The sequence below is a fragment of the Lepidochelys olivacea genome (genome assembly GCF_965140295.1).
Source record: "Lepidochelys olivacea isolate rLepOli2 genome assembly, chromosome: 7".
NCBI classification, from domain to species: Eukaryota; Metazoa; Chordata; order Testudines; family Cheloniidae; genus Lepidochelys; species Lepidochelys olivacea.
The window spans coordinates 65,999,735-66,071,823 of NC_140417.1; the positions used below are offsets into that span (position 1 = coordinate 65,999,735).

Here is a 72,089-nt window from a genome sequence, read left to right on the forward strand (position 1 = left end):
GGTTGCCAACTTACTAACCAAACACGATTTCCCCACCCCTTCTCCAAGGCCCCACCCTGCTTGCTCCATCCCCCCTCTCTCGATTGCTTGCTCTCCCCCACCATTACTCACTCATTTTCACCATGCTGGGGAGGGTCCCGTTTCAACTGGGTGTTCTATGCCACTTCTCCAATGGCTGGTAGGGGAACCCAGGCCCACCCTCTACATTAGGTTCTAGCCCAGTGACCCTACAACAAGCAGTCAAGGTCTTCACAGTCCTACACCTCATTGCTGGATCCCTGGGCTGCTTCCTACCTTCCATACCTCACTCTCTGCAGCCCACTTTTACACCCAGCTACTAGGCTTTATATAGGCCCCTCCTGTTCCTGTCCAGCTGAGCTTCCTTTAATTAACCCTCATTACTTCCTGGCTCCTACTCCAGGTGCAGCTGAGACAGTTAATTGGCTCACCTGGCCAGCTTAATGAGTTTAGGCCTTGTGTGGGGTGGACATCCCCATCACATAGCACAAAGGAGTCTAATCTGAAGACAGGAAGCCAAGGACTGAGAGGGGAAAATGGAGGGAAAGCAAATAATTACAATTACAAAAGAAACTGGAGCAAATGTTTGTGTCCTATCCCCCACACCACTAACCTTTCTTCACCGATAAATAGCTTTGATTGGTGATCTTGGCTGTAGCATTTTCACTTGGGTACAGCGGAGCTTAAAAGGACAGTTGTCTCCTTTTCCGTTAGTGTTTCCATGCAATGTGAAGTCCCATTGTATTTTTTGTTCATCAGGGAGATACCCAGATGCCACATTTTAAAGTCCATGCTGGTGCATGGCTGTAAGTCATAAAGTCATGTGTTTTAAAAAAAGCCGAAATGGGTTGGTAACAGACTATGAATCCCAGTGATGATTGAACCAGGTGATATTCAAAACAAAAAGAGCTCTCAGCCGTGCTTGTAGCTGTTTCTGTTGCTTTACACTGACTCAGACATTCTAGGCTCTAAAGTGAAGTTTGGGGTTATTGTTTTGTGATGGTTGTGTTGCTGTGTGAGTGGTTGTATTGATTTGCTTCTAAAGGGTTTGTGCTAGGAGATTTGTATTAATTTGAACAAATGGCCATTGGGTCAAGTAACACACCATCTGTGCAGTCTCCCTCATGCAACTAGGGAAATTATTGCATCCAAATTAGCTGAAGAATAAGGATGGTGATTGGTTGAGGTACCTCTGATATCAAAATGGTCTAGGACCCTCAGCATAACATAGATATGTCTAACTGTAGCTGTATACTGCATGGGTGTAATTCATAAAGTCAAAATGGCCCAGGACTTAAAGATTGGGTGGTAACAGACCATGAAACATAGTGATGATTCAACCTGGAGATACTCTGTACAAAAAGAGCTCTCAACCAGGGTTGTATTTTTTTCTGTCATTTCACACTGACTCAACAGATATTTTAGGCTTCAGAGTGACATTCTCAGAATCTTATCATGTGAATGGATCCAAATTAGAACTCTGAAGACTTTGTAATGCAAATATATTGAGAGAAACAGAAGGTAAACATGAATGCTTATTTTCCCCTAATCAAAGCAACATACCATTTTCTGTGAAATGTAAATAGGCTCTAAATTGCATTTAAAATGAAGAGCTGTGTCCCTTTGATGCTAAATTAGATCATTCCTGTTAAGCACACTAACACTATATTTTTCCAGAAATGTTTACCATGCTTTCTTATGTGTTGTCCAAGCGTTATGCTAAGGTACAGTACCACTTATGGTCTGATCCTCTTGAAATCAATGGAAAGTCTCTGACTTCAGTGGGTTTCGGATCAGGCTCTTAGACTGTTTTTGCTAATTTCAAAAACATTCAGTAGCTCTTTTGTATAGAATGTTTCCTTCATACAAGTCAGTGCACACTACAAATAAGAGAAATATCACTATCCCTATTTTATACATGGGCAAACTGATGAAGCGATAAAGTGACTAGCCTAAGGTCATTCAGCATGCCAGTGGCAGAGGCAGTTATAGAAACTAAGATTTCCAGACTCCCGGTTTGATGCCCTACCCAGTAGAACATATTGCTTCCTACAGGACAAGATTTAGTTAATTCTGGCATGAATTTTCTAAATACACTCTTGATTATCCACTAACACATTCCGTAGCAGAAGTATGCCACTAAGCTGAGAGATATTACAATATTTTCATTTCAGCCACCAAAATTAGCACTTAAAACAATATGTAGCTCTCAGTAGGGGTACATCATCTTAATGCTCCCTCCTGGCAAAAATGCATAGAATAGCATTCACCAAGGCAATGGTGGTAGAGTCACTAGCTTTTAATGACAACGGCAGATAAAGCGTTATGTTTCACATCACTGACTAGAATCAATGATGAGTGGCTCTGCAATCTACTTGTATGCATTGTCTGCACCTGTCTCATCAATTATTATCCTATGCAAAAGGCCAGTGAATTATCAGGAAGAATATGTTGTACAATTCCACTTGGCTAGTTCTCTTGCTACTTTATAAGGAAAACCCCACAGAAAGTAGGGCAGTCATTATTTCTCATAATTTTTTAAATGTTTATTTTTAAACATGCAGTGGCTTAGAAGAACCCCTTGAAACTGACAATGGTTTCCTCTCTATGCTTTCTCCCCTCTCAGTCTGCTCCCTGGTTTGTTATTACCTAGCTGCTGTCATTGTTTTTTAAATGTATAGAATTAAAGGATTGAAACATTTGAAGGGTGAGGGGGGAAATAAATAATTAAGGACTCTCTCCCTGACACTGAGATGACTGGGGTCCTGTTTATCCACAGAGCAGGTACTAGCTGGGCACCATTTGTAGAAGCTTCCCCACCACCAGAGCTCCTTATTTTTGATCTGGAGATGCCACCTGTATGGGAAGATGACAACTTACTATCCATGAATATACAACTTTCGGCCTCAGTGCTTTACTATAAACAACCTTGCCATGTTGTGCCCATTGTGGGACAGGTTTCTGTTACATGAAAAATTGTTCACTGAGAACCAACTGGAAACCACCATCCCCTGAAACAGCAGTTCCCCAACTGTGGTCCATGGGTTACCAGTGGTCTGGGAATATCTGCTGGTTGACTGTAGAGAGCTGACTGGACACACGGTGCTGGCTGCTTCTCCTTATTTCGACCAATTAAGTTACAAATATTAACTTTCCATGTCAGCAATTGCTGTAAGTGCCACCAAAATATTACTTGCTCATCAGCTGGAAGAGAGGTGGTCCATGAAGTCATAAATAGAAGAAGTGGTCCACAGGCCAACATATCTACTGAGGTGTGGTCCATGCTAGGAACCTTTCAGGGAACTGCCTGCTAAAAGTCTCAAATAGTTACTCAAACATTTGGAACCATGCCTGCTTGCACAGGTCGAGCATCTGGCCTGCCTGTGTTTGCATGGGTGTTCATAAAATACTTTAGTGGGAAAGAGAGTTTAGCTGCAGATGCTTTGCCCTTAAGTTTTCAAAGTGATGTTGGGAGGGTTTTAGCCATAGCTTCTGTTAAAGTCAATGGGAGTTCTGCTGTTAATATACTGAGTAAAACACTGACAATATTGGTTACTGCACAATGCAGTTCTGCACAGCCCATATTTGGTTGTTCAGTCGTCACTTTTGAGAAGCAGCTAGCTAAAGGTAATGCACAGTCGTGAACGTAAAGTCATGCTGCTCTCAGGAGAACAAGTTGATGTCAATCAGCACAGTATGTTCAAAAACTGACACTTAGTAGGGTTGTATTTACCATAGGGAATAGTCCCATTCATCCGTGTTAGGTTTCTGTATTACACTTTTAAACAGGGCTTTGGAGTGGAGCCCGGAGCTGGAGCGCGGAGCAGCTCTGAAGCAGTGGGGCTGCAGGTTTTTGCCTGGAGCTAGAGCGGACCCGGAGCACAGCTCCAAAGCCCTATTTTTAAAGAAAGGCTTGATCAATTACAATGTTTATTTCTGTTGTAACACTATGTTAAGGGCCAAATTCTGGCCAAACTCTGATGTCACAGAGACTACTAAAGATATAAGTCAGGGCAGAAATTTACCCTGACTGTAGAATCTAGCTCTAAAGCCCTAAATAAAACTTGCATTCAGTTTACAATGATAGTGGTAGCTAGACTGCTGTTAATGCTGCTGATGCACTGGGAACACTGTTCCCTTTTTAATTGCATACTACATCACAATTAAGCAGACCCATTCTTCTTTCCGCTTTCCCCTCAACCATATGAACAACTAAAGACCAAAGCTACTTATTTCTTTAGCGAATAGATTGGAAAGAACATGCAGCAGCTCTGGTGATAGCCTTAGGTTATCTTTAAATCCTCACAACACACTTTAGTCGAGTAAAACAATGAGGGATTACAGGAAGTGAAACTGAATTGGGAAGACAGATGTTGCAGAAAAGAAAGTTGCAGCAAATCTTAGTCTCATGATGGCACATCAGGCCCTTACTACAGTAAGTACATCCATTGCAAAACAGTGCTGGAGGCTAGGCTGGGAAAACTAGTGATAAACTCTGAAACACATCAGAGGCCTGGAGCCCTAGCTGCCTCCCTCCCAACTGAATTGCCTTCCCTAAAAAGACCAGAACTGATTGACAACATCAATTATTGCTTTATGAATGTTTTCATATAACAGGTGATACCTTCACTATGTCCACCAACAAGTTTTCTTGGTGGAAACAGGGATGTTCCACCTTCTGGATAAAATGGATCAGGCCCCAAAGTTAATTTTTCCAAGATAGATTCAAGACCTATTGAAGTCAATGAGAGTCATTCCATGGCGTCAATGTGCATCGGATTAGGTCCTGGTTTCACAATAATGTAGGCATCCAAAATTACTAGTTGCTTTTGAAAGTCTTAGCCACAGTATCAGGAAAAAAGGAGCTGTCCTTTCAAACCTTCAAAGAGTATTAGACCCGTATTTGCCTTAGGCTTCCTGACAGTAGACTAGTTTTCCAAGAAGCATCACATACTGTAGGATCAGAAGTACCACTGGAATGTACAGGAGTAAAATGCAGCTAGGCTTTCCAAGCATCTTATGGCTATTTCTTTTTGCCTATCACTTATCAAAGGGATAGCTCAGAAAATACACTTCATAGGAATATGGCAAGTTTAAGGCTCAACTGGTATTAATTCCTGTGCGTTTCTCCATTGTTACTTATTTTGTAGTGGTAATCTCTTTTTGTTTAGGGAAATCAGAAGTGACAACAGCAGCGGATAGATGTCTAAGAACAGAGTCCAGGGTCTTTGTAAGAACTGTATCCCGCTCTTCTATTCTGAGGCAGGGAAAAGGTGGTGTGAATCACTTCCTAGTTGCTGCTGTTGTGCTAACAGTGGCACTGCAAGCTCTGTTATGAAGGTGTGGCACCAAAGAACTAGCGTGTAGAGATGGCACAGAAGGGAATGGAAACCAGCTACCTGGACACTCAATCCCCTATTCTAACCACTAGCCCAGACTCCATCCTAAGGCTTTGCAGATGCTGTGCGGTTATTCGTAAGGGAAATAAGTGGCAACAACTATAATTACAATGCAGTTTATCAACTCTGTAATCTCTTGGCACTACTGACTGATTAACTAACTGCTGGTCCCATTGCACATGCTGACAAGACTGAGGTTTAGATATATATGATTTGGGGGTTTTCAGACCAGAGGGGAGTGCAGCCTTCAGGTCTGATTTATCTTTTTGGCCCTCAACTCTAACTGCAGATTCATGGAGTGGGAGCCTCATCTCCCAGAGGCAAGAGGCTTGGAAGATATGGGGCATAGAGAAGAGATGTGACCTCCAGCTTATTTTGTTTGTAAACACCTGTACAAAACAATAGGTAAACTATCCCAAGTCAATAGAACCCTTAGCCATTGTCTAACAATGGGCCATCAATTCCAAAGTGTTTTTTTAAAAAAAAAACTTTTCAGTGTTGGGAACAAAAGATAATTATTTCTGTCAAAAGCCATGCTAGGCTGACAATAAAATATGACCAAATGGAACAGGCTTTTAAGTGTACACAGCACTGTTCAATACATCTGCCCTTCAGCTAGGCAGGCTTCTTAAATTTCTGATGTGACAGTTGTGTGATAACTGTTGGATTGCTATAAGCTGGAGGGGGCGGGGGGAAGAGGGGAATACTTGCAGCACAGATCTATATGTGGCAAGCATTCCAGCTCCATGACCTGTAACCAGAAAGGTAGTTAAATGACTACCTTGAGTGTCTGGATCATACAGTGTTTTTTCTCCCATCCACTGCCATATTAAAAGAGCACAAAGGACAGATGCAAGGAAATTTTCCCACTCTGTCCACACAGTTGACCATCACAGCGTGTCAGACCACACCCACACAAGACCATGACTGTTTTTTGGAACCTTTAAAATGGCTAGTGTAAAGTGGGCATTTTGGAGCCTTTCTGCTGCACAGTGACTCACTAAATCACCCCCACGATGTAGATAATATATCCTGAAGGCCACATTCAGCCCCCTCTTGCTCACATAGAGTAGCACCTTGCTTTTCAAGTGATCCCATTGATTTCAACAAGCCACTTGTAGAGTAAGGTGTTATTCAAGGTGAGTAAGCTTAGCTGAATCTGCTCTTTAGAATACTCAGCAACTGTATAATACAGAGCCATTGCTAAACAGTCATAGGTAATAGGACCAGAGAAGATGAAGGTGATCATAGACTTTTGCATATTACAGCACACTACTACTGGGCCAGGACACACTCCCTGGGCCAAACTATGAACCCCTTAATTCCACTGGTGAGCAGTTACTCACATGAGCACTCCCATTGTCTTCAGTGAGGACCAGTCATTCAAATGGCTGCTCAGCATTGAGAGTACAGGGCTTACAATCTGCCCCATGTCTCTTCCATTTCCTGGCATTCTGCACCCAGAATAGGTGAGATTTCCAGAAGCGTGCAGCATTTACCACACTGACTCTGTTCCTATTTAAGTAAAAAGTAAATCTCACACATTGACTTTAACAGGAGCAGAGCTATGCCACTGCCAAGTGCTTATGAAAATCCCACGCCATGGGACTTTGGTGTTAGGGCATCAGGAAAGTAAATTAATTGCTTTTAAGGATTACAGAAATTTGAGACAGTCACATTTGTTTTAATCCTTTTCCCTGCCAATGCAAGATATATAGTCCTCATATCACCTATCAAACTGATATTACACTTGATCACAACCAAAAGGCCGAAACCAAGATAGCTCATTCCCATACATTCTTTAAAAGTTAGAGTTGGATTTGCCCTATGCACCTGCACATGGGATTAAGGGGACAATCGCTTCTCCCACCACCACCTTGAAACACAGGAGAGTGCGGAGTGGACAGAGCCCTAGCTCCACATTACCCAGTGTGAGGGCAGAGCAGGAGATGGACAAGTAATCAGTGCTTGGTAATATGATGGCAGACATAACTCTTCCCCACCCCGGGGAAAACAGAGACCCAAGGAAGAAAGTCTGACTCTTGGAGCCTGAGTTCCTTCTCTTCTAGGACTGTGCAGCTGTGTCCCACTAATGTCCTGTTCAGTGTACAGGCTAATTCTGGCCCTACATATGCAAAATTGCTTTGGAGAGTTCTGAAATAAATTGTATGATATTTTTTTTTCCTATCCTTCTGCCTGTAAAACCAGATTCCTCCATAAAATATTTGGCTTAATTCATGGATACATTCTACCTGTGTTAAATACAGGGATTGAGGGTAATGTATATAAATTGGGAGGGGTGGGGGGGAAAGTTCCAACCTATTTTTCAACAAAACCTTTCAGGAGAAATCTGCTCTGGAGCAGAGAATTTACATGCCCAGCTTCATCTTAATGTGAATTTTAAGGAAACTTCTAAAAAAAAAGTGTTTATAATGAAGGGCTGATAGATCTTCAACTTCAATAGTTCTTGCCAGACACACCTACAATTTTAGTTATTAGGAGAGATTTCTCTTTTGGAAAAATTTGCTTGACCAAATAATGTAAATATTCCCAATGTCTGATGATGATAAAACTGAAAGCATTAACTACTGTTTGCTTTTTACTAGTCCCCTTTTTTCCCTTCACTTATTTCATTTTTGCATTTAACTGGACTGTAAAGCTACGGTGATCAGTTTCCAGTTAGTTTCACCTCTTGGTTCTCATGAACTAGCACAATCCTTCAAGTGTAGTCTATATTCCACCCCCCACTGTTCCCCCAAAGAGAGAGAGAGAAAAGAAACTTTTATTACATTTTAAAAATAAAGCCTTCCTGGTTCATCAGTATTAGGTTTGCAAATTTGATTTATTTCAAAGCTTGAGGCTCAAATCCTGCAAAGACTCAAAGCTTAAATATACACACTATGAATAGAAATAATAACTGGCTCTTATGTAATGCTTTTTCATTGGTGGATTGCAAAGCACTTTACAAAGGGGATCAGTATCATTATCCCCATTTTACAGATGGGGAAACTGAGACAGAGGTGAAGTGACTTGTCCATCATCACCCAGAAGGACAGTGGCTGAGGCTGAAATATAGGCAGCTCCCTGAGTCTAATCTAGTGCTCTATCCACTGGGCCACACTGTCTCCTATTTGACTTCCATGGGACTACTCACAGAGTGTGAAGATAAGCAGATGCATACATCTTTGCATAATTGAGACTAAAATTTGTGATATAAACTATCCAACATTAAGCGTCCCTTTGAAACCATTTGTTTTAACTATTGAATGGTATCTTGAAACCTGCTTCTAAACTAATCACCATTATTTTGGCAAATGTCGCATGGGGGACAGAACTGCCACTTTTGCTAAAGTTTATTCTTTTTTATAAATACATGCCAAGTCTTAAATTTCTCCCAATCTCTCTGTACAAATCCAGTTAATCTATCTCTTATTAAGCAGCCTTTAGGTTGGTATCTAATGGTGGGGGATGGGGAGGAGAAGGAATTGTGTGTGTTAAACTCTTACTCTGATGCAGTAGGTGTAGGCATTATCATATGTTGACATTCAGTGCAAACTGTGTGTTAGAGTGTGTTCTAGTAGTTAGAGTTGGGATTGGGAGTCAAAATGCCTGGATTCTGTCCTTAATTTGGCATTAGTAGGACCTTGGACAAATCAGCCTAATCTCTGAGCCTCAGCTGTTTCTTCTTCAACGCTTAGCCAAATGGTTGTCCACAGTGATTGTTCTCCATTTGGTCCAATCCTGTGTGTCTGCAAGGGCTTGATGGGCTGAGAGTCCAATGCTGGAACACACTTGATGCACCCCTGTAATAGGGGGTCTGCTTCTAGGCTGTCACCATCCATTGGATGGTGGAATTTTATTCTGTATGTTACAAGGCACCTGGAGAACAGCATTCACCAGAACATCTTGTGGCATTCTCACAATGTGTCTGAAAAGTGTAAGACGTCGTCTATGGATGATGGCCGCAGTAGTCTGTGGACCGGAGCGGCCATAAACATCTGTGTTATAAATGAAGTCTTTCCACTTTGTACCCAATATATGACATTGGTATTTTGTGTGGAAAGCTTCCAGCTTTGCCCAGTCTGAGTGGTACAATGTCCATGTTTTGCAACCGTACAGCAGTACGGACAGGATTCAGCTTGAATAGATCCTGAACTTGGTGGTTGTACTGAGATGATGTTGATTCCATATTCGTTGTAAATGACCCATGGCAGACACTGTGATCCAATCCAGTGGAGAACCTCCATGTGAGAGTTGGAGGAACTGGTGAGTATAGAACTCAAATAGCAAAAGCTGGAGACTTTGACAGCTTCATTATTCAAAGATATTGGAGTTGTGGGTGGACCTGATCCGAGGTTTTGCAGCTTTGTCTTTGACCACAAAACATAGAGGCCAACGTTCGCTGCTGACTCTCCATTTGCTAGAGTGCCTTGCAAAACCTGTGTGCTTCAGTTTACTCAGGCCTATTTGAAATGGGCATAATAAAATTACCTCTCAGGATCTGGTGAAGCTTCATCAATCAATGTTAGTAAAGGACTTTGAAATTCTTGAACAAAAGGCACCATGTTCTATAAATGTAAAGTATCATTATCCTAAGTGTTGGACGGTAAGGAAGGTACTTAGAGCTCTTACTGATGGATGCTAGCCATCACGCTGACATATTTTAGAGAAGTCATCTTTCTTAGTCAAAACACCAGTTAGATTGGCTGGTTAATGAAAAAAGAGGGGGAAAAGATCATTTATTAGGGATGCTGACTCTGTTTTTTAAAAAAGTTTTGCTTTGAGATAAAAGAAGATAGCTACAGGGGAATGCAGGGTTTTCTAGATAGTTTGAGACCAAAGTGAGTGTATTTTGTCCTAGTTAGATGGTGCTGCATACATGTCCACCTCTATGAATAACAAATAACACTGAAGCACAGGTGTTACTTACTTATTTAATTAAATACAAATATTTAAGAGATTCCATTTTGGGGGAGTGGGGAGAGAAGATTGTGTTCAAGTAGCAAGCCAAGGCATTCCTGGGCATGCTTTGAAGTGTTGGCACTGAGTGAGCCCAAGGCTGATGTCCAGGGAACCAAACACTTGAAAGAGTCTGCATAACTCCTTTGTAGCAGGAGATCTTGGAGTATGGACTATATTTTGAGAGCAAGAGGTCATCTCTTGAAGACTTCGCCTCTCAATCTCTTAGTCACAAGCTTATTTGTAGTCTCTCAGTATCCTACAGCAACTGCTTATATGAAAAATATTGAGAGTATTTTGTCCTTTTTGAAACAGCAGTTGCCCTCTCTCCTGTCCCCTAGATGCTTTTCCTAGTAGTAATTGATAGCTCCAGTCCTATGAACAACAAAGACAGGTTGCTCCTTATTGTTTATTATGGTAGTGCCTTAGAGACAACCAAGAGTCGGGACCTAGGATGCTTGGACAAACACAGAATAGTAGATGATCCCTGCCCTGAAGAATTTACAATCTAAATGGACAAGAGAGGGTGGGGAAAGGAGTAGAACACACCAGCAGAGTGAACAATATGGTGGATGCCAATGTCCTGATAGTTCCACAGTGTGTGTGTGGGTGGGTTGTTTTGTTTTTTTGGAGTGGGTTTAATTAAGAGGCGATCAGCTATATGGAAAGAAAGGTAAGGAGGACAGGGCAGGGGAAGCTGAGGTGAAGAGGCTAAAGGAGGTAGTGGGGTGGTTGGAGCAAACAGCCAATCAGCTCAGGGCAAAGACAGTTTGAACATTTTAAAAGTTTGACCGGACTGTCCAGAGGTCCCTACTTTGACTGCTCCTGCAGCTTGAGTCTGTGGCTGGCTGCCCTATGCAGTTTGTACTGCCAATCTTGGATATCTGCAGAAGCAGCTGGAGACAAGGAGAAGTCAATTTGATGTGACCTTCCACCCCTCCACATATAAGCAATAAGTGCTCCCTAGCCTCCAGGGACCAAATGAAAAACAACTCCTTTATAATGCCCCACACAATAAAAGATGGATCCATGTAAATTGGCCCAGAGGTCTTCTAGTTTGTTTGGACCTGCAACCTCCAGAGTGAAAACCCTTCTGTTTGAGATTAGTCCATGCTCAGCTGAACCTTCTTCACAATTCTTCAGAACTCCCAACTTCTGTCTACTTATTTTTGTTAATTCCCCAAGGCTTCCTACTGGTGGATCTAAGGTTCTTTGAGCCTTTCATATCTTACCATTTGACTAGTACATTAAAAGACCTACCTAAAAGCCTCTTGCACGTAATCTGAATGTTCATATAATTGTTGGTGTAGGTAATCCACTTCCCCTAGAGTCAGTAGCTAGGTCAATAGAAGAATTCTCCCATTGACCTAGCACTGTATACACTGGGGGTTAGGTTGGGTTAACTGTGTCCCTCAGGGATGTGGATTTTTTCGCACCCCGAGCGACTTTGTTATACCGACCTAATTTCCTAGTGTAGACCAGGCCTAAGATAGACAAAAGTAATTAGTACTTCATACAGTCCATAGTAAGCTGATGAAATTCATTGCTCCCGGAGACAATTGAGGCCAAGTAGGAAATAAGATGAGATATTTATTTGGCTAAAAAGAGTTACGGTATAAATCTTCAGTAATAATTAGTGAGATGTGCTGGTTCAGTGTATGTTCCCTGCAGCCTTCTTGGAGCCCTGACCAGAATTTAAAGTGGTTCCTCTCTGGCAAAATCACTGACGGTATGTCTACACTGCACACTAAGCCCAGGTTTGTGGGACCCGAGCTTGTGGACTAGGTGGGTATAGGTTTCCAAAACCGTGCTTGAGCATTCACACTACATATGTAAACCTGGGGTTACAATGACTGGACCAGGGATTTTCAGCCATGCTAACAAGACCATACTGCACTACACAAACCTCCTGACTCAGGTCTGTGGCTTCATCTGCATCGACGCTGCAAAAAGACAGGGCTTAGACTCAAGCCACAATGGGACTCTAGTTCAGACACACCCGAGTCTAGCATGCAGATCTTGAGTGCTTGCTGACTGATTTGTGTGTGGAAAGAAGGGGAGCTTGGGCTCAAACCTGAGACCGAGCCTCGGCTTAGTGTGCACTGTAGGCATACCCTGACAGGCTAATGGTTCAACCACTGCCTGTCCTATACCTATTCTGGTGCACCATTGACACTGACACACCAACACCCTCATGCAAGTGGCGGTATGGTACTACCATAGTACCAGTGCTACTGATATCAATAAACATACTGCCCACGCCAGTAAGCAGACACATCTCTCACACATCGTGCAGTGGTGTCAGGGTGAATTAGCTTTTAATCAGTTGGCTGAAAAGGGACAAAACTGACGTAGGGGGAAAGGCTTCCTCTTTCTCAGGAACGCTGTTGATTGGAGATAAATAGATAAGAGTGTTTTCCTGGCTGTAATGTGCTTGGGTAGTACACAAATGGCTGGTGGTTTCTCACTGAGAGTAGAATTTGCTTCTTCGTGATTAAATGTGACAGGGAATAAAAATGAGATACATTTTTTTAAATGAACTGTCGCAAACTACATACATTGTAAAAATTACTAGGCTAAACGTTCCCAAAACACACACAGTCTATCTGGTCTCACTGGACTCAGTACCTGCTTAACCAGATTGTTATAAATCCCACCTGGTTTTGAGATCCTCAGGTAAAAGGTGCCATGGATATGCAGTTTTATTTAGGTAGGCACATAAGTCTATTCCCAGTCAGTCTCCTCTTCATTCCAAGTGTATTAGTACAGCAGAGATAACTCAAGGGCTGTGTTAAGTTTATGTCTGGTAAATAAGAGAAGTGTGGGACCAGGAATCAATGAACTAAAACCTGTGTGTTGGAAATTAGGCCACACACCATTCATTTTTGGGGTCTTCAAGAAGAGGAAAAGTAGTGAAGGCAAAGCAAACTGTGATGCTGTCCCGACTGTAGGGGCAGGAGTGAGCTTCACCATCATGGCTGCCTTACTACCATCTCCTGGGAACCCACATTGTCTTCATCCTAATCCTGAGTGATGTTCTGAGCTGACCACACCAGAGAGAGGGAGCCAGATGATACCTCCACCTCCACCAGCTCTGGCTAAATCCGAAACACCACTTGGGATGTGAGACACTTGTCAATTCCCATCCGCACCTTTTTTGTCTTTCCTATCTCTCTGTTTGCCTTCTGTATAATAAGAAGTTTCTTTAGCCAGCCAGTACTGTATATTTTGCAACACTGCTGTAAGCCTGTGGCCAGCAAGGCAACTAAAAGCAATGCCCCAAACAGCCTGATGCTGGTACAAGTTTGCCAGGTCTCAGAGTGACTAATAAGACAACGTGCTGTGACACTTTTTTTCCAAATATGGGAGTTACACATGAAAGTCAATATGACTGACAGGAGCTGCGTTTTCTATCTTCGCTCTTCCTTTCTCCCCACTCTTTTGTGTGTGTTTTGTTTTGTCTTCTTTTTTTTAGGAAATGGGATTGGACTTTAACGATGACAGGTCCAGCCCATCTCCACTAACTTATCTTTTCCCCAAAAGGATAGTTATCACCATCTTTAATACCATCTAAGAGACTGTCAAATGGGGTATTTTCCTTCTAAAATCTTCTTGTGGTTAAAGGGAACAAGGGATGTTGTTAAAATGAAAGCCATATTTAATACTTCACATTTCAGATGCTTTAACAGTTTTTTCTTTATTTTTTCTGTATCTATAATGAAAGGCTGAAAAGATTTTTAATGGTGTGTTTGCCATGGTACTAAGCAGGTTGAGGTTCCAAACTAAGTTAAAACTGTTGCATGTTGGACGGTGCAAGGCTTTTGTTAACACCTCTAACTCTTTGGGCCCATATATTCCATCTAAATTAATACAACAGCCCACAAGGGAGCCTCCTTCGGATCCACTCCCAGAAGCTCCTCCCTCCCCCATTCTGTTCTATACCCCTCCCTGCTGCCTCAGGTCTGTTCTGTGTCCCGCTCCCTGGTGGCGAGAGGAGCTGCTGTATGTTCCAGCAGGTTGAAAGCTTGGCACATGGAGTGTGACCTGGGTGCCAGCCTCATTCCTAGCTATGTGATATGTGCAGTGGATATAAGTTTGAAGCATGGCCATGCATGCACACAGCTTACAGGGAACATTGCCCATTACTCTATTTGAAGGCAATGGGACTTGAAGGTGCTGAGTGCCTCTGAAAATCAGACTCCTTAAGTGACTTGCCCAAGGTCACCAACAGAGTCGGTGTCAGAGGAAGGATGATAATTTGAGTCTTTCGTTGACTTCAAAAGGCATTGGATCAGGCCTGGGGAGTATTAGACCATCTTGAGGCTTATGGAGGCATCTCAACTGTTCTTTGCAGGCTTAGTAGTCTGAAGGTAGAAGAAAACACTGAAAAACAAGACAGCAGCTTGAGGGAAAAATAGATGTATTATCTATAGAAAAGAAAATAGGATAAGGTATGAACCTAATTCTGAAGACTTTCATATAAGGGCTCATAAATCCAAAGTTATAAAGAAAATAGGAAATTTTAGAGAACTGGTTCTGATTAAATGCGAGGAATAAAAACTGAAGGAAAACAGACCTCTTCCAGTAGATTCAGAGAATGGCTATTGAAAGGAATTTAGTTTTTCTTATTGTAACTTGAGCAATAGAAAAAAAGAAGCCCCAAATCCATTTGTTCTGAATTGATTAGAATTATTCTGCTTGAATAAGGTGTATGGTAGGAGCCATGTAGAGGAAGTATAGTCTAATGGTTATAGCACAAGACTGGGGAGTCAAGTGATTGGGATAATATTCCCTGTCACTGATTTACTGTATGACCATGGACCACTCCATGTGGTCTCTTAGTGCCTTAGTTTCCTCATATGTAACAAATGGGGTTATAAATGTGACCTAAAAACCTTTGGACGCCAACTAGCAGAGGGCACAGGAGTATAGAGGGGTGCAGGGATTCTCTGTGTTCAGCAAAAGAATGTCTTATAAAGTCTCTACTGAAAGCTAGTGTTGTACTGGTCATCATAATCATTGTGAGATGTATGCATGGAAAATAGAAGAGGAATTATGAGTATATATTAAAATTATGTTCTCTAGGTCTGTAGTTAAAAGGCCGTCACTCGAAGGTAGCATATCTTGAGACAAACTTCTCCAGACAGAGGGTGAGATATGCCATCATGGATATAATTGTATTGGGTGTTGTATGTCATACTGTAGAATTCTATTAGCATTATAAGTTGAAAGCTAATAAAGAGTTAGCAGGGACTTCAGAAGGAAATTAACATGAAGAGGTACAGGGGGGAGGGGGAACATCCTGTACTGACGTAAACATCAGTGGTCTGTTCTGGTATATGTAGGGATGCAGAGCCAGAAGAGTACCCAGAAGTTACCTACTACAGGATAGGCCCAAAAAATAAAATAACAGAACGGCACTAGCCATCACCTTCAGCCCCCAACTAAAACCTCTCCAACACATCATCAAGGATCTACAACCTATCCTGAAGGAGTATTTGTGGCACCTTAGAGACTAACCAATTTATTTGAGCATAAGCTTTCGTGAGTAAGCTCACTACATCGGATGCATTCAGTGGAAAATACAGTGAGGAGATTTATATACACACAGAACATGAAAAAATGGGTGTTTATCATGCACACTGTAAGGAGAGTGATCACTTAAGATGAGCTATTACCAGCAGGAGGGTGGGGGGGTGGAAGAAAACCTTTTGTAGTGATAATCAAGATGGGCCATTTCCAGCAGTTAACAAGAACGTCTGAGGAACATTGGGGGTGGGGGGGGGAATAAACAAGGGGAAATAGTTTTACTTTGTGTAATGACTCAACCACTCCCAGTCTCTATTCAAGCCTAAGTGAATTGTATCCAATTTGCAAATTAATTCCAATTCAGCAGTCTCTCGTTGGAGTCTGTTTTTGAGGGTTTTTTTGTTGAAGAATAGCCACTTTTAGGTCAGAAATTGAGTGACCAGAGAGATTGAAGTGTTCACTGACTGGTTTATGAATGTTATAATTCTTGACATCTGATTTGTGTCCATTTATTCTTTTACGTAGAGACTGTCCAGTTTGACCAATGTACATGGCAGAGGGGCATTGCTGGCACATGATGGCATATATCACATTGGTAGATGTGCAGGTGAACGAGCCTCTGATAGCGTGGCTGATGTTATTAGGCCCTGTGATGGTGTCCCCTGAATAGATATGTGGACACAGTTGGCAACGGGCTTTGTTGCAAGGATAGGTTCCTGGGTTAGTGGTTCTGTTGTGTGGTTGCTGGTGAGTATTTGCTTCAGGTTGGGGGGCTGTCTGTAAGCAAGGACTGGCCTGTCTCCCAAGATTTGTGAGAGCGATGGGTCTTCCTTCAGGATAGGTTGTAGATCCTTGATGATGCGTTAGAGAGGTTTTAGTTGGGGGCCGAAGGTGACGATTAGTGGTGTTCTGTTATTTTCTTTATTGGGCCTGTCCTGTAGTAGGTGATTTCTGGGTACTCTTCTGGCTCTGTCAATCTGTTTCTTCACTTCAGCAGGTGGGTATTGTAGTTGTAAGAATGCTTGATAGAGATCTTGTAGGCGTTTGTCTCTGTCTGAGGGGTTGGAGCAAATGCTGTTGTATCGTAGAGCTTGGCTGTAGACAATGGATCGTGTGGTGTGCTCTGGGTGAAAGCTGGAGGCATGTACATAGGAATAGCGGTCAGTAGGTTTCCGGTATAGGGTGGTGTTTATGTGACCATCGCTTATTAGCACCATAGTGTCCAGGAAGTGATCTCTTGTGTGGACTGGTCCAGGCTGAGGTTGATGGTAGGATGGAAATTGTTGAAATCATGGTGGAATTCCTCAAGGGCTTCTTTTCCATGGGTCCAGATGATGATGATGTCATCAATATAGCGCAAGTAGAGTAGGGGCATTAGGGGACAAGAGCCGAGGAAGCGTTGTTCTAAGTCAGCCATAAAAATGTTGGCATACTGTGGGGCCATGTGGGTACCCATAGCAGTGCCGCTGATTTGAAGGTATACATTGTCCCCAAATGTGAAATAGTTATGGGTGAGGACAAAGTCACAAAGTTCAGCCACCAGGTTTGCCGTAATGTTATTGGGGATAGTGTTCCTTACGGCTTGTAGTCCATCTTTGTGTGGAATGTTGGTGTAGAGGGCTTCTACATCCATAGTGGCCAGGATGGTGTTTTCAGGAAGATCACCAATGGATTGTAGTTTCCGTAGGAAGTCAGCGGTGTCTCGAAGATAGCTGGGAGTGCTGGTAGCGTAGGGCTTGAGGAGGGAGTCTACATAGCCAGACAATCCTGCTGTCAGGGTGCTAATGCCTGAGATGATGGGGTGTCCAGGATTTCCAGGTTTATGGATCTTGGGTAGCAGATAGAATACCCCAGGTCGGGGTTCCAGGGGTGTGTCTGTGCGGATTTGTTCTTGTGCTTTTTCAGGGAGTTTCTTGAGCAAATGCTGTAGTTTCTTTTGGTAACCCTCAGTGGGACCAGAGGGTAATGCTCAAATAAATTGGTTAGTCTCTAAGGTGCCACAAGTACTCGTTTTCTTTTTGTGAATACAGACTAACACGGCTGCTACTCTGAAACCTAACCTGAACGATGACCCATCACTCTCATAGATCTTGGGAGACAGGCCAGTCCTTGCTTACAGACAGCCCCCCAACCTGAAGCAAATACTCACCAGCAACCACACACCACACAACAAAAACACTAACCCAAAAACCTTTGCTTGCAATAAAGCCCGTTGCCAACTGTGTCCACATATCTATTCAGGGGACACCATCATAAGGCCTAATCACATCAGCCACACTATCAGAGGCTCATTAACCTGCACATCTGCCAATGTGATATATGCCATCATGTTCCAGCAATGCCCCCTGCCATGTACATTGGTCAAACTGGACAGTCTCTACGTAAAAGAATAAATGGATACAAATCAGATGTCAAGAATTATAACATTCAAAAACCAGTCGGAGAACACTTCAATCTCTTTGGTCACTCGATTACAGACCTAAAAGTGGCAATTCTTCAACAAAAAAAGTTCAAAAACAGACTCCAACGAGAGACTGCTGAATTGGAATTAATTTGCAAACTGGATACAATTAACTTAGGCTTGAATAAAGACTGGGAGTGGATGTGTCATTACACAAAGTAAAACTATTTCCCCTTGTTTATTTCCCCCCCTACTGTTCCTCAGACGTTCTTGTCAACTGCTGGATATGGCCCACCTTGATTATCACTACAAAAGGTTCCCCCCCACCCCCCGCTTCCCCGCACCCCACTCTGCTGCTGGTAATAGCCCACCTTTCCTGATCACTCTTGTTACAGTCTGTATGGTAACACCCATTTTTTCATGTTCTCTGTGTATATAAAATCTCCCCACTGTATTTTCCACTGTATGCATCCTATTAAATGAGCTGTAGCTCACGAAAGCTTATGCTCAAATAACCTGGTATCCCTCAGAGAGCAGTAACCTGACAGTAGATTTGCTTAATGAAAAGGGGTTCTTAGGCTTGATTGAAAATTCTGGGAACAGTTCTGGGTGAGATAAGCTTCTTTAGACAGAAGGATAACTGTTCAGTGAAGTTTAGGCTTTAGAATGTGTGTTATGATGCTGTTTTATTTGTTTCCATCGCTCTCACTGGTTTTTATTTTAATCTCTATAGTTTCTTAAACAAGTTCCCTTTAGCTTGATAATTGAAGTCAAGTGCTGTGCATAACATAGTGGTAATGGTTTAAGATAAAGCTGGTACACTGAGGTACACTATTCATTTGTGAATGGAGGATCTGGGATCTCTGTGGGTATCCAGTGATCAGGGACTGGATACCACCAGGGGGCATTTTAAAGGTACTTGGCATCTGGGATGCATCTGTTGTCAACCTGCAGAGGCAAAGACAGGGCTGGTGTAGCCCAAAAGAGAGTGCTTGAGTGGCTAACAGAATGATTGTTGTGGGTCATGCACTCCCTGTCCCCTTTTGGGATGGGGCATGGGTCATTGTAGGCTGAGGTCAAGTCTGCGCGACCCCTCTGGGTCTCAAAGTAATGTGGCCTAACAGTCAAAGTCAGTCTACTCACCCTCTCTATCAGGACTTGGTGGTCTAACAGTCAGAATCCCAATTGCCACCCTCTCTCAGGGCTGTGCGGCCTACTGGCCAGAGTCAGTAGAGCAGCCTTCACAATCAGAGCTCTGTGGCCTAGCGGCCAGAGTCAGTAGAGCTGGTGAGGTGGGTTGCCACCCCAGGGTGGGCAGCGGCCAGGATAGGGGGACCCGGCCCCTCCCTCTCCACCAGGTCCCAACCCAGGGTTGCCCACCACCAGCTCTACAGAGTTCAGGCCAAAACTTACCGAGCTAGTCTCCAGTTCTCCAACCACCTCCCCACAAAGACTCACTGGGTTACTTCCGACCCGCTTCTCCACAGCTTATGGTCTCCTGGTTGCCCCGATCTCTCCTCCCTTTGTGGTGTCCAGAGCCTGGGTGGTGTTCATAGCTGCTGGCTGGCTAGCCTCTGAGTCATGAAGTGCTGGCAGTTCTTCAGCAGGAGTCTGCACTACACCTTCCTTTCCAGCAGTCAGTCCCAAATGAACTGGGCTGCTCCCTTTTATACCTGGCCTACAGCCAGAGCATGCCCAGCAGGGTCAGGGGTGTGTGGTCTCCTTGGGCCAAAGAGAGGAATTAACCTCTGCAGTACCCGTGCAGGACATGCACACCCCATCACACCATGTCTACACTACAAAGTTAAGTCAACTAACACCCAGCTGGCACAGGCAAGACTCCCTTTCACTGAAAGCAGATGTAACAAGGTGACTCACCGCCCTATGTTCCCTGAGATGCATCAGAGTCATATTTATCTACCTCACAGATGTTGTGAACTTGATTAATAAATATCTGCCCTCTGGCTTTGAGATCCTCAGGTTAAAGGTGCCATGGAGATGCCGACTTTTATTTAGGTAGACATCTGTCAATTTCCAGTCACTCTCCTCTTCATTCCAAGTGTATTAGCACAGTCGATTGAAGGAAGCCTACGCTTCACTGCACTGCTGTGGATTGTATAGCGTAGTTTCTGCACATTAAATGGAAAAAGGAATCCTTGTGATAGTGCTAGATTCATTATAAACTGGATTTCTTTTCCTCCCACTAGAAAAGAATTTTTGCTATGGCTCCTTGACTGTGAAATTGAAGGGCATAGCTATTTAATTTTCCTAAATCATTCCATACGAGGGTTTATTGTCAAGTAGTGAGACAAACCAAAATGTTCTGAAGTCAAATCCATCAGCAACGTTTCCAGTGCATTGACTCTGGTTGAAGATCGTTCGTATTCTGTGATTGTATGATACTTGCATGAGCACTAAGCCACTGGGTTGTACTGTGGCTTAAAGCCACAGCTAACATTGTGTGTTTAGATTTCATGGAGGCATTTGTGGATGACCCAGCCAGAATACCACAGGCATCTCAGAGAGCAGATATGCAAGCTGCAACGTCCTTCAGGAGCAAGCACTCCCCCTACACCAGTTCGGCTCTGCTGGATAATGGTCCGTTGCACCCTAATTGATTCTACTAAATTTGGGTTTGTTTTTGCCTCATGCAGTACTTAGGGTTTTAGGCTTAATTTTGGTATTTTGCAGGAGTGGTCCTAAAAATGACAGGTTACAATAATGACACAGTAGTGATTTTGTACTACCATTGTGAAATACTGTCATATTTTTCTAAGGGAAAAGTTGGATAGTTCTGTCCCTTGCAGTATTGCACAGAGTTAGCTACTGAAAGAATTTTCTCTGGTAACATGAAGCGTTTGTGTTCTATATGTGGCTGGGCAAAGTGAGTCAGATAAGTTAGAACTGTCCCGAACCGTCACGTCAGACCCAAAATGAACTTGAGGTTCAAAAAATGTGAATAACTCTTTGGTTTGATTCTTACATATTTTCATTGTCTGCTTTATAAGCCAAAGGGAAGATTTCTGGTATTTCCAGTTGAGTTAGAAATGCCACACGTTTCTCAAGCTTTTTCTCAGAAGTTTCCCAACCTTGGTCCCAAAGCTGTATAGTTCTGTGTGCTTAATGGAACTGAACCTCTAGTCATTTTGGAGGCTTGCCATTCACAATTTGTATATTGAAAGAATAAACAAGGCATTGACAATTTTTAGTTTTCATGTGATCTAAGAGTACCGGATAATGCTTCTGGCAGGAAAATTATTTTATACGAAGCACTTTCCTCTTATGTACTGAGGCATGTTACCACTAAGAAATGCACTTGTTCCAAAGAGTGAAGATATTTCGTGGAGTATGGCCGTATAGGATACTGAAACTGGAGGGAAGCTGTAACTGGGCACTGAGCCTTGGAACACATATGAGTGTCTTTGTGTACCTGGTAGTGCCCTTCAAAACTAGTAACTACTTGCAGGACATGTGACCAAGAGCAGCAAACCAGATACACTTCCCATCTCTTAGACAGAAGAGACCCGGGGAAGATCTAATGGGTCTCTCTGCATACCAGCTTACACAGGCCATCTCTGGAAAATGGAAGAGTCATAATGTTCTATTCATAAAAATGTTAAATTAAGAAATATTTTAATTTGTATGCTGAAGAATTACTCCCTAAAAATGACATTCAATGTCCTGTTGATTGTATGAGCTCATGCACCAAATGAACTTAGTTTACATGTTTACAAATGTTAATTATTTTTTTTAACTGCCAGCCCATGGAACTCAGGATGAGATCTGAAGGTGAAATTGAGTCCTTTCCATCTCCTTCCTCAACACTTCTAATAAAGACTCTGTGGGCCAAATTAGGTCTTGTGGGATATCTGAACCCCAGAGTTTTCCCACTTCTTCCCGCAGTGACACTAGTCTGAATCCATTGCCTTAATGAGTTGGCACACATGCAACCAACTGGAACTTACAGTAGTAAACAATTAGTTAATGCACAACAAAGAATAGACTCTGGATCACTTTCTTAGTGGTGTTGGTGCTGCAGTGTAAGGTAGTAATAATGAATTGTTGTCCCTAAATTAAGCTATTGAAACTGAGTCGATCTGGGAAGTAGATCTACTGAGCAGAAAGGTGCCATTTTCATACTCTCAAATCTTGAGAGTAGAATCACACTTGCAATAGAACACTCAGAGCATTGTGCACCAGTGTGGCTTAAATTTTGGTATGATTTGAAGTACAGTTGAGTGAGTTCCAGGATTTTGTTATGCATGCATGAAATCAGCATAGTAAGATCCACTAAATTATGCACATCATAAGAGGAACTTGTTAAAACAAATTATCTCACTTTAACCAAGTCAGTTCTTAAATATATCTGTTACATTGGTTCCTAGAGTGCTCTAGATTACAGGGTGATGTGTTCCCTAATCATATCCCACACATCATGATGCTATAATACCATATAGGCAGAAATGGTCCTAGTAAGGGGTGGAATTCTAACAAAATGAATGGATGTTTAAAACAAACGTATGTGGGGGCCTGTGTGGCTCAGGAATTGGTTGTGTAATATAGAGCCTTTCATCTCCTGATCACTGGTTCAGCCATCTGCTTGGCTGATATTATCTGATGGCTCTTCCAGCAGCCTCTGTGAAGAAAGCTGAATCATTTCAAATTCAAACATCAAGAGAAATCACATGAAACCGCTACATCTGGCATCTTCAGTGGCATTCTTAACACTGAAGCTAAGAAATGAAAAGCCGTGGTAGCTGAACATAATTCTCCCACCTGGTCAGAACAGAACCAACATGGTATGGTTTGTGGGGAGAAGCTTGCACGATCATCCCAGGTACTACATTATCACTGTATGGGCAATATTTTTCAATATCATCCGTTCTGTATCTTTTACAGTCCCTAAACTGGCTTTAGAAAGAGTATGTATATACACTGACATCTTGATAGTGCTCCAATTGTTTCTTTAAGCAGAGATGCTCATTAGATGCAAAGCTAGTGTGTATAGAAAATGTCTCATTAAATCATTGATATAATGTCTTGTGCCACTCAAGGGGAATTGACTTCTGACTGATTTGAGCACAAGTATATTCCTCAACTAATGGGAAATGAATGTTTGGAATATGTCAGTCATGAATAATGGATTTCATTGGTATTGTGGTGTGATTTTATATATATCTGGCTGGGTTGTTGGCAGTGGGGATCAAACCTGGGATTTCTTGATCTAAACACTGGGCAAAAAGAATCGCCTGTTAGCTCAAAGACTATATAGACTCAAACCTCTGTAAGAGCCAGCCACTAGAGGGGGATGGAGAGGTACAGTGTGTTGGTGCAGGTTACATATAACTTTCACTACTTGTTACATATGAATTTAACTTAATTTAATTATCTAATACATAATAGGGTATTAGTGCGGCCTAATATAGCCCCCAAAGACTTGAAACATGGTGTCTGGGCTCAGCAGTATAATATCTTGTTATTAGTGGGCACAAAGGCCTACAGGCTACTCTGCAGAGATACCAGAGAGGGGCTCTGTTCATTGGTGCCCTGCCAGCTAGACTAGTTGAAAATGGGCACAGGACAGGAATTAGCCTCCATCCCAGTGAATAGCAATAGCACTGGCTGGCTCAGGGGCCCTTTATGCCTGGCACAGAGCTGGCTCTGCACCACCTCTGCAGGGGTCCCCAGTGAAGGAAGTGTTCTGAGGTGGGTCTGATATGGAGTGGGCCTGAGGGCAGGCCAGAAGAAGCAGAGGGTGGAGCTGGGGAAGCAGGGAACATTCCAGGGAATCACTGTCCCTGCAAAGGTCCAGAGGAGCCACTGACAGAGGCAAATCTTAGGGTTGCCCTGGCCTATGCCAGTAGCTAAAACAGACCCTTGCAGCCCCTGAACGGGAGATGCGCAGACCACCTCCCTCTGTCCAGCATTGGTTACAGCCTGAATAAATCTGGCTCCAGAAGATGTATACTGTCTTACTTCACGAAGACAAGAAGTAGTAGGAGAAAACCCGTCCTGTTTGGAGGGGGTGATTGTGTGGATAGGTAGCCAAACTTTTAGGCTCAATGGAGGAGAAGCCATAATATGCTGAGGATGGTGGGATGAATGCACTGAGGATCATCAATGGCTACGCCTATAGATTCCCTTGGGAAACCTGCTTCTTTCCGCCAGTCTTCATGGATGTTGGTGGTGAGCTGTCCTTAGGCTTATGGCCACTCGTTTCCCCCCACCTGGTAATAAAAATGGCTAAAAGTCTAATTTTGCACCTTTTGGTTTTTGGTTGGAGAAGATTTGCACAGCTGTTGTTCTTTGAACTAATACGAGAAATAGTTGAGCACTCAGTCTGAAGAGCGACTCTGCCCAGTGGGCTGACTGTTGGGTCTGCCAGGAGAATGAGAGATCTTAAAGCATCACTGCCTATGTTTTCTTAGCCCTCCTCCCTTAGTCAATGTACCGATTTTGACTGGTTTCTAAGCCATCTTCCTCCTCTGTCTGAGTGTTCCTGTAAAGCTTGGAAACCTACCGTGTTGGCTCTGCATTTGACTTCTGCTACCTGAGACACTTGGCTGATATTTCCACATGCAAAAACAACAAACCGATTCTAACCCCACTCCCTTTTTAAAAAAGTGTTAAATAGAACGCACAGTGGGTTCCACCTCCAACTCCCCAGTCTGGCGTTGCAAAATCCCTGCACTTCCAGAGTCATAGCCTATTTTAGGACAAAATCAGTGGGGAGATTATTAAATAACTGAGCATTTCCATTTGGCATGCTTTGCCTCTGAGGCAGTTTTTAGTTTCACCTGACTTTGTCAACGCTAAAGTTATTAATATTTACTCAAAAATAAAGGGAGTGAGACAATATTTCCCTTCTGTGGGTTAATTGCAAAACTGTCTCACTGTTGCAAACCCTTGCTAAGGGGCAGATGGAAAAATCACTGCTCTCCATTCATTTACGTAAATTCCCCACCCCACCTCCCACTCTTTTGAAGGAAGCTTTCAGCCCTGGCTTGTAACTGTAGCCTAAAACAGTTTGCCTTTGGTCTCTCCTCACTGCATAGACTGTTAATATTTCTAGTTGCTCTTCCTCCCTTTTAGTGAATATAATGCTAGTGGTAGGTGACTGGGTGGCAGCCCTGGGGTCTGATGCTATCACTCTCAGCATAGTTCAGCACTGGTATTTTAAGTGCTACCATCTTTTTCCTGCTACTTCACCAATGATCTTCTCACCACTGAGCTGGAGGGATCCATTTTAGAGCTGAGGGAAATTAAGTCTCTATGTCCATTCCATCCTTGGTTTCTCCATTGAGACTGACAGGTGCCAGTTATAGTGTGTGTGTATGTGTGTGTGAATTATGATGTGGGTCAGGATGTAATCATCTACTCATTCCACATACTCCACCAAGCAGCCATCAAATGGCTCCATCGCTGGTAATGGCTTTTGGCAATGGCCGACCCAAGCTGGATTCCCACCAGCGACCTCACAGTGCAAGGCTGTGTATCCAATTAACAATCCCCTGTGTACTTTATGTGCATGGTTACTCATATGGGTAAGCCCTTTGTACTTCCTTGTTTAATAACTGTTCACGGGTTTTTATGTTTTTTAACATTTGGATAATTGCTTTTTCTGGGAAGCACGGCATCAGTAACATTAAGCTCTTGAAGACTGTCCCTGAATATATCACAGTCTGTGTCTGTTCTGGTATTCTAAAAAATCAGATCCCATCCTGTTTCACCCAGCAGTTATTTAATGAGAGGGTGTGCTGTTCACTTTTGTCTGCCTTTTTCTTTTCTTTTTTTACTATGGCTGTAACTTTAGAAGTTCATAACAAACCAGGAAAGAATAAAAGCAGGGAAATCAAGGTACATCAGCTAGTCCTGATGGGACCAAAGGCTCAGAACAATTTGGGTGGGGCAGCTATTTTGTTGCACTCCTGTCCTTCAGAACTGTGGGTGTCGCTAGAATTTTGCTTCTCCTGAAATGTACTGCCAATGAAAGCAGTGCTTCTCAAAAAAGGTGTTGCAGCTGTGAGAGGTGGGGTAGGTGATCAGTCACATTCTTTGGGGCACAGTCAGTAGACATCAAAAAGTTGGCAGAAGTGATGTTCTGCCAAAAATTTAACAAGAGGCACCACATCAGTTGTTTTTTCTTGTATATAGTGTTGGGTATGTGATAGGAGAGCGAGATCATCTGCGAAGTCCAGGTCTTCAAGGATGAAAGGGTGTCCATTTAATGCCTGTTGGCATGTCTTCTGTTGTACACTGCATTACCCAGTCAATGGCAAACTCCTATCACATACCCAACACCATATACAAGAAAAAACAACTTGACTCAACACATTCAACCAGCAAATTGGACTGAAAATCAATCGCAATAAGACAGATATCATGACCTTTAATATTGCCTCACCATCACCAGTACGGATAGAGGATTATGTTCTCACCAATGTAGAAACATTCACATACATGGGCAGCACCATCAGCCCGGATGGTGGAACAAGCCAGGACATCTGGAACAAAATCAATAAAGCCAGGAACACCTTCAGGAGCTTAAATACTGTCTGGAAATCATCAAAATACACCACCAAAACCAAACTCAAGATTTATCAGAGCTGCGTACTTTCAACATTACTTTACAGTGCAGAATGCTGGGGAATTAGAAAGTATGACTTGTCCAAACTGTCTTCATTCCATACAACCTGCCTCAGAAAAATCCTCCGTATCTTTTGGCTCAGAACAGTCTCAAACCAAGATCTATTGACAGAATGCAGCCAAGAGGATCTGAGCACCGTCATTGATAGGAGGCGCTGGAGATGGATGGGCCATGTGCTTTGGATGGAAACTGATTCTATCACCAGAATAGCAATAAGATGGATACTTGAAGGCAAGTGAAAATGACGCCGCCCAAAAACAGCATGGTGAAGAGCTGTGGAAGCCAAGCTGAAAAACCTGGGGCACAGCTGGAGACCCATTGAAAGACTTGCCAGAAACAGACAGAAGTGGAGGAGCTTCATCACCGTCCTAAACGCCAAAGGTGTAATGAGAACACGATGATGACTACATCATTAGGCAAAGCACATGACGTGTCTTGAGTAAAATAGTTTTTTTCCCCCAGTGCCCCAGTTGGTACTATATCCCCGGCCACCAAATGTATTGATCCCAAATAATTATCAGTTCTATATCCCCCTTTATATACGTTCTATTCTGTTTCCTCCCCAAAATCACCCACCTCAGCCCAGTACCTCTTCATCCACCGTGCTTCCCTCAGCCCATCCTGGAGGATCCTCTAGGTGGCTCCCCTTCTTAGTTATCTGGAACTGCCCATCACACCCTCAGAAGGGGTGGGAGGTCTGTTGTCTCACAGACTTTGTCTCTTTTGTAGTTGGTTATATGGCTAAGAGAGTCCTTTCTGCAGTCTGGATGGGAAATGTGACCCCTTTGGTTCCTGAAGTAGATGGGTCTCTCCAGCTTGGGTTTGTGTGGGTTGACTAAAAGAGTGGATCTCCTCTGATTGCTGGCTGATGGAGTAGGTCTCTGGGGTAGGCCTGGTCACTGGGCCAGAGTCAGGCTACAATGGTTGCAGGACTCTCACTCAGTTGCAGCACCAGGTTGGCCCAGCTTCTCCTCCTGATGCACTGCTGGTATGGCCAACCGGGACTACCTGGTGCTCTCCCAGGTGAGAACATAAAATGGTTGTTTCCTTTGCAGCAAGTGCCACTATTGTGAGAGCTGCGGGAGGTGAGCACCAGCTCACTCAATTCTAGTCCCTGAGAGGGCTAGGAATATGAAAGTTAACCTCAGCATATATGGGTTAACTTCCATCTTGTCTACTGTCATCACACCAGTTTGCATGGGACTGTCCTGAGGATATTTGGTGGGGGGAAGGGGGCAAGGACTTGAAAGATGATCATTTGGGATACGCAGCAAACTTAACTCTAATTTTATATAAAAGGAGGGGGAGGGAACTGTAGATTCTTCTCGGACTCCTGCTGCAGGAATGCAGCTGCTTGTTCCAGTCTAACCTAGCATTCTGTTTGTTTTCAAGGCTATCTTTGAAAGGTAAAATTCTAGAAACTTAGTTTTGAAAAAAGAAAATCTCAGTTTACTCCTTTTCATGGGGCCCAAAGGCATCCTCTGTTAACAAGGAACATGTATCTGAGAGTCCCTTCCAGAACAACAGTGGTGGCCGGGGGTACGTCATAAGTGGTGTCACTTCTAACTATCTGTCTCCAGAGGCAACTCCACCCAGCATTTCAGGGTGCCCAGGGGTGTGTATATTTTAGGAATCCTCAGATATTACCAGGTGACAGCTGTTTGTCTTCTGCCCCATCTTAGGAGGTACAACTTAATTTCTTTTGTTTATACTTATTATATACATTCATCTTTCTCTAGTTTACTTTTGTTTTCTCTTTCATTTCAATAAATGTTGTTTTCAGCATGCTGTGATTTCATGCTGTTACCACTCAAGATTAGATTTACCACGCAAGAAAGAGATCTTGGAGTCATTGTCGATAGTTCTCTGAAAACATCCACTCAATGTGCAGTGGCAGTCAAAAAGGTGAACAGAATGTTGGGAATCATTAAGAAAGGGATAGATAATAGGACAGAAAATATCATGTTGCCTCTATATAAATCCATGGTACGCCCACATCTTGAATACTGTGTGCAGATGTGGTCGCCCCATCTCAAAAAATAAATATTGGAATTGGAAAAGATTCAGAAAAGGGCAACAAAAATGATTAGGCGTATGGAACAATTTCTGTATGAGGAGAGATTAATAAGACTGGGACTTTTCAGCTTGGAAAAGGGACGGCTAAGGGGAGGTATGATTGAGGTCTATAAAATCATGACTGGTGTAGAGAAAGTAGATAAGGAAGTGTTGTTTACTACTTCTCATAACACAAGAACTAAGGGTCACCAAATGAAATTAATAGGCAGCAGGTTTAAAACAAATAAAAGGAAGTATTTCTTCACATGATGCACAGTCAATCTGTGGAACACCTTGTCAGAGGATGTTGTGAAGGCCAAGACCATAACAGGGTTCAAAAAAGAACTAGATAAATTCATGGAGGATAGGTCGATCTATGGCTATTGGGCAGGATGGGCAGGAATGGTGTTCCTAGCCTCCGTTTGCCAGAACCTGGGAATGAGCAACAGGGGATGGATCACTTGATGATTACCTGTTCTGTTCATTCCCTCTGGGACACCTGGCACTGGCTGCTGTCGGAAGACAGGATACTGGACTAGATGGACCTTTGGTCTGACCCAGTAGTGCCGTTCTTATGTTCTTATAGGTGTTATTAGCCAATGTAGGAATATTTGTTTTTTTTCTGTAAATTCTCCTTTACTGAAATCCTTCATCCATAAATCTTCTTATTCTCTTATTACTCACTTGTAGCTTCAGTGAATTCTCTTTTCTGCTCTTGTCTTCATTGTTGTCTTTCCTGTAACTGAAAAAGAAAATAGCTGCTTATAAAAGTACCAGTAAAACAAAACTGGACCGTGAAATAAATGGCACCAAAGGTTAGGATTGTGCAGATTTTTGAAGAATGGGAACAAAGACGCAGGTATCTATTGAATAAGGGTGAAACAGGGAGCTCTGGTTTAATATGCGCACACTGTTGTCTCTATTTGTATTCCTCTGTACTAGCTGCTAAATGTTTGTGAAGTACAAATTGTCCTGAATGAGCATATGTTTTGCTTTTGTCAGCACAGTCTTGAAAAATCCCTGAAGACCTACTGCCTACGTTGGCAAAGCATTTCCTTCTGATTTTTGCTGAAATATCTGCTAGCAAGGATCTCCATTCTGATTTTTAAAACAGGACTCTGCCCCATATTTCAGGTACAAAACAAGAAGCAGGGTTGGGAAAATCCCTTCAGGGAAATAGAATATTGTTTTTCAATCTCCTGACAGTAAAGATACGTTTTAGATATGTCTACATCAATTCCACACATTTCTGATTAGGACAGCATGTCAAGACACGGATGATTGAAAAATGACCTGCGCCTTGAAATTCTAGCTGTCCACTCATTAAGCCCTTGGTTTTCCTTTCAGATCCCTGCAGATAATTGAAATGTACCACTTGAGAATTAAACATTCAATTATTGGAAGCTTTCTTCCTTTGAAAGGTCGAGCAGAGTAGCGAAAGGATTGCTATAGCAGTGCTAATGTTGCTGGTATGGGGGGAAGAGGTGAGCATCTGCATGGTGAAGGCATACACAGTTCTAGTGTGATTTAGCAAAATATTTTAGGATAAAGAGGTTTGTTATTTTTTTATTTCCAGCTCTCTTACGGCTTGATCCAAAGCCTATTGAAATCAATGGGAGTCACTCCACTGCCTTCACTGGGCTTTGAATCCTGTACTTATGCACATGCTTAATTTTAAATCAGTGGGACTACTCTTATGCTTAGAGTTAAGCATGTACATAAAAGCTGACAGGATCAGGTCGTTGGAGAGTATGACATGAACAGGAGTGCTGTTCACTAGAAAAGGCTTTGGAATATGTGTCACCTAAATGCTATTGACTCCATAGTTTACATTGGTGGAAGATGTTTCTACCCACAAATATGTCACATGGAGTATATGGTACCAGCACTACTGCTGGGTGCATTTTTAATGTCTGGCTTGGAAATTCTAGAAGAAGCACTTCACTTCTGGCCTGGCTAAAAGTACTGTGGCTAATCCTCAAAACACACACGTGAGCTGGGTAAATACAATTACCCAGGTATTAACCACCTGTATTTGTAACTCAGGGAACTGGCATGTGCTGTATAGAAAATTAGTAGTAGTAAAATTCAGAATTGATGAAGTACATATGGAAGTGTGGTAATTTTCACTAGAAATCTGTTTAAAATCTATAGTCATGAACATGAACAATTTGTCTAATAAATAAAACAGCATGTGACTTGGAGAACAGACACAAGCTTTAGGGTGGCCCTGTTAATTAAAGTGGCTTGCCTTAGTTACTAAAGAAATAATGGAGAGCGCTAGTTTACACCGGCAGAGAATCTGGCCCAATATGTTTTCATACACACTGGAAATTCATAGTGATTTAGGGCTTTAGCTCTGGATGCTTTTGTGTTGAAAAAGGCTTAATGAACAGCAATGTGGAGAGGTGGGGGGACAATTTGGGACCTAACTATAACAAGACTAGATCTAGGCTCAGGATGGAATCAGGGACAAGTGTAGAGGTGAGCAGAATCAAAGGTTTGGAAAAAAAAATCAAGGCATTGGACTAGTGACTGTGAGTATGACATTGTTTATATTACAGTTGTGTTAGAACTTGTGTTGCTAAGTCTTGCAATTTTATCCCATGTTGTCATAAATATAAAGGGAAGGGTAAACCCCTTTGAAATCCCTCCTGGCCAGGGGAAAGCTCCTCTCACCTGTAAAGGGTTAAGAAGCTAAAGGTAACCTCGCTGGCACCTGACCAAAATGACCAATGAGGAGACAAGATACTTTCAAAAGCTGGGAGGAGGGAGAGAAACAAAGGGTCTGTGTCTGTATGCTGGTTTCTGCCAGGGATAGACCAGGAATGGAGCCTTAGAACTTTTAGTAAGTAATCTAGCTAGGTATGTGTTAGATTATGATTTCTTTAAATGGCTGAGAAAAGAATTGTGCTGAATAGAATAACTATTTCTGTCTGTGTATCTTTTTTGTAACTTAAGGTTTTGCCTAGAGGGGTTCTCTATGTTTTTGAATCTAATTACCCTGTAAGATATCTACCATCCTGATTTTACAGGGGGGATTTCTTTATTTCTATTTACTTCTATTTTTATTAAAAGTCTTCTTGTAAGAAAACTGAATGCCTTTTCATTGTTCTCAGATCCAAGGGTTTGGGTCTGTGGTCACCTATGCAAATTGGTGAGGCTTTTTATCCACCATTTCCCAGGAAAGGGGGGTGCAAGTGTTGGGAGGATTGTTCATTGTTCTTAAGATCCAAGGGTCTGGGTCTGTAGTCACCTAGGCAAATTGGTGAGGCTTTTTACCAAACCTTGTCCAGGAAGTGGGGTGCAGGGTTTTGGGAAGTATTTTGGGGGGAAAGACGCGTCCAAACAGCTCTTCCCCAGTAACCAGTATTAGTTTGGTGGTGGTAGCGGCCAGTCCAAGGACAACGGGGGGAATATTTTGTACCTTGGGGAAGTTTTGACCTAAGCTGGTAAAGATAAGCTTAGGAGGGTTTTTTCATGCAGGTCCCCACATCTGTACCCTAGAGTTCAGAGTGGGGGAGGAACCTTGACACATGTCTTGTAAAATCTGGTGCTTTTCTTAAAGCCCCATCTCCTGGAATAATCTCTCTCTCTTCTAAATATACTTTGGGGCCAAAACGTCATAACATGTCAATGGGGCATCCCTAAAGGCATCACCTGTCCCATGCATATACCCCTCCACTGAACTTTGCCTTGGTCATTGTGTTTAGCAGAGACTTAGGGAGCAGCTTTTTTTTTTTCTTTTTCTGCCAGAGCGATTTTGTAAAATGTCTCAAAAGATGCATTTTCCTTCACAAAGATGCTGTAGAAATCTTATCAGGTATAGGTATCTTTAAGATACTTTTCTGCCAATGGAACTATCAAGGTACAAATGACCACCATCCTTCTGGGCGGAGGGAATTCACAATAGCAGTAAGGGGCTGACTATAACAGAATTGCATAAATGTTGATGCTACAATGTAACCAGAAAAATTAACTGAGTAAAGGAGCTTTCTGATAACAATTATGTCTTGTTAAGACATCACGCAAGCTACATATATTTTAATGACAATACTTGATATGAGCAGAATATTCAGTGGGTGAGCAGAGTGGATTAAGTAGGTAGCAGAGTCACGAGATGCGTAGATGTTGGGTTGAAGCTATTGGAATCCATAGTCCTTTCAGTATGTTACCTCTTGCAGTTATGTGAGTTCTGTTGAAGTGTGTGTGTAATTCTTTGATCTCTCTATTTCACAGCAGAGCCGTGTGTGGGCAAAAGCTTCATTCTCAGTGGCAGCAAGAGCTATATTTCCAGCATTACTCTTTCTTAAAGATCTAAAAGAGGGTCAGGTAAGGTAAGCCACACATTTTTTGTCACATTAACTACTAAGTGATCTTTATCACACATTGCAAAGAAAAGAGCAGCCTGTCTTCAAACTTGCTTAGGGGCAGTAGGGAGGAACAGAAGCAAAAGACACACTTCTAAATGAAAACCAGTTAACTGTAACAATCATGTTGTTGATGGTTTGACTACTGGTCCACATGTCTGTTGCAATATGTACTTCCTGCCCTGAGCCTCCTTGCAGGCCTAGTTAACCTTTAGTTGCAGAGCATCAGACAGTTTAGGAATGTTGTCGGGGGAAAAATAGTTCACTAAATGTTTGATCATTGGGAACTGCATAGTTGTATGTGTATAAAATGCCATGTGAGTTCTTACCACTCAATGGATGTGTTTTGAATGGCATAAACAACAGTAGTAATTTGCAGTCATTTCAGAATTTGTTTTTCCCACTCCTTAATTGTTAGCTATATAATAAGAAGCAGATTTTTTCCCCCTGCAATTCAAATGTCTCCTTTAATATGTTTTGTATCTTGATGGACAAAAGAGTGTATTTGCTCTTCCGCTTGCTTGAATGCTTTTAGGGAGGGGAAAAGAAATCTCAGCTTTGATGTATTGTGAATAGGCTGGTGTGAGTCTGGAGGATTATAGTTTGAGTTGCTGGGCTCACCATCTGGGAGAATAATTTAATTAATTAATTTTTAAAAATGAACTGTGGAAGTCCCTGGGGTCAGCAGGGCTTGATAGAACATTCACCAGGAATCTAAGTTGAAAGTACCTCATTGGCATTCTAGTTTTATTTACCGGTGGGAGTGTTTCCAGATCTAACGTAGCAGCATCCAGATTCACTGCCTATATATCCCTACTATAGTTAACAATATTTCAAGTCTCTAAATCAGACAATGTAAAATGTACAGTTTAAGTTCTTGCTTCTCAGAGCTCAGTATCCTGGCTTCTAGAGAGTAGGAGCTTCTGAAGAGAGGACCTCTTGTCCTCCTCTGTCTTCCTTCTCGGCTTGTTTAAATGTAATGAGGCCAGCTGTCTTTTCTAGCTCAACCAGCCCTAATGTTCAGCTCTTTTCTTTTTAGCCAGATACCAGAGAGAGAAATTCCCTCCTGCTCATCAGGAGTTCTGCTTCCAAAGAATTATGAAAACCAATTAGTATCTGGATCACAGTTCAGTATAGATACACTGGTAGCTGTAACTGGCTTCCTGGGCAGCAAGTGCGCTGGCTTGTAAAAGCACTACATTGATTGCATGGCTCATGGGGTTTTATTCTGATGTACCAAATGGGACAGGGTTCTTCCAGCCCAAGAGCATTCCCTGAAAGAATCCCAAGGGGGCCTGTACACCCTGTCAGAAAGACTTACTGAGTTGTTTATTTTCCTGCTTTATCAAATGTTGTTTTCTGCTGTTCAAAAACATGATTTGTTCATATTACTACATGATGAGCCTTACTAAGGACTCAGAGGAATGGGGATTCCTTCTTGTGGTATCCTAACTCATTCAACTCAGTGGTAATATATTAGACCATGGTGAAATTAATTACTGAGTTTGTGTGGTTAGTTCAAACACTCTCCAGCTGGGAATGAGCCATATAACATTCTTGCAGCATCAGTTGAAAGGGCTGGGTCATATGTTAAGTATTATCTGCTTTTACACTCCAAAACAAAAGGAAAATAAACAAAACAAGGGACATATGCACATACTGACGTGGTACTAAAGGTTTTTGATCGCTTTGGTACACCAGTTTGCCTGCCCATAGATCATACCAGGATAGAGAAGGGAGTACCTGGATTCACTGCAGCTCTAGAGGAATGTTCAGAAATTTCACTGCAAACACAGGGGCATTACACCAATCTGGCAAGGAGCTGTAGAAAGGCAATGCCAAGTTGTGTAGTATTTGCTAGTGAGGATACTATCAGTTGTTTTTCCTCTGACAGCCAAGTTTGTAAAAGTTGAATTTGATGTCAAGATAAAGCCAAGTTTTTCTCTGTTCCTCTGTTTTTTCAAGTATGTGGAAGGGCAGTGAAAGGTCTTCCATCCCTCTTGCACACTAACTACCTCCATAATGCTGCTCTCAGCCTTTACTGCATAGGATGTGAAGGATCAGTGTGGGGAGTAAAATCCGCTCCTCATATGGGCAGCATGGAGGATAGGCCTATGACAGAGTGCTTGAGCCCAGAGCTGACTCAGCGTTCTGGTCACTACGATACTGGGTATTTCCCTCCCAGAGTGGATTTAATTGGGGCTGAAGGGCTTAATTAGACAGGACACTGACCAGCCCATCAGGTGGGAAGAGTTAAAAGTCAGGAAGGAGGTGCAAAGGGGAAAGATGGCAGGGACCAAGGGTACAGGATCTCAGGACGGGAAGATCTTGCCTTCTCCTTCCCCAGAAAGTGGGCTAAGGCTGAAGTTTACTTCCAGTTGTATGTTGCTGCACAATGCTGTACTGGTGAACAATAAATAACACATGGGTGTTTATAAACTTGAAAGTGTCCACTTGGTGGTGGTGGTGGTCCAAAGAGTGGAGTAGGAAGCCTGTTACAAGGCTGCAGGACAACCAGCGTGTCCCACCTTGCACCATTTTGTTGAATAACAGTCCTTAACCGTCTACTTATTTTGCTGGATTGTATTTCTTTGGAATCACACAAGATGGACACTTCAGGTCTTCTCCAGTGTCCCAGAAAGGGTTGCTGGAATTACAGCTAATGTGGAATCCACATTATAGGTAGCTGCTATAAATCGGCCTCTGCTCAGTTAGAGGCAGGTATATTTATACTGGGTTTTTAAGAACTATTGGAGGCAAATCTTTCCTCCTGATATTTATTCACTGAAAATAAAGCATGCTGAAAGCGGCATTTCTAACATACTGACTTCCACGCATCTTTATAAAACAATGTAGAATGTATGTTTATCAACGTTACACAGTATAAACAAGGAGTTATTGCATGGAGATGGGGACTCTGAAAATTACTTCAGTGGTAGTACTACTCAATCCATGACACTGAAGCCCCCACCTAACTCTCTGGGGCTCTGCTCATGTGTTTTGTGGAGTCCGTGTACTTGATTGGTGCTAATCTCCCAGAAACATGGAGACAGTTGACACTTAGCAGACAAGATGGACTAGATCAGATGACCGTGAATGAAAGAAGAAGAGAATAAATACCATGGTGCTGAATAATCTCAGGATGGCACAAAATAATCACTATGCTTGCATTGCAAGTATTATGGTGCGACATTAACATGAGTGGCCATGTTGCAGTGCCATGATACAAACATCACAGCAGTGTCAAAATGTCCTTCTTTGGTTATTTTTGGCTCTTTGCAATTCTGTGTGAGTAAATGGCTCTCCCAGGCTCTCACTGCTTTAGTGTATAGCCCCAGAGACTAGAAAGCCAATAATGCTAACTGTGCTAGGAATATCGTTTACTGTAGAGTTGCCTTTGTGTGGTTAACAACTTGCTTAACGGTACTTTGAAGTACAATAGAAAACAGATATTTATTAAGTGCCTTTCAGAAAAAAACATAGTTAATGGTATTTTTCAACATTTAATCACAACATCAATTAGTGGAGTCAATTAAGAATTAAAGAGAAATTATCCCATTCAGTATCACAGCCAAATAGTTGTGACTGAACAATCCAGTCTTTGACACGACGTTAAAATATAGCCCTCTGTTGTGTTTGTACCGATCTATTTTATATCCTGTCATTATCCAACCAACAAAACACCCTGTCCATCAGAGACAGTGTGTCCCTGGGAGAGTTTTACTGCTTTGCGACATAAAGTGAGTAATTTGTTAAGTGTTCAAACTGTATTTACGGTATAGGGTAGGGATGTGTCAGCTAAGGGAGCTATCAGAACCATTGTGTGTAATGGATTTGGTCTAAACCTGAATTTACCAGTGGATGGCTTTTTGAACAGTCTGCTATAATAATTCGTTTTTGGCAAAGAGGTCCCAGTAATGATATATCTTAAAATATTCCCAATGAAATACCATGGAGCAATCTGGTCACTGATTCCTTGCATAGGAAGACCATCAAAAAATAGGTGGGAAGAAAAAAAAAGATTTTAGAGAAAAATGGTGATTAATGGAGAGGAAAAGCAGGAAGCAAGGGGAAAATGGAATGGAGAGAAAGAGAAAAGCAAATGGCAAGAGAAATACAGAGGGACAAAACTAGGAAGACATAAACCAAGGAAATGAAGCAAATTAATCCAGGCATCAGGAGAAAAAAGAACAAAGAGCAGAAGAATAAGCTAAATACAGATGACAAAAGGAGGAGGAAAAACAAGGAAACAAAAGGAACAATGTGGAAGTGAAGAAAAGTGGAGGATGGCTGGCGAGGGAGATGAAGAGTGATAGACATAGAGGGCCATATCTTCAACCGGTGTATAATGAATGGCAAAGCAGCATAGGCTTTTAAAGAGCTGTGATAGTTAACATCCGCTGAGGATCTGGTCTGGTGTCTCAGTTTACTGGGAGAGCTTCTTGAAAGAATGCTGTAAGTTGAAAATTTGACTTTTTTATATCCCACGTTTGAGCACTCAAATTGCCACGTCCAGTGCCTAAAGCAGGTATGTGGGTTTGGGCACTTGGTGTAAACAAGCGTGTTTGAAAACCAGGCACCCTACTGACTTTGCCCACATTGCACAAGCATTTACACTAGACTAAATTAAACAAAAAAAAATCAAATTGCAGTCAGACTATGCATTATACCTATTTCAAAACCTGGGATTAATTCTATGAGGCTATTCCAAAACTCTGGTCAGCAATCTGGAAGGGATCTTCCCAGAGCATTGCAACGGATACAAAAATAACGAGAGAAAAATGAGGAAAAGGGAGGCAGATGGCAAAAAGGAAAGGAAAGGCAGAATAACAAGTTAGACAAATGTTTACTCCATAGAATGAGCCTATGGAAATGACTAATGTCCACACGGAATGTCAGTGTTTTACCATGCATTGATCTTGGCAAATGGGAAAAGAAACTACCCTCTTTTCTGAGTATTATGATACATTTGTCATATATTCCTGCTGTTTTATGAATGGATCCATACAACCCCAGCCTGGGCTAGGAAATTTTGATGCTTTTCTGGCACACAAAAACATAGTGAACATGATTTGCCTAGATTGCACTTTTGGTATGAAGCCTAGAATGAACAAGAAATCTGTTTTATTGAAGAGGTTGTTTTGCTCAAGGATAGTAACTCCTATAATAAGAGAGCTGAAAAATGTATTTAATCTCTTCTGCAAAAGACCATGTGGGGTTTTCCCCTGAGTAGAAATATATTTTTTCTCCCTCAAGAGACCCTCACAAAATCTAAACCCACAAATAATTATATGCTTGTCCTGAGTATATTTTTGATCAGGATCATAGAATCATAGAATATCAGGGTTGGAAGGGACCCCAGAAGGTCATCTAGTCCAACCCCCTGCTCAAAGCAGGACCAATTCCCAGTTAAATCATCCCAGCCAGGGCTTTGTCAAGCCTGACCTTAAAAACCTCTAAGGAAGGAGATTCTACCACCTCCCTAGGTAACGCATTCCAGTGTTTCACCACCCTCTTAGTGAAAAAGTTTTTCCTAATATCCAATCTAAACCTTCCCCACTGCAACTTGAGACCATTACTCCTCATTCTGTCATCTGCTACCATTGAGAACAGTCTAGAGCCATCCTCTTTGGAACCCCCTTTCAGGTAGTTGAAAGCAGCTATCAAATCCCCCCATATTCTTCTCTTCTGCAGGCTAAACAATCCCAGCTCCCTCAGCCTCTCCTCATAACTCATGTGTTCCAGTCCCCTAATCATTTTTGTTGCCCTTCGCTGGACACTCTCCAATTTATCCACATCCTTCTTGTAGTGTGGGGCCCAAAACTGGACACAGTACTCCAGATGAGGCCTCACCAATGTCGAATAGAGGGGAACGATCACGTCCCTCGATCTGCTCGCTATGCCCCTACTTATACATCCCAAAATGCCATTGGCCTTCTTGGCAACAAGGGCACACTGCTGACTCATATCCAGCTTCTCGTCCACTGTCACCCCTAGGTCCTTTTCCGCAGAACTGCTGCCTAGCCATTCGGTCCCTAGCCTGTAGCTGTGCATTGGGTTCTTCCGTCCTAAGTGCAGGACCCTGCACTTATCCTTATTGAACCTCATCAGATTTCTTTTGGCCCAATCCTCCAATTTGTCTAGGTCTTTCTGTATCCTATCCCTCCCCTCCAGCATATCTACCACTGCTCCCAGTTTAGTATCATCCGCAAATTTGCTGAGAGTGCAATCCACACCATCCTCCAGATCACTTATGAAGATATTGAACAAAACCGGCCCCAGGACCGACCCTTGGGGTACTCCACTTGATACCGGCTGCCAACTAGATATGGAGCCATTGATCACTACCTGTTGAGCCCGACAATCTAGCCAGCTTTCTACCCACCTTGTAGTGCATTCATCCAGCCCATACTTCCTTAACTTGCTGACAAGAATACTGTGGGAGACCGTGTCAAAAGGTTCCATCCTTCCATTCAAGCATTAAACAGACACTGTAGTGTGAACGATTGCATGTTGTTAGAAGCTCCATCTCCATCAAGAGCTGCACAGAGGAAGCCATTTGCAATGCTCAGAAAGTTTTATTGGTCTTACCAAACCCAGGAACTATGCTACATATTCTTCTGCCATCTTTTGGCACCTTATCTATTAACTAACTGTGACAGATATTCCAAGTCTTTTGGGAGATCTCACCGAATTAAGTTTATGTATCACTACGAGCCAGGGATTGCAGGTAATTCCATGGGGTAGGGTAAGAATAGTCTTTCCAAGAACTAAGAACAGTACGGGATGCTTAGGCAAATTCACTCAGGTTGTAACACCTTCAAAGGTACCAGCTCTTGAGGAGTTTCAGCTATACATGTTCAAAGTGAATTCTCCAGGGGCCAACGGACAAAGAAAGGACTTGTGGATAAACAGCCTGAGGTTAAACTGATTCAGGGCCTTCCTTCTGATCCTGCAAACAGATGGGACCTTCTGACCTAGAGGAAGGTCCCAATCCTTAGAGAAGGGTTGGAAGGACTGACACCAACCGGATCCCTGGTAGAGATGGGGCTGGGGGGTGATCTCTGGTAAGCTTATTCGAGTGCATATAGTTTTTTATTGTTTTAAATATGTTTTCTCTGTAAGAATAAATGTGTTTGTTTAGGAAAAGCTGGGTGATAACTTAACTTAACTATTTATATCCTCTGAAGAGAAAAGCAAAGCAGGCCTCCTTTGGGGAGTCTGCCTTGCTGGGGAACTCGCACTGTAGGCAGAGAACTCTGCCACCTGGAAATACCTGGTCAGGAGGGAGAGAAATGCGCATCTCCCCCCAAGACAGGTGATGGCTGATGAGCCGAGAGCCTTGAGTGGGTGTGCTTGCTGGACCACGAGGAGGAAATACAGGTACAGTTGACCTGAACTGTGACAATAACTGTGACATATTGGATGTGCTACAAACGGAAGCATGGCACTTCTGGAAGCATTCCTAATTGGGCTGCATATATATGGGTTGTGGAAGGAGGGGGCCAGCTAGCTGGGATTTAGCCATAACTCCATCTCCACTATGCACTGATCTTTAGAAGCAGAACAGCTCTGGGAAGGGCTGAGTAGCGAATAGGGTATAGCAAGTGCCATGGCAATTGTGTGCAGGCCAGCACAGCCTTGGAGGTATTATATGTGTTTCTTCTATAGGCAAAGACAACTGCACTTCTTCCCCACTGTACTGTATCTTGCAGAGCCGTAGGTATGGGCTGTAGGATGTGAAGGGAAGTGTTTGAAACTCCATCACTAGGGGACTTCTTAAAATTTATCTGGACAAAATATCAGAATGTAATATAGAGAAAAATCCTTGAAAAAAGCATTGAAATATAGGTAAGAAGACTATATATACAGATATATCACTGAAATATAAATTAAACTTTGAAAGAACAGAAGATGGGACTGTTGAATAAACATTTGTTTTGCTGAGTAGTTGAAGCTCATTGTCAATCTTTAAAGGAAGTGAAGGCTTGTGTGTCATGTTTTTCTTTCTTCTTTTTGGCACACAACTTTGTATTTCTAAAGAAGAAAAATTTTCCTGATATATCAACACAAGCTCATCCATTTAGGTGTCTGACAATGGTGAATAAGAAGCAAATTTTTCTCTGCTTTTATGTCTTCTAATACTGAACAAGGAATTTTATCAGAAAATTGTGTTTTCATGAAAACTATATTGTCTCCTTTTGTCATATACGTCACTGTAGTATGTCTGCCTCAGATCTGTCCTGACTGGCTTTCTGCTACAGATTTAAAGAACAGTATGCACTTCCTCATATATTTCAATCCTTAATTTATTGTAAAATTTTATTATGGCCTGATTCTGAGAGTAGGAGGCCTAATGAGAAAAGCAGCTTTTTCAGTAATGCTTATGACACGTGGAACTATACTTCCATTGCAGCAGTAGGAGTAGAAATTGTTTGTACCTAGGTTTGTATTTTAAGAAGCTTGCTTTTGAGCTATTCCAATCCTTAATTTTATTTTCCCACCCTAGACATTCCTGAAGTAAGCCTTATGGGCCAAAAGGTAAGAATATGGGTCGGAATGGGTGAAGAGTACAAAGATGATCTCCCTCTGTAGAACTGGGAGTGTAGTTCTGTTACAGAATGAACATATCCCTGATATCTGTCTCAGAAATTTCTAATGCAAACTTGCCTGGATTAGAGCACAGGAAATGCTACTGCTGCGATGTTTCCTATTTACTTACATTCTAACGAGGAATGCCTGCTGTACATATTCTTAACATATGTTAACCTCTCTGCCTCAGTTCTTGCCAAGAAACTGTCACAAAGGTATTTAACAGAAACCACATAGGAAGTATTCCCGTTGTACTGGAGTGCATGATGCAATTAATTGGGCATGTACAATAGGAGGGTGAAGATATACCGTCCTCCGTTTGTCTAATGTTTAAGTAAAGTATGTGATAGTTTGCATCATAATCATAGTCCTTTCAGGTGTAGACATGAATCAAATGAATAGTTGATTTCCAGCAAGACAATAATAATATTAATAAAAATGAAACCAAACAAGCCAATACAAAATATAATCCAGTGTGAGACCGTACGCAAGCCAACACCACCACCACAGTGCAGATTTTCACAGGGCCACATTGTCAACATGCAAAGCAAGCACAATTAATATCGTCCATTTTTTTTCTGAGGGTCTCAGCTAAAGCCATAACTGCTTTTGAAAACATAGATGTGTTTTAAATGTCTTCAGACAAAGGAAATCATTGTGGGTCTGATCCAGCTCCCTTGAAATTGATGGGATGTTTGAGCATCCAGTTCAGTGGAAACAGGATAGGGCCTATATGTTTTGAGAAGCTGAGAAACTCTATCTTTTAATGGAAGAGTGTGTATGGGTGGGGGGAAAAGTGGGAAGGAGTGCTTTTTGAATGGCCTGTATGGGATCTTTTAACATTAGCATCTGTTTTCAGAAGCCTGCAACTATGTGCTGTACAAAAATATTTGCTTTGTGGGGCAAACCAAAGAGAAAAGAGGAGATCAACACATATCACGGAAACTGTGTTTCAGACTGAATATATAGAGAGCGAGATTGGGCAGGAAGTATCCGATCTTGCCATTTTCTTTTGGTAAACAAGTTAGTGTTAGCTGGTAAATGATTTTTTTTCTGGGTTACACCCTCTTCTAGATCTGAGTCTTTTTTTGAATGTCAACAAGTTACCCCAGCTCAGGAATGTTGACAACTACAAGAAGCCCAGTTATAGTCCAGAGTGGATCAGATGAAACCCTCTTTTAGTTGGTAAGGAGTGACTGATCAGACTATTCTTGAGGAAATTGGCACTGAGGGGATGTTTCTGAAAAGATGTAAAGATTTTTGAGCACCCCATTGCGTTGCACCTTGTGGTGTTGTGCACACCAGTGTAAAGTGAATTGAGAGTGGGTGTGAAACACTACTAGATCACTACTCCCACTTTTCTTTCACTTCACATGGGTATACATGATTTCACAAAGTGCAGAACAACAGAATCAGGCCCTTTGTTTTTATTGTTATGCTTATATTACACAAGGGGTTTATTATAATGGTACATTTTAATCCAAAATAATATCAAAACTATAGCTGCACACCTTTCAATGACACCGTACAGTACTGAGGCAATATCTTTTACTGGACCAATTTCTGTTGGTGAGAGAGACAAGCTTTCAATCTTACACAGAGCTTGTCTCTCTCACCGACAGAAGATGGTCCAATAAAAGATATGACCTCACCCACCTTGTCTCTCTGATATCCTGGGACCAACACAGCTACAACAACATTGCACACCATGAATTATTGTTAATATGGCACTTCTTACAAAATAACAATAATGATCGTAAGAAAAATAAACCAAAGATTAAGTCACAAATGTTAACTAAGCGATAATTTCAGTTTGTCTAAATCAGCATAGCTCTATTTAAATTAGTGTAGCTATGGAGCTGCATTTGCTACACACAAAGTTGCAACTAGATACTTGGCTTTACAATTTATAGCCATTTGAAAGAATAGCGAAGAAGTTATATTTGGAAGAGAGCTGGCTGCTGACAAGGATAAACTAACATGAAGCCTACAAAACAAATGGCAAGACTACAGAGTTATATGGATTGTTTATTCATATATCCTAATCCTAAAGATGGAAGACTTAATATTTATATCTTTTTTAAAGGCTGGGGGAGGGGCTGTAGAGAATAATAATTTGTAGAATCTTCAGTTTACATTGGAATAAAGGGAATGACTTGAGCCATATGTGATTAGTTAGGATTAGACTGTTCCTAACTCTGGTAGAGCTGTGCAGGGGAATAGTGGGGAGTACAGTCACTTATAGTAGCAATGGGACATAGGTCTGCACCACAATATTTAGCTCCATATAAAGTTCAGAACCATTTGGCTCTGAGATTTTGGTTTGGCCAAGTGCTGAGTTAGGAGTTGTATCTAGGTATCCACTTTAATACCAAACTTAACCTCAGTTTCACTGCCTTCCGTTGCTCTCTAAACTTTGGAAACCCTCACTTTATGTATATAAAGGTAGCTGCAGAAGCTTTACATTATGAATGTACATCTGATGGCAGAAGTCCAACTCTCAAGTCTTGTGGCTATCTCATAAATTCTATGGTAATGCTTAAAATGGTGTTGCCTGACTATACAGATCCATAGGGGTTTCCTTTACATTCCTTTAACATTAGTTTCCAGAACTGGAATGCTGCTAACTTTCTAATAGTACTTGAAATATCTTAAGTAATATTTTAAACAAAATCTATTAGGTTAAATTTCCTGCATATCCTTCACAGAAAGACTCTCCTTACTGTACATATGTAATATTTGCATCAAATTTAGGGGTTCACCACAACATTTGCACTCCTTTTGTGCACACATTCATTCTTCTCTGAAATTCAAAGGTGATTTCTTAATCTACAGACTGGCCCTAAATGTCTTGTGTGCAGTGTTGCCAATTCTTGCGATTTTATCATGAATCTCATGATATTTGGTGTGGGTTTATTTTTCCTTACAGCACTTGGAATTCTGTGATTAGGTAAAAAGCTCATCTTGCCTTTGTGTGTGTGTGTGTGTGTGTGTGTGTGTGTGTATTATTACTCCTGGGGGCATTCTGCACCAAAAAATTAAAAATGTTGCACACACAATATTTTAAAATTCTGCAAATTTCATTTGTCAAAATAACACTACATAATCACGGCAGTTTCAATTATTTTGGTAATTTATTTCAAAATACCTGTCAGCAAGTACATCTGTAACAATACACACACACACATTCCTGCAGGAGTAGAGAGTTAAAGAAACCCCTATGACAATCCAGTTCCTGTTTCCCTGCCCCAAGCCCAGCTAGGAGCCAGACACCCACAACCCCTCCCCCTCAGAGACCAGGGATCCAGAGGGAGAAACAACCGAATGCTTGGTCCCAGCCTTGCATGGAGTTTCCTGCACACCACGCTCTTTTTCCCTCAGGACATGCTGGGAACTGCAGCTGCCAGGAACCCTCTAGCTCCCTCTGCCTCCCCCAGGCAGTGTCTTCTATATGCAAGCTGAGCTCTGATGGGTCCAGTGGTCCCTAGTGGCAGCTAGCAGCACTGCAGTCCATTTCTGTGGGGGAAAGGAAATTCTGCGCAAACGTTAATTTCTGCAAAATTCTCCACTGTGTGGTGGTGCAGAATTCCCCCAGGAGTATACATTCTCTTCTGTCTGAGAAGACAGAGCCTGCCCCACTCCTACCTCCTCAGAAACACCCCGATCCTTGCCCCCTCCATGCCAAGCGTGCCGCAACAGCGAGCAAGAGGGACCAAGTGTCACTCTCTCACACGTACGACTGCCCACCCCATCTCCCCAGCAGTGACTTACGTTTCTACCAGCTGTTCCAGGTGCCCAAACCAATCTTCCTATGCTGCCAGGGAGGGGCACATGAACACTCTTGCAGCTTCCCTTTGCTTCCCCGTCAGAAATAATTTTTCTGTGGGGCAGCAAAAAAAATCTGCGGGAGACATGAATTCTGTGCACACGCAGTGACACAGAATTCCCCCAGGAGTAATATATATCATTTTAAAAGGCAAGATTCTAGCTCTCTTAGTTGTGGACAAAAGGTTGAAAATGTGACTTAGGTGTCCCCAAAGCACTCAAAACACCAGGTAAATAAAAATAATACCATTTAAAAAAATTACAATATTTAAGCCAATGCCAGGAACTGTTGGGGGCCTGCCTCATGATTTTTGACCACTTGGGGTTTTCAATTTTGTATGTGTGTCTCAGTTGAATTCTTCCCAATTGGAATGAAAACTCCACAGATCTCTCTCTCCACATCCAAACACTGCTTCCATGCTGAGTCTGCAGATCCTTCTAGCTAGCACCTCTCACTCCTCTTTTAATAGTTGATTCACTGTCCTTAAGCCCTGATCCTACAACTGACTGTACAGGCACACCTCTTGGGGACCCTCATTGTAGGCAATGGGGCTATGCATGAGTGCTAGAGTGGGTCCACACACAGTCAGTTGCAGGACTGGGGTATTGATTTAACTGGTCAAATAGAAAATCTTGCTGGATTCCAACATGTTTCAGACTCAGCCAAGGTGTCTTAGCCTTCCATCTTTTGCCATCTGGCTGAATCCAATAAAAACTCCCCTCAGATCTTATATATATGAATTCTGGTTAGCTCAGATCCTGGGATGAAATTGTGAGAGACTTACAGAGAGGCATACTCTTAAAGGTAGCTTCTTCCCTGGCTTTGAGCAGCTTGTGAGTCTGTTCAGTAACTACCAACACCATTTTTCATTCTTCTAGGTGCTTGTAGCTGTGTTCTCTGCACATGCACAGAAATGCATATGATTGAAACAAATCCCTTCTCCTTTCCACTGCCACTTCCCTTTCTCCAGAGTGAACTACAGCAGCTTCTTTTAAAAAGTAGGTTAGCTGTAGAAGTAATTGTGGGTGCAATTTTATAGGCTTGCTTATTTATTTATTTTACGAAATTCTTTGAAAGCATGAAGATTCAAAATGAGATTGCTGCTACCGGTAACAGTGAAGTTGTGATACAGCTGTAAATGCCCGCACAAGGCCAGCCAACTTCCTGTGTGTTAACTATTGATCTCTGTCATAGTCTGCTGTGCACTGTAACTATTTGCGTGCATACAGCTCAAGCTGACATTGGAATCGCTGCTTACCTTCTCAGCTGAAACCCTGTTCTGAGGTTCTGAATAGGATATTGCGTGTGATTTTTGAAGCTGTACTCTGGTCTGTTACTTCATCTTCTTATGGAATTGGCTGGCATTCCTGGGTCTGGGAGCTATGCATCTTAGCTGTCATGCCATCAGGAGTTCCATGCACATTCTGCCCTAAGCTGTCTCTGCAGGATGTGAAGACTAAGTGAACTTTGGTTTCTAGCTAGCCAAGCTTACAGTGAGGCTCAAATGAACAGAGGGAATGGGGATGATGGAGAAAAGCAGGATAATCTGGGAAGCTCTGTGTAACTGGAATATCTCTAGCTTTATGTATTTGGCCATTCTTTATGGGGGTTTGAGCATTTTCCAGTAATGTTGCTTTTGTACATGTTAATATATATGTGGAATATCCATATATAAAATATATATTTCAAGTATTTGTTGCATACTTCACAACCTAGAGGTGAAATAGTTGCGGGGTTGGGGGGTGAGGGGGAGGGAGATGATATCCACAAACTTGAATTTGATTCCTCTGTGTTCAGAGCCTTTTCCTGTTTACTTTCCAATGAACAGTCACAGATTAGAACTTTGTTTTTTGTATCTGAGTTAGTGAATTCTAAACTGTGTATCTGAATGGAACAGGTAACACTGATAATGCATGCTGTGCGGCTTGGTTACTTGCAAGTATGATCCAAAGTCCATTGAAATCAAAGGACAGACTCCCACTGATTTCACTGGACTTTGCATTGGACCCAAAGGCACACAATCAGACTGACTAGCAGTACATGATTTAGTTAACTGATGCATTTTAAATAGCCACAACAGACTGCAAGATGGTCACATAGGGCCAAATCCAGAGCCCAGTGCACAGCCTGAGTTACTGAAGTGGGCACTGGGCAAATGTTGAAGAGGCTGGGAGCAGAGAAACCCTTAATCTCAAACCATGGAGCTGCTCTATATAGGGTTCTTCAGCTCAGTGTATGAAGTAGCCTTCATGGGATATTGTGCAGCCCCTCTACAGCAGCTGCACCTGCACAGCCATGGAGTCTGTTTTCCCTCATGACCCTCATTTAGTCCTTCCATGTCTCATCCCCCATCTGCTCCTGTGCATGATGGTGATCTGAGCCTCATCTGAGTGCCCTATCACATAAACAGCTCAGTCGAATCTGTCTCACTGACCAAGGGATCTGTGTGGCCAGGGAGGAAGGGGCAGATTTACCATACGGTGGGGAAAGAATATTTTGCAAAGAAATATTTGAAAGATGATTTAGAATAAATATGAGACTTTTTCACAGTTTGCTCGCAAACATTTCACAGGCATGGTAGTAAAATTCTTCACTCTGTGCAGGTCATGATACCAGCACTGACCACTGTAACATGCCACAAAAATAAATAATTCCAGTAACTGAATTTGAATGAAAAAATGAGCTGCTGTAAACATGTGAAATCACTTCAATTCCTGGATTCCTGCTGGAAGCATTGCAGTGTCCAGTGTTACCTTGTACTTGCTACACTAACAGAGCAAGTTTGATTTATCCTGTCCACCTGTGACAGATTTATGGTACCAACCTGCCTGAGGCGTCAGGTTATCAGGCTGAAGCCGCAGGATCGTTAGGGGAGGAGATGACGGAGCACACCAAGTGACTGAGTTCAAAACTTTATTAATAAAATAAAGTAAAATAACAGTGGAGGGTTGGGGGTTCCCCACGTCACTCAGAGGAAGGAGGAAAGTGTTAGTGCCTCAAGCCCTAACTCACTTTCATACTCACACGCACGACCCGAAGCTGGCCAAGCCTGGGTGTAACATAAGAAGAAGAGTGGGAGAGGTGGATGAGAGTTCTGTCCTGTGAACAGGTTGTCCAGGGTCTGATCTCCAACTTGCTTCAGCTCTTGGGCGGGTTTTAAGTCCTGGGTTCTTCTGGGGGCGTTTTGTCCAGGGACCTTTGTCCCCCTTGCTCTTTGTACCAGTCCAAACCGGCCTTCCGAGGCTTCCTTGACTTCCCCAAAACACATCAGCTTCAGGGTTGTTATGTTCCCATTTGCCGACCTTCGCATTCTCACTAGTTTTTGCAACCCCCTGCAGTCTTGTTCAGTTTACTGATCTGTTCTCATGGCTGATCAGGGTTGGAATCCAGGCCCCCGTCTTTCTTGGCATCAGAGAGTCTGCTTGGGTGTGTTGGCCTTGGGCGGCTGGAGTCAGCTTCTGATCTTCAGACCAAGCTGTATCATCGAGTTAACCCGTTCCCTTCTCCTTTCCTCCCTTTTTGGCCTCTCGCAACCTGCAAAGGAATCTTTCACTCCACACTCACACCTTCAACCCCTCCCAAAATCCTTTCCCATGCATATGCCTATATAGGCGTCAGTGATATACAATGCTGGTGCTTACCCAGGGGACCCCAGAGTGGGGCAATTTTATTGTGACTGGGACGTTCCCATGGTGCTATTTTATTGTGACTGACACACACCCCGCCCCCAAACTCCATTTCTGAAGCCCCTTTTCAGCTTGAATCCCATGTCTGTTGGTGCTAGAATTTTAACTCTGAGTATCTGGAAGTAGAATTAACATAAGAATTGTGTTTGTGTGGGTGTGAGTGTACATAATGTGTGTGATTCTATTCATAAAAAATGATTGATGTAAAGCATAATTGTTTTAAAAAAATCTGTTCAGAATCTATGTATTTTTGACTTGGGCTGAAGCTATTTTTTACACAGAAGCTAGCTGATTGACAAAGAAAAGCTTTTTTAGCTTGTATCCTTAGCCACAAACAGATTACCAAGGTTATATTTTAAAGCATCAAGGCCTCTGGGTTAATAGCTGTTTTTAACTTGTGCCTTTGCTCATTCAAAATAAGCAGAGACCAAGGTTCAAGCAGACATGTGTAGTTGTTTTCCCATAATCACAGATCCTGTGTTTTGCCTTATCCTGGCTGTAATGAACTCCATCCCCTCAACTTCCTGCATTTAAAAAAATCACACATTGTTGTGGCTGGTTTTTCCTTTTGAAAGCTGAGAGTAGTTATAGAGTGACACAGTAAGATTCTGACCTGAATTTACTGATGTAAATCCAGAGTTACTTCACATCAGTGAAATGACTCCAAATTTACTATGCTGTAAATCAGATAAGGAACTGGCTCACAGATGTTAACGGTTAATATCCTGAACTTGTTTGTTTCTTTGTTGCACACCAGTGTTTCAGGAGTGTATGCCAAAAGGCTTGAGCCTGAAAATTACTGTGTACTTGTCCCTGGATACAGCAAAGCACTCAAGCAACAAGCTGGACTACTCACACTCTTAGAGGATGGCTGGTCCAGTGGTCAGGTTGCTAACTGGTGATCTGGGTGCAGATCCCTGCTCTGCCACAGACTTCCTGTATAACTTTGGGCAAGCCTCTCTGCTTTTCCATTCCCCATCTTTACAACGGGGATAACAGCAATGTCTTACCTCCCAGGGGTGTGGTGAGGCTAAATACCTTAAAGACTGTGAAGCGCTTTGAAATCCAGTGATGAAAAGTGCAGCCTAAGAGCTAGGTATTATTAAAATTAAGCATGTTCTTAAGAGCTTTGCTCGATCAGGGCCTGCGTGCATGGCCCCTTGTAGGATAAAGTCCCAAGCTATATTAAATTGTTTTTTTATTTAACACTCCATTCTTACTATTATTCTGAGGTACATTTTGGCATCTTTAGGCTGGACATCAAGGAAGCTAGAGAAAACTGCAGAGTGAAACCTGTAGCATTCTCAGCATTCTATGAAAACCATGACTGGTAACTCTTCTGTGTAATTAGCCATATATGGTTCCATTCAGAAACTCTGCATCGGGGAAGTGGTGTACTTAAGAGCACTGCAGCATCCCTACTACTTTGAGATAAAAGCCCCTTGCTGCGCTCTTAAACTAAGGAGATGAATTGATTTGCTCTCTAACTGTATGTTAATGGATTCATTTACACCTATTTCCATGTGTGAAGCATCATTATATGGGGAAAGCAAGCTTTGTGCAGCCAATCTCATTCATATTAAAGATTGTCTTCTCTTCTAAGGCACTTTATTGTGCTAGCTTTGCCTGTTGGCTGTTCTCCCATGTCTGAAAGGCTATGCCCGGCAATTTTAATTACAGGCCCCCTGCACTAGCTATTCTTAAAGAGATCATTGTCAGGAGCAATGTTAAAAATTCATTTACTTGATTTAAACATTTACGATACAACCATTTGGGAGTGTAACAAACCGCTTCAGTTTAGATGCCAAGGAACCATAAGGCTAGAACCACACAACAGTGGTAACAATTTATTTATGGAATTTCACTAGAAAATGGTCCCCATTTCTTTTTTTGAAATCTTGAAATTTCACTTTTCCATGAATTTTGAAGCATTGGTTATTTTTTGGCTTTGATACTTGATTGTGTGACACGCTCTCCTTCTCCCCTCCCCTTTCTCCCCACTTCACTAGGAACATCAGGCTGGGTAAACGTTGAGTGGCTGTGGTATAGAAGCCATTTTGCGCGCGCGCACGTGTGTGTGTGTGTGTGTGTGTGTGTGTGTATAGCAAGTTGAGAGGGTGGAAAATAAAGGAAGAGGGGAGAGAGAGATGTGACAAACTACAGAGAGAAGTGGTGGAGTCTCCATCTTTCGATGTCCTCAAATCCAGAACTGGGTGCCTTTCTGGAAGGTATGCTTTAGTCAAAACAAGTTATTGGGCTCAATAAAGGGGTAACTGGGTGAATGGCCTATTAACTAGCAGGTCAGGCTAGATGATCTAATAGTCCCTTCTAGCCTTGAAATCTCTGAAAGGCTATGAAATATAGAATGCTGCTATCTGCCATCTCCCTATCCACTATTCCTTTCTTAAGCTGATCCATGGAGCTTCATAAAATCTGGCTACTGATCTGGGTGAGCTGTGTTACCTGCACAACTCCCAGGTGAACAAATGAGAAAAGCAGTAAATCAAGTGCCATCCCCCTCCCCACTTTTTTTTTGGAGAGGTTGGGGACAGGGGGTTGCACTAAGCAACAGGAAACGTGAGATATGTACAGTGGAATTCATACCAGATAGACTGAAGATCAGTAGCAAGCCTAGGAGCAGAACTGAAAGAACCAGGCAGTGTTTAAATAAGAAAGTATATTCAAACTTGTGCACCTGGAGTGGCATCTCACTCAGCAGCAGCAATGGCAGAGAGCCAGTGTGCCCAAAGCATTACTCTCTGACCCTTGCAGCTGATTGCCTAAGCTGTGAATAATCCTTGGTATCTAAGACTGACTCTTTAGTCGATACGTGTTATTACTCTTCATTAAAATCACCCATCCCTCTGTAAAATCCAGCCACTACTAGTGTAAGAGAATTCAGCTGGTTGATTCTCTGCACTGTGTCAGGCAAAATTTCCTTTTATTGGCTCTAAATTTATTGCCCTTTAATTTAATGGCATGTCCCATTGGTCTTAGATAATGGGACAGAGTTAAAAGGAAGACACTGTTCAGTTTCCACTATTCCCTTCATGTTTTTTGCATATACTAAGGCTTTTAATTTTAAACCTTAAAAGCAGCTTTACAAATGTGGGCTTTTTAATGTACCAATTGGCACATCACAGTGGCTTCTATTAGTTACATGAGCATAACTGGTAACCCTGGGAGTAAAGGAATGTGACAGATACATCCTGATGTGTGGTGAGTCAGAAGTAAATTGAAAATATCTCACTTCCATTAATTGCTAATATGTCCAATAGGAGACTAAATTCAGGACATAATTGTCCTGTGACCCTATTAGGAAACAAGAGCTTTTTTTGCCCCCCAAATAGGTATGCACCTATGCATGCCCTTTGGCAGGTGTTCATGTTAGTGGTGTACACATACACCGTGGGGTTGGTGTATGTAATTCAGGTGTGGGCAAATTTTGGCTTGGATTTTCAACAGAGCCTAAAGAAGTTAGGCACCCAACTCACCTACTTGAAAGTCTGGGCCAAAGTGACTGCTGAATAGAGGAGGGTTCCGTGAAGGATGTAAGCACATACTTTCTTCAGAGGAAAAAAAACAAACAGCAAGAAGATGACCATTAATTTCCTGAGATCTGTAACATTTCTCACCCCATTTTATGTATGGGCTGAGTGTACATTTCCAGAATGAGGAAAGGAAGGTACTGTACTTTAGTTTATGTACTAGGGGCAAATTTGCCTCTGTTTTGCTACCAAGGAGATCCCCGGATACAATGGATCTGATATTGTTCAACTGCACAGGCAGGAGGGGGAAGAATTAATAGCCCTCAGAGGGGTCTACAGTCCATGCCCCTAAATGCCACATACAATCATAGAAGAGTAGGGTTGGAAGAGACCTCAGGAGGTCATCTAGTCCGCTCCCTGCTCAAAGCAGGACCAACCTCAGCTAAATCATCCCAGCCGGGCTTTGTCAAGTCTGGCCCTAAAAACCTCAAAGGATGGAAATTCCACCATCTCCCTAGGTAACCCATTCCAGTGCTTCACCACCCTCCTAGTGAAATAGTGTTTCCTTATATCCAACCTAGACCTCCCCCACTGCAATTTGAGACCACTGCCCCTTGTTCTGTCATCTGCCACCACTGAGAACAGCCGAGCTCCATCCTTTTTGGAACCCCCCTTCAGGTAGTTGAAGGCTGCTGTCAGATCCCCCTAACTCTTCTCTCCTGCAGACTAAATAAGCCCATTTCCCTCAGCTTCTCCTTGTAAGTCACGTGCCCCAGCCCCCTAATAATTTTTGTTGACCTCCGCTGGACTCTCCAATTTGTCCACATCCTTTCTGTACTTGGGGCCCCAAAACTGGACGTAATACTCCAGATGTGGCCTCACCAGTGCCGAATAGAGGGGAACAATCACTTCCTTCTATCCACTGGCAGTGCTCCTGCTAATGTAGCCCAATATGGTGTTAGCCTTCTTGGCAACAAGGGCACACGGCTGACTCATATCCAGCTTCTCATCCACTGTAATCCCCAGGTCCTTTTCTGCAGAACTCCTGCTTAGGCAGTCAGTCCCCAGCCTGTAGCGGTGCATGGGATTCTTTCATTCTAAGTGCAGTACTCTGCACTTGTCCTTTGTTGAACGCCATCAGATTTCTTTTGGCCCAATCCTCCAATTTGTATAGGTCACTCTGGACCCTATCCCTACCCTCCAGCTTAGTGTCACCCGTGAACTTGCTGATGGTGCAATTCATCCCATCATCCAGATCATTAATGAAGATGTTGAACAAAACCGGCCTCAAGTCGGCACTCCTGGGGCACTCTGGGACCCCTGGGGCACTCTGCTTGATACTAGCTGCCAACTAGACATCGAGCCGTTGATCACTACCCATTGAGCCCGACGATCTAGCCAGCTTTCTATACACCTTATAGTCCGTTCATCCAATCCATACTTTTTTAACTTGCTGGCAAGAATACTGTGGGAGACTGTATCAAAAGCTTTGCTAACTTCAAGATATATTATGTCCACTGCTTTCCCCATATCCACAGAGCCAGTTCTCATCATAGAAGGTAATCAGGTTGGTCAGGAATGACTTGCCCGTGGTGAATCCATGTTGACTGTTCTTGATCACCTTCCTCTCCTCCAAGTGCTTCAGAATAGATTCCTTGAGGACCTGCTCCATTACTTTTCCAGGGACTGAGGTGAGGCTGTAGTTCTCCAGATTTCTTTCTTCCCTTTTAAAAAGATGAGCACTAGATTTGCCTCTTTCCAATCGTTCAGGACCTCCCCCAGTCGCCATGAGTTTTCAAAGATAATGGCCAATAGCTCGGCAATCACATCAGCCAACCCCCTCGGCACCCTCGGATGCATTAGATCCGGACCCATGGACTTGTACATGTTCAGCTTTTCTAAATAGTCCTTAACCTGTTCTTTCACCACTGAGGGCTGCTCACCTCCTCCCCATACTGTGCTGCCCATAACTGATGGAACATAGCAGCTGCTTAACAGGGCAGAGCAAGTGTGGACCAGTGGAGGAGGTTAATGAAGGGCAATACTGGAAATCAAATTCCAGCTGCTTCAGAAACCAAACCAGCCTGAATCCACAACCTGGGCTTTCTTACTAAAGCTCATGAAAATGAATAAACAACTCATCTGCAATTTGAGTTTAAAGTGATATCTGGCTACTAGCACCCTTCAGAGAGCAATTACCTTGTTACTCAAAGAATATATGTAGCATTGCTTTTATTTCTTATTATTTAAGTGCAATGGTGCATAGTATATATAATGGATTGGAGTACACCAGCGCACCAATAATATTAATTTGAAAACAAAAATGATACTTTATCTGTGCCTTCTTCAAGGCTCTATACAAGATCATCTTGATGACTGCCATGCTCCACCCTAGAGGTGGCTGAATTTCAGTGGTGGGTAAAATGACTCTGAATTTTTGAAAGCACGAAAGTGACTTAGGAGCACAAGTCTCAATGAAAGTCAATGAGGAGTCTTTACCAAATTTTGCAAAGCACTTTGTTCTCATTTGGGACAAAAACGTTATATGTAGACACAAGATAGTCACAAGGTTATTTTTGATCATTATTTTTATTTGGAATAGTTAAGTACTTGAGTGCATTGTGTGCCATCTCGTTGTCACGGTGTCTGCAAACTTCATTGCATATGTTGGTTTAGTTTAGCAGTTCTTGCCCTCTTGAACCAACCTTTACTGGTCTAGTTATTGGTTCTTTTGGCTGCTGAAATATCCTGCAACATATGCCATAAAAATCGAGAATATTGGAAAAAGATGATGATCACCCTACCCCATTTGCCCCCTAGCTCCATGCTGGCTAGACCTTGGAGCTGCTAAATACATAAAAAGAGAAGAAATAGCTTTTGGAGTGAAGTGTAGGCAGTAAATGATTGGAAGCCATAATAGCATTCTTGGCATCTGCTTGGCAATTTTATATAATCAGATGCCTCCTTTTAGTTAGCGGTTTGTTAAATCACTGGTTTATAGATTTTTAAATGTTTCTCTCCATCTCTGTGCATCTCCAAGTCTCAGTCTTATTGTCCTGGAATTGAAATTGATGATCTGGAAGGCATGCTATTTTATTGCATGTTTTAACCTTTGCTTTGTAAAGGTTATTTGGGGAAAGGGGAGCATAAATTTATGAGCAGCATTCCTATTTCAGTGTAATAAAGACACTAAAGGAGAAGCATTAGATGGCTATATCACAACAAAGAGCCCTGAAATTCAGAGGGTTTGAAGGGTCCCATGTGAAGATGTGGGAGTACTGAGTCCCAGAAGGCCATGTTTAGAGAGACACAGTTTTAGTAATCAACAATTCATTGCCCAGCTGCAGAGAGTTCAATTAGTAAATTATCATCTGAACTGGGACCCTATCAACTAATTTCTCACGGGGTGCTGTACCATGATCAGTGAAGCTGGAGTCAAAGGTCCCAAGTTCTTTGGAGGGGCTGTTACTGAGGAGACGCAGGGGAACAAGGAATGGGTGGAGTTAGACTAGAAGCAACTCAGCGACTTGGAAAGGGCAGTGCACAGGGTTTAATAAAGATACACTTGTTTCACTTAACCTTCATTCAACTTCACTCTTTGCTAATGATATGGACACCAAAATAGCTGTCAGATGGTAATGGCTTTCAGTCATTAGAGACCTAGGCTGGTTTTGAACAAGTGACCTAGAAATCAAATTATCTATATGGCCATTGCTAGAGCTGTTTGCTGCAAATAAATGATGTGACAGATTGAGCCATCTTTTCTGTTCATGAATTGTTTGAAAACTAGACTGAATTCTGTGAACTTACTCATTGCCTCTACCTGTTCATATTACAATTTGGACATGGGATGTTCAACCTGTGGGTTCTCCAAAAATTGCACACTTTGGCTATTCACTACTCTTGACGTGGGATTAGTAACTGAAGTCACATGATACTGTTTCTGTTCCCTAACTGCACAACCAGAACATTTTAAACAGGAGAATAATAGAAAATTAGTGGGGTAGACTGAGACTTGGACCTTACACCTTACACAATGGAGAAAAGGGGAGTAAGAACTCCTCTTATGCCCCTCTACTGGCTACCCAGACCTTAGGCCTGGGCATGTAGGCCCCAAGTAGGTGCTTCATGCCTGATTCCACACACCCCCACCTCAGAATAGGTGGACAGGAGAATGGGCAGGGAGAGGTGGAGAAGGAATGGAGTCTTGATTTGTTGGTACAGGCCAGGAGTCCATTTCCCTCAAGAGTGACAAGAATGCAGGGAGGGAATTGTGCCTCAAAGGGATGTCTCTGAGACACAACGCCTCCTGAGGCAACTTCTGGGCTTGTGCAGTTTATATTTCTCCCTGCCCTGTGCCCAGGTCTGTGCCAAAAGGCACAACTTCTCCCATGGATGAACACTCATTGAACACACTTTGTACCAACAAGAGTACCTGGTTATGAAAATCTACTATTGTAGGGGGTCTCAAGGGGGTAAAAAAGTGGCACAGTTCATTTGCAATAATTTTTAATGTGGCCAGTTCCATCTTCTTCCTAAACTCTCTTTACACTGCTTCGTTACATGAATTTGCCAGTGCTAATAAAGAAAGCAAACTAACTGCATCTTTAATTACCTTATCTGGCCTCTGCCACTGAAGCAGTTTTCAAAACAAATGGAACTTCAAGGCAACAAAAGCACAGAAGGATGGCCAGTGACCATTATATGACTCCATGGGGACAGGCAGCATGCTGGTGTTCATAAGGAGTCTTTCTAACGTCTGGATATGAGTCATTGTATGCTAATTTTATAATGTCAAATGTTCAACGCCATTAGAAGGGCAGTGGGATTATTGGAGCTGAGGTTGCTACAACAAATACTAGTAACTCCACGGACTTCATTACAATTGAAAAGACAGCACTCTAGTTTCTTGCTCATGGAGAGTCATGGGGCATGTCTCCACAAAGGAGGGGAAAACCTGCAGCAGTGAGTCTCAGAGCCTGGGTCACCTGCCTCAGGCTTGCTAGGCTCAAGCTGTGGGGCTAAAATTAGCAGTGTAACTGATCTCACTTGGGTTGGGGCCTGGCCTCTGAGACATGGCAAGGGGGGGCAGGTCTTGGAGGCCGGGAACCAACCCGAGCCTGAAGGTCTACACTACTAGTGTTAGCCCCGCAGCACGAGCCCCATGAGCCTGAGTCAGTTGACCTGGGCTCTGAGATTTGCTACTGTGGGGTTATTTAATGTGTATACGAACCCACAATGAGCTGCTACCCAGCTTGAGAGTATGTCTGCACTGCAACTGGGAGCAGGCCACCTAGCCTGGGTGGACAGACTTGCGCTAACTCTGCTTGAGCTAGGGTGCTAAAAATAGCAGTGTGGGTGTTGCAGCATGGCCAGTTTCTCTAGTTAGTCACCCAAGCCTGGGCTTGCACTCTAACCATGACTCCATTGTGCTAGGTGCTGTTCAAGCACATACCTAAAGTCACACATTTGAAATCTGCAGTCACAGGCCTGAGTGGATTTAGAGGGAGTGCTATGTCCCATTGGAATGGGGGACTACCCCCTTCTCCGGTGGCATAAAGCTCATTGGCTGATTTTCAGAGATGTATGTTGTCCTTCCTGGGCTCTGGGTTGGGATAATTTTGTGGTAAAATTCTACATTCCAGGGGGAAAAGGAAGAAACATTTATCTGGAACGTCCATCTAAAAATAATAGCTGTTGCATGAAGTTGCTCAGCGTTTTGTAATTGTTATGGCAAGCATCACCATGTGGCCCTGCTATGTACAGTCTTAAAGTTCTTTTTCCTAATGTGCAAGCAAGTTTTTAGTCTTGGCAGAAAATACCATGGTATTCATTTGTGATGTCTTTTCTTTGGGGGTTCTGTGGCAAGCAGCAAGGGAGTTTGCTCTCTGCCTTGGTCTGACTAACTAAGGTCAATTCTAGGACAGAGTTGCTCCTAGGGAGCTTAGCAATGGTGTTCTGGCTGGGAATCCTGAAAGATGGGATTTCCTGTGTACTGTTGGTAACCATCTTTGTTCTAGGATGGGTGTAATTAAAATAAGTTGCACTAAGAATATATCTTAACTCTACGTCACTGATTTCTTCTCAGCAGGAAACTGAATTGCAGGGCCCCCACATCCACTACATCTTGGCATTGAGGCAACAAATGGTTAAAATAAGTCCTAGGAAAAGTGATTGATTGATTGATGAGCAATAAGCAGCTGAAGTGGTCAAAGGTGCAAAATAAATGTAGACATAAGATTTGGCTGTCCAGTTCCTATTAAAATGAATGGGGGATCACCACATTGCCTAACTGGGATTGAATATCCTACTATATTCATTACATGGCTCTGCAGCTTATCATGTGCATTGCGCAGAAGTAGTTGCTATGTGCTGATTTACTGTGTGTGTGTATAATTTTATTTAGATAATAGTCACACAGAAAGTATTGGTTGGATTCTGATCTTCTGTTTATAGTAACTGCATTGAACATAGTAGAGTTGGATTTACCCTGGTATAAATGAACTCAAAATCTGGCTCCTACTTCATGTGTATTTTTTATTCATGTATACCCGCACAGAGTTTTGCCTACTTATGTGGTGTGGTTTTATTGTATACATGAAACACATTGGTGTGTATGTTATGTTTACCTACAGTGTGTGTGTGTGTGTACGTACACACACACACACACAAAATAAATGCTATTATTGACACATATATATACTGTCAACCTCCATAATCCTTTGAAATGATTTTTCTTGGTTCTTTTATTACTCTTTCTCTAAAAAATGTTGCGCATTTAAAGCTGTGCAAGCACTGAAATCCATTATATTGAACCATCTGTGAATAACAAGTACAGTCTGACCCACTTCTGCTGCATATCCAATCTGCTAATTACCACAAAAATTTGGATGGGTCGCCTGCTGTCCAAATTGTTACCATGCACCAGAAGGTAATTCTCAGTAGTAAGCAGGAAATGACTTGGAAAACATTATTAGAGTCAGATACTTAAAAAGGTCTTCAGGTACGTGATCCTTAGCTGAATGAGAAGATGACATGAACCAAGCAAATCCATGTGTATGCAAGTTACGTCCATGGAAGAACATAAAAATAGGGTGAGAAGGATGTGAGGCAAGCACAGCAGCAAATTATGTTTTAAAATAGATAACATAATTCCGACTATGGGGGTTACCTGTTGCTTTACAAGCACAGCTCGTATTTTATAGTGATGGGCAAAATTCCAAGGGGTTTGTTTTACTACGCTGAACTTGGCTTGCTTGTCTGAACTTGATCCAAACTGTGTAAATGTACAGCTGGGCTGGAAACTGTGCGAAATCTCGATTGTGAGATTTCATAACCTGATTCCGGTCAATTCAGACACCCCGTGAGAACACAGCCTTTCTTGCTGTGTGTAGATGAATTCATTTCTGGCCAGAGTCTAGCGATATAGGAAAACGTGAAAGAAGTCAACAATTAAAGTTGGTGTGGAGAGTATAGATCTGAGTCATTATCCTCTGAAGTCTGTGGGAATCTTTCCATTGACTTCAAAGGGCTTTCCTGCCACAAACTATATCTAAACACCAATATTTAAATTCAGGAATGGTTTGAAGTTTGTAGAGTTGGAAAAGTACTGCCAAAAAAAAAAAAAAAGAAGTCGTCGGTGAATATTTTTCGACATTTAAATAAATTTGCTTCAGCCATTTTCATACCCTCGTCCTATTCATTTTCCATGAACATTTATGCAGTCAAATTTGATTAGTATGAAGACTCTCAGAAGGCAAAATTTGAGCTCACATGCTCAGATATGAGTAGGAAGACGAATTTTAAATTTTCTTGCCTGGAGCTTTTGCACCAAAATAGTGATGATTAATTATGCTTGGCCTAACTGAAAAGAGAAAGTACTGTGTGACTTAAGAGACCAGTCACAGCTAAGGCCTGGCCTACACTTAAGTTTTGTTGGCATAGCTGTGCCAATTAGGGGTGTGATTTTTGTCTGACATGCATGTGCCAGCTAAAGCCCGTGTGTAGTAGTCATTTATACTGGCAAAAAAGTGGTATAAGCCAGTGTTTCTCAAACTGGGGTCTGCAGACCCCCTGTGGGGGTGGCCTGCCAGCCCCACTGATCATCTCCTCCTCCCTCCCTTAACTCCTTTCCCTCCCTCCCAGCGCCTCCTGCATGCCGAGGAACAGCTGTTCAGCAGTATGCAGGAGGCCCTGGGAGGGAGGGGGAGGAGTGGGAACCAGGCATGCTTGGGGGAGGGTGCAGAATCATGTCCAGGGAAGCCGATGCTGCTGATCAACTTCTCCCTCTCCATCCCAGTGTCTCCTGCATGCTGCGGAACAGATGTTCCCTGGTGTGCGGGAGGTGCTGGGAGGGAGGGAGAGGAGCAGGGATGGGGCATGCTCAGGGGAGGGGGAGAAGGAGAGGGGCAGGAAGAGGTGGGGTGGGGGCCTGGGGCTGATCAGGGGTTTTGGGGTTCTGCAAAAAATTTTAAAATCAAAATGGGGGTCCTTGGGTTGCTAAAGTTTGAGAACCACTGGCATAAGCTATACCAGTAAAAATACTTTTTTTCTTTTTCCTGGTACAAACAGCAACTACACTAGGAGGGTTTGCTGGTACTATTCTACCCGTAAATCTTTTTAGTGTTAAGGCCTGAGCAACACTGCCATTACATGCATGTGCAAAACTGTGCATTTGCTCATACAGCCTGGGTAGGTTTCTATAACCTGCACCTAGCTGCAGCAGCCCCCAAGAGCATCATAGCTTAGCAAGACTCCCCCTTCCGCACTACAAAGCTGACATTCCACCATTGCAAGGGGGCTGAAGGGTATGAGAGATGGAAAGGAGCCTGGTGTAGCACTAGGTGAATACCATCTAAGGATTCCCCAATGAAAGGAAACTCTCTTGCTGGCCAGATCCACCTCCTTTCCTGCAGATCTGTAAAACAGGGGCAGTGTGACGCACTCTGGATTGGAGTGGACTGGTGAGATAGTGGGGGTTCATATCTGGCTTCGGCAGGATCACTCCCAATGCAGTAGAGTTTTGTTCCATCTAAATGGTACATGGCACTTCTAATGGGGTTTTCACCACTTCCATTAGGCGACTGTTCCAGAGTCGATTTGATCTCACAGACTTCAGTTCATGCCCTCTCCTTCACCAGCACCTCCAGCAGCTTTGCACTGGTGGACATTGGAGATTCTGTGCCTTTAAGCTGGCTGCAGCTCCCCGCCCCCCAGCTCCTTCACAGTGGAGCATCAGTGGAACTGCGTTGCTTGTCCTTTTCCCCACTAACTGCTACTCCTGGAACATACATCGTCCCCCAAGGCACCTGGACAAAGGTGATGTCCTGTTCCTACCCAGAAGCAAAAATGTTGGGCAGCTTTGTGTAATGCCCCATCCCTGTCTTTCTCTTCCCTTCTCTGCCTCGCCCCTTTCCCATGCCTGTTGGGCCTCCGGGGGGAGGCACAGAGTGGCTGGTGCCTTGGAGGTGTCTGGACTCCTTTTCCACAGAGAAGAGAAGAGACCTACACATGGAAAGGTCTATCCATACATGTCCTAGGTGTGATGACTTAGCTTGCTGCTAGAGACTTTTCCCCTGACATTCGGTCTAAAAGTTTCTTTGATCTGTTTTTTTCAGTTGTTCTTAGACTCTAAGTTACATCCCATTGGACAATCCTAAACAATTCCTCTCTGCTCTTGGTGTTTACATTCTTCAGATACTTGTGGACTGTTATTCCAGGCCCCTCTTGCCTTTGCTATGTGGCTCATTCAGCACACAGCCTTATCTTTATGCTCATCGTTTAAACAAGAACTGCAGATGCCCCCATTAAGTTTACAAAAACACATGGTTCTCTTTGTTCCACACTCCTCTCCCCCCCCCCGTCCCTTAATATTAAACATCCTCCCAAGTGAGGGATAAAGGCCAAATAGCTTGAATCATTAAAAAATGACAGTGAATATAAACAACATGGCTACTATGTGCAATGCACAAAGGGCTAGATTCTTACCGCCCTTCCTCTTACTCTGCCACATAGTGGGGTGAGTCAAGGTCCTCTTATGGCCTTGCTCAGTCTGACCCTGGCGCTGGTGGGGAGAAAGCACAACTTGACTGACAAGTGGGCAAAGAGGAGATGGGAATGGAGGAGCTTTAGCTCTGCCCTCTTACCTGCCATCTAGATTAGTTAGTCAGGTGCACAAGTGGCGGTAAGAGGCCCTAAGAAAAGGGGGGTGAGAGTAGAGAACAAGAGGTGAACAGAGGAAGGGATTCTGACTCCTGAGTAACATGTGTTCTCTCTATGCACCACCCCTTACTGTGGGCATATTGTAAAATTACAGTCTAGCTTTAAATTAGTACCAATCCTATAGGCTTTTTACTAGGGTAAAACTTCCATTCAGTTCAATGAGAATTTTACCTACGTAAGGATAGCAGGATTTAAGGCTGCCCACAATTCCAGCTAAATACAACTGTGGAATTGCAGTTGCTCAGCACCTCTGCAAATCAGCCTGATAAGCTTTAATATCCCCTTTCCCCCTTGAAAGGAGAAGTGGAAGCAGGGGCAGTACAGCATTGCCTTGTGCTTTGTTCTTGCTTGTGGGACATGCACTCAAATCACTGATCAAGGTCAAGGCTTAATATTTCACTTCATTACCTTGTTCCTGGGGGTGTCCAAACTATCGATCATATCTACCCTTTTGTAAGTGCTGCCTGCAAATCTAAGTACCGCTGCCCACTAAGCAAGTAATGGGGTAAAGCCAGAAAGCAGCAGCAGGATTGCGGAGGTGAATGTGATGGCACTTTGGAGATGGCTAATTAAAGAGTGGCTCAAATTAAAAACAAAACAAAACGGCTTTATTATGCAGAATGGGGTGTGCATGTTTTTCTTCACAATGGACCTTTAAGGAACACATTAACTTTGTTTAGCTTAAAATTTAGGGTTTGTGTAAAAAGAGAATCTGCTATAGTCTGAACATCCTCTGAATTATTTTATAAAGCTTGTTTACAATGAATAATGTGTTTTTTAAAAACTAACATTCCCCTACAGGGAACCCTGCATTCTAGGTACTGCAATAGCTATATGCATGAGAACCAGAAGATGAAATTTGATGAGAAATTGAGTAGAAAACCAAAAACTCTTTCAATGTCCAAGCAGAAATATAAACCAATTGCACAAAACAATTTAGAGACCTGTTTTTCCTGTCATTTGATTTAGATGTAACTCTAAATGGAGCCAAAAAGGTTATTATGTGGCTAAAAAAAATTTCAATGGAACGTGATTTTTTGGTCAAAAAATACAGTGTAGTCGAAACTAGAATGTTTAATGAGAATGTGTTGATTCCAATCAAACAATTCAATGGGAAAATTTTTAAGTATTTTGTTTTAACTTTTATATTTAAAATATTAATTTTAACACTATGTTGTATATTCAATATTGTATAAATATAATAGTCAAAGTGAAATGAATCAAAATGACATTATCAAAATGAAATTCATTGCTAGTCTTGAACTGAAGTTTTTTAGAGTCTCGGTTTCACAGGAAACTTCAAAATTTTGGCTTTCATTCCAGTTTGGAACACATTTTTTAAAAACCAAAGTGTGAGACTTTCCCATGGAACAGAAAATCTGGTTCTTCACCATCTGTAGTTACCCCAGAGTGAAAATGGTGTTATGAAACCTCAAAACTCTTGTTTTAATAATCTAATGTGGTGTTATTTGTAATATCAGAAAAGGAATTAAATATTAAAAAAGGACCAGATTCACTGCTATGATCCAACCGCTTTGGGTTGCTCTAGTGCTGCAAAGCAATGACACTAAATTGGATATATCACTGTTTATGTATGGCACAAGTTAGTTAGAGCATACTTTTGAATCTGGCTGAATATTTTCATCTCAACAATTTAGTATACAAAATTTCATTCAGGAAAATTCTTTTGACGTAAAAACACAAGCACAGAGAGAGAGAGAGAGAGAGAAGTTAAAACAACAATAAAATTTTTTTGTTAATCTAGGCAGTGTTTCCAGTTCACAGGTTTATTGCGAATCTTGTGTTGTTGGGTATTTTTCTTAAAGCCCCACTTCCTAGGTACAGGTGAATATGTGAGGATCTCTGCTTTCATTTAAAACAAACAAATTAATAATAATTTTTTTAAAAATTGGGTTTCTCGCCTTCATAGCCGCAGAGAAAATACAGTCTAGGTGAGCTAGTATGAATGCGGCCCCAGCGTGCAATGAGATCCACATGGGTGGAACTCTGCCTGCATGAAACCCCACTAATTTCACTGGGGTTCTGTGTGAGCACAGGGTGTTTATATGGAGCACAATGTTTGTATGGAGCTCTTTGCAGGATCAGAGCTGTTTGATTCATTTTGCCTAGCTGTGTGAGTAAACTTTTTTTCATGGGCTCGAGCGCATGTGTGCAGAAATATACATACACGTTTGTCTTGGTTTTGTGGGAGGGTCAAAAGCTGACCCCAGAGGACCCCTCTTGTGCTAGCTACTGAGCTGTTCAGCTACAGAGTAGTTTTGTTGTTGTGAATCTAGGCCTGTTTGCACGCCTGACATTGGTGAATGGAAGCCTGAGGGGTGGAGGTCTTGTTTGTTACAGTTCAAATCTCTGATGAACAGATCACTGCGGCTGTGCCTAAGAGCCTCTGCTTGTTGAGGAAGATGGAAAACTAAGATTGGCATAAGGATGTGGATTTTTTTTTCCAAAGCAAAGCTGAAAGAAACATGTGCAGTCGTGTGTGTGTGTGTTGTGTGGGTGGGGGGAGAACAAATTGAACTCTGTATTCCTTCTAGCCATTTCAGAGCACTAGATTACACTTTTTCCAGGCAAATTTGTGCTCTTCATGCAAGGAAGGGAATAGCTTCACTCTCTTGTCTTTGTGGTAAATTAAATAATATTTTATTAAAAAGAAAAAAAAGCTGCATGAAAATAAATATTTTACTCTTCAGGGTGAATACATCCTCACAAAACTGCTCTTTGGGGGGTTGCCGCACTGGTCGGCCTCTGCCCCCCGCTTCCATTGCCTCCTTTGCATGCAGAACAATGAATCTGTGTAAGCACCGCTGCTCAGTTGTAGTGAGATGATTCACCTGCACATGAACCCATGGAAGCTGCAGAAAGCTTTCAGGCAAAGGTGCAGCAGTATAAATATTTTAAATCTTACTGTGAGCTGGGAAAAGTGTGACATATGTTTTACATTTCAGCGCCTGCCATAGGACCATTATTTTAGAACCTGTCGCCTTTTGTAGGCTATGCACTCGTAGACAAATGCCATCACTTCAAAACCAATAGCTAAGCGGCCTCTTTTCATACATATTCCTTTTCGTTTCAGCTGACAGTTTGGAAATGTTCCCCCCTTCTACACCTCCTCCCCGTTAAGATGATCTGACCTAAAAATAAATAGACTGCAATAGACGGCTGAGATTTAAAATAAAACACAAACATTTCTACTGAAACTTGTAACCTCCCACTTTGTTGGGGCCACAGTGACAGGTGAGATGAAAATCATTACACCTGATAGCGGAGTTGAGCAGTACAGCAGGGTTAAAATATAGATTTTTTTTTTTTTTTTTTTTTTAGCTCTGGAAATGAGAGTTAAAATCTGGCTCAAGTGAAAATAAATGTTGTTGCTAGCCAAACCGCCACACAATCTGTCCTGACTGGGAATCCTTGCTCAAGAGTGGCCTTAGGACTGAAATATGAGTAAGGTAGTATAGGGCAAGACAGAGTTGTGTGAGGAAGCTTTCAACTACAAATAGTTGGGCAAGATTCAGAAACCACTAGGTGAAATCTACGGCCTGTGTTGTGCAGGAGGTCAGATTAGATGATTGTAATGGTTCTATCTAGCTTTAAAGCAAGGGGTTATGCATTAGTTTAAAATCTCAATATTTCACACAGATCGGTGTTTGCAGCAAAAGCTTGTCAAGGTGAAAAGTGTTAGCCTGGCAGCTCAAGCTCTTAGATAAGAGGTTTATTTTCAGGAATTTTTCCTTAGAATACCGGTGGTTTTTAGATTTGCCGCCAAATTGATACTTTAGACAGCTGTCTGAGAGTTTTAACTGACTGTCAGGGAAAAAAAAGGTCTACTAGTCTGAGAAACAGTCCCTTACATAAAGTGGTGTTTTATGTACCCCGTGCTGGGTAAGAATGTGAGGACTCCATGCTTGTAAAACTGTCTCTTTATTAATTTGCAGAGATGCTGCCATTGCAGCTAGCATTCTAGCCATATGCGCACAGACTGACTTCAGAGGGAGTCTTCCCACTGACTGCAGTGGGGTTTGAATGAGAGCCTTGATGAGCTAATTGTTCTCTGCCAGTTTTGATTTCTGTTGCTCTATGGAAAGACGCATGCCATATTATATCAACCTGCCAAGCAGTTAAGGCTTAACTGTTGATTTTAACACTATTTTGCTTTGTAAATTAAATCACAAAAAAGGTTTGCTGAAATGTGGACGGCACATTGAAATGTAAACAAAGCTTGTCAGGGGCTTTTATAAAGCTCCTTGTTGAGACTAAACAACTCCACATGTTCAATGGGCTGATTAAGAATGCAAAAATGGAGGGGACTATCATGAATAAATAATCCATAATAACTATGCTGATAAAAGGCCCAACTGAAAAGAATTAATAATATCTTGTTTTCAAATGGTACCCCATCACAGAGGATTTTTCTAGCTGCGACCTAGAGTTACAAAATTCAGACACTGATATATTGGCAAAAACGAACAAAGGTTGAGAAGCAGGAGTACTCCTGGGTCTGATAGAAATCTCATAGAGCTGCTTTTTTTAAAAAAACAAAACTAAACTCAACTAACAAGGCTATTTGACCGCAAATTCTTCCACGGTTTGGATGTATCTGGTGAATTGTTCTTGGAAACTGTGTAGCTTTAAGAATTTGCATCTTTGGAGACTGTTATTAGAAAAAGTAGCTTAGCAAATTTTGTTGAAATTCTTTGAAGAATCAGCGTGAGAGTAAAACCTATGAAATCTCAGAGGAAGAGCTGGATAGATTGTGTCCAGTTTTAGACTCTAAGTAGATGCTTTGGGCTCTTACTAGCCCTCAAGTTTCCTTCCCCACTCTGAACTCTAGGGTACAGATGTGAGCACTTGCATGAAAGACCCCCTAAGCTTATTCTTACCAGCTTAGGTTAAAAACTTCCCCACGGTACAAACTTTGCCTTGTCCTTGAACCCTATGCTGCACCACCAAGCGTGTTAAACAAAGATCTTCCCCCAAAATATCCCCCCAAGTTCTACACCCCCTTTCCTGGGGAAGGCTAGATTAAAAAATCCTCACCAATTTGTACAGGTGAACACCCTTGGATCTTAAGAACAATGAAAAATCAATCAGGTTCTTAAAAGAAGAATTTTAATTAAAGACAAGGTAAGAGAATCACCTTTGTAAAATCAGGATGGTAAATACCTTCCAGGGTAATTAGATTCAAAACATAGAGAATCCCTCTAGGCAAAACCTTAAGTTACAAAAAGACACAAAAACAGGAATATACATTCCATTCAGCAGAGCATATTTTACTAGCCATAAAACAAAAGGAAATCTAACACATTTCTAGCTAGATTACTTACTAACTTTACAGAAGTTCTGAGTCTGCATTCCTGATCTGTTCCTGGCAAAAGCATCACACAGACAGACAGACCCTTTGTTTCCCCCCACCTCCCGATTTGAAAGTATCTTGTCTTCTCATTGGTCCTTTTGGTGAGGTGCCAGCGAGGTTATCTTAGCTTCTTAACCCTTTACAGGTGAAAGGGTTTTGCCTCTGGCCAGGAGGGATTTTATAGCTCTGTATACAGAAAGGTGGTTACCCTTTCCTTTATTTTATGATACTAGCAGAGGAAACTTTTGAGATAATTTGGTTTTAATGAACAATGCACCATATGTTCAAACCCAACACATCTGACTCAGACATCAGGGTTTATAGATTTTGCTTGAATGTCTTCAAAATAAATGTGGACTCAAGGATTCTGTTGTGACACATTTTAAAAATGCCAGTGCTTTGGAACCAGAGGAGATACCGCAATTTCAGCATCCAGCTATATCAGAGCAGAGATGCCTTCATGAAAAAGGATCTGGTAATATTTATCAAAGAGCAAGGTGGCCTTGGAGCACAGCAATACAGGTAAAGAGAATGGATAACATTTTCAGACGTGATAGAGCAACCTAGGTACCGAAGTCCCATTTGTACCCAATCTATTCAGAGGATTGACTTCTAAGGGAACAGACCCAATGGCAAGACTCTCATTGACTTCAGTGGGAGCAATATCATATCCAAAGAAAGTCACTGACTGTTGGAATAAGAAGGCACAGTTCCACTGATGTCAGTGGAGTTGTGGAATGAAATCCTGGCCCAATTAAAGTCCAATGAGAGTTTTGCCGTTGACTTCAGTGCAATCAGGAAGACTGGCTTCTGTGCTTCATTCATACAAACTTCAGATTCAAGCTAAAACTGTGGACTTGGGAAGACTGGCAAACTAAATCCACCAGCATGGTTACACAAAAGTAGTGCAAATGGAAACTACTGTAGTCCTAAACAATTGTTCAAGAAGAAATAGGTGGTCATAATGCTAGAATAATCTGATGTACTGACTCAAAGTTGCCTCTATCTCCAGAGCACCCTCTAAAAATCTTAAGCTTCATTCATATTTTAAGGATTTGGGGATCTTTTTTCCCCCCGACGCTAATTGTATAGCAGGGTCTTACCATTACAACAGCTTTGAAGGGTCTGTCATTGGGGTGTATGCACCCCACACTTGCAGTGTAAAAGTTAAAGGGAGCTAGAGAGGCACCTGATGGCACCTGGAGGGTATGTCAGATTTAATTCAGTGTATCACCCAGATGGAGAGGAGCTGCGTGGCTGATTTAAGTGGAGGAGCTGTCAGAGAGAACTGGTACCCTGGTCCTGTTCCTGAAGGGAGAAGCACAGCAGATATGAAATAGACTCCTGAGGCAGTCCTGAGATAAGGAGTCCAGGGAAGAAGACTTGAGGGTCAAGGGCTTAGGAGGAACTGGGCTTCCTGTAGCAAAGCAGGAAAGAACTTTGCAGAGCCTGGGAGGGTGGCAAAGAGTTTGCTTGAGGCAGGAAGCCCAGACATAGAGTAGGTCTTGGGGCCTTCTGCTGAGAAGAGGACTCTGGAAATAGCCAGGAGAGACACTGGAAAGACTCAGAAGTTGAACAAGTTCCTGTCACGATCACTAACAAAAGGGGTGGGAACTAGACCTCCAGGGAGAAAACCCTGGGAGGTCTTGCTCACTACAAGAGATGGAAAGAACACTGAGGAGACTGGAAAGGGAGCTAGGGAAAAAGTCTTAATGAGAGGCCACAATAGGAACTAGTTTAGGGAGGCAGTATGGAGTCGGAGGCTCCTTGCTACAGGTTTCCTGGATTGGAACCCAGAGGAAAGTGAGGACCTGGGTTCCCCTACCAGCAATCAAGGGAGGGAGCAAAAAACCTCCCTGATACAAGAGGTTAGGACTATTGGAAGCCCTGAGAGAAGGGACATAGGATCCAGAATTAGGGGACGAAGACCTGACACAAGGTCACTGGACTATTTGTTTGCGGGACTCTGTTAACGTGGCACTGGCGGGACTGAATGTGACCTGGCCGGAAGGCTGAGTCATGACAAGAAACAGATGACCAAGAGGCCAGTGCAGTTGTCAGCAGGGGGTGCCCAAGGAGGAGAGTCTGCTATGCCATTCCCAGCCATGAAGGGGCGCGCAAGCTGGTGAGTCACTCTTCTATAGGGTCATTGTAGAATAACTCCATGATTATCTCGTATAGTGCCCCTGAAATCTATTTGATACACAAGTTCACCTCCTCCAAAGTGCAATATTCTCATCAGAGATAGGGACTTATGCGTTCTGAGAACAATTATTTAAGGGCAGGGAAAAGGGTTGTGGGGAGCTGTATTACCATGTGGGCAGCAAATGGAACAAAAATATTAACTTTAGATAGGAGTGGAAAGTTAAGTTAGAAATGATGTTTTGACCAGGACATTTCTTTTTAGAAATTGTGAAAGTTTAGAAACAATTGTAAAGGCCAAAGTAGAGCTCGTGGTGGGTGTGTAAGGAAGTGATTTCTGTGTCGTGAGATGCAGCATAGAAGACTGTGGGGACAGAAGAGGTGGGATAAAGATGGTTTTTACCACCTTTGTGCATATTGGATTCTCGCTTTCTGCAGAGGCTGAAAAGGTCCCTGGAATAAGGCAGAGCTGCCCTGGGGGCTGTTCTAACTTATGGCAGCCTCCCCAGGGCTGTCAGTGTGTTGCTCTGCAACCTATAATCTCCATAGCATGAAGCACTACAGATACTGCCCCTAACAAGCTTCTTCCCATCCCTGGGGCTTGCACAGGGGGTGGCATATTGGCTATGTTGCGCCTGCATTGAAGTTAATTCTACCCTGGCCCCATGCGGCATCAGGGGCCGGAGGAGAGGTCAAGTTGGCTTCTGAGCCTTTCATCCTGCACTCCATGAAGATGAATGAAACAGTGTTTTATTTTATTATTTTTGATGTTGATACTGTGTTTTGTTTTTTATACAATTTTCAAAACACCCTTAAAAGCTGTCACTTGACATTTTAAGAGGTTTCCTGGCCCTGCTTGCAGGCTAGGGGATTCTGTTTGGGAAGTCTGCAAAGAGCCAGGCTGGAACAAGGTGGTGTGGGTTGTGCCTCTCTGCCTTTGGGAGCAGCCTGCTTTGTCTCTCTCTTTCCGGTTATTGTGTGTTATCAGTCTGGATTCTCTAAGACTAAAAGTAGTGTTATGCTGCAGCTTTCCAGCTGGAGTATGTTATAGTTGTTATGTACTTTCTGTGTGTGTATGCTGTGAACATGAGACCCGTAATCAGACTTTGAGAAGTTAGAGATAGAAAACATCTATTAGGTCACCTTCTCTGTTTCACTTTGGGGTGTTCCCAGTGCCTTGTCAAGGTTAGATTTCAGTGGTGCTGAGGAGATGGTAGGATAGCAAGTGCTGAATGAAATGTGCATGCAATGATGTTCAGAGGAGGGGGAGAAGGCCAATAAGTAAAGTTGTGGATGCGCTGTTGCTTCTTCAATTAGAAGGTCAGATTCACTCTTGCTGGCTCAGGAATGTACACACTGCATCTTTTGGCCCTTTTTGTCCC

At 42.5% G+C, this 72,089-nt stretch overlaps 1 long non-coding RNA gene across 1 annotated transcript; it reads right to left on the reverse strand.

Moving 5' to 3' along the window:
- Positions 1-26,724: 26,724 nt before the first annotated feature.
- On the reverse strand, positions 26,725-47,222 carry LOC311524102. Its single transcript, XR_014712482.1, has 3 exons — positions 47,055-47,222; positions 29,481-29,750; positions 26,725-26,810 (listed from the first exon to the last, which is right to left on the reverse strand). It is a non-coding gene; the product is annotated as an uncharacterized lncRNA (long non-coding RNA).
- Positions 47,223-72,089: the final 24,867 nt, after the last annotated feature.